Here is a 71,926-nt window from a genome sequence, read left to right as displayed (position 1 = left end):
AACCTGTTTCATTGATGTTTATTCCTGTACTAGCCGTGCACTGTTTTAACTTTGCTTCATAATGTTTAAATATGAGTACTACTTCCTCACTTTCCCTTTTTAGGATCTTGTTCTTGATTTTTTATTTTCCCGTAGGAACATAAGTTGCTTGTTGAATTTTAAAATATTTGTAGTTTTATTGGGATCACGTAAAAACAAAGTGCTGACATTGTTCTAAGGAGTTTTTCTTTTTATAGAACATGGTACCTTTCTGTAGGTTTCTCTTTTGCCTATTAAGTGTATTCCAAGGGGCTTACTCTGCCTCTCCCCTCCACCGCCCCACCTTATTTGCAGCTCTGTGCACCTTGGTGTCTTCCCACCCCAGTTCTCTCTTCAGTGCATGTAGCCCCACTCTACATTGTTCAGTTAGAGATCTTGGGGCTTTATGGAAGATGGGAGTTTGCCTCCTCCCCCCCCCCCCCACCCCGCCCGCTTTTCCTTGTTGCTTTTGGTGATTCACAATGAAATGGGGAATAGCTCTTTTGTTACTTAAAACTTCGATGCTACTTCACTTGCTCAAACACTCTGGGATCCTGGCAGACTGTGAGAAATCCAGTTTCTATCCCAATGTTCCTGGGGAATGTATGGAATGATCGTGTCTCAGATGGACTCTGGATGCCCTTGACGCCTCAGCGAGGCACGTTCTCTGGTACTTCTCGGCCAGTCTGCAGACAGCGTTTATCTCCAGGCCAGCGTCCTGTAAGGTGTTACTGCTCTCACCTCTCCTGCTCTCAAACTGGGGTATTTCCCTGGGGTACAGGAAGGCGCTCCCCTCCCCCCAAGAAAGAACAGGAACCATGATTGCAGAGTCTCCGTTTCTGTGTCTGCTTCCCTAAAATTGTGCCTGAGAATATGCTAGTGGTCTGGAGGTTCTTTTCCTACTTCCTTTCATCCATCAAGGAAAGATGTGTGTAGCGCCCATTCCCATGTTACGTGCATTGGCCTGGGGTGGAAAAGCATCTAGAGGGCCATGCAACGTGCTGGTGATGAGCAGGTGAATGGTTGCGGAGATTGGTAGCAACTCAGGTGGTTCCAATTTGCTTTCATTAAAGCTGAAGGTTTAAAGGGCTTGGTGGTGGACCGATGAATTTATTGACAGATTATATTGTGTATAGCTTGTGAAGGATTAAAGAAAATGTAGGGCATCACTGTTAAGCTCGTATGTATACCTACTTATATGAATAGTCTCAAATGCTTAAAGAATAAATTGGTAAACTTGGTCTCTAGAAATGAGAAAATGTTCATGTATGTGGACTAATTTTTAAAAAAACACCTCCATCTCCTTAAATGCATTTCCTTCAAAAGCATACCTTTAAAAATTCCAAAACCATGTATAAATAAAAATTAAAAAATTAGAATGATCGACAAACTGTAGTACTTAGATTTTCTTCATTTCCAGTGGCCATAAGAATATCTTCATATTTGTTGCAGTGACTTATAGGGTGATCAATAAAATACTTTCAAGCATAAAATTTATATTATGACCTTTGGGGGAAAATGGAACGGAAATGCGTTCTAGGAGGAAAAGGATGTAAAATTTTGACTGTAAAACTTGTTTATATATTTAAATGAAGTATATAAAATGTCAATATTATGTGGAATGTACTTAACGTAAGTTTTAAAATGTCAATATAACATGCCGGAGTTGTGTAATATTTAAACATGTGATGAGAAACGTCAATTTCCAAGTCCAACGTGAAGGCAGATTTTTTCCCCCAAACTTTTAGAGGATTCTCAAGCAAACCCCCCCCAACCCTAAAATCCAGAAAAACCAAATTGAAGGTTATTGCCCTAAATCTTCACTGCAAGCAAATGCCCATTTTTAACTCCACACCTTGAATATAAGAATGAATTAAGGAACATACATGGAAAACAGACCCCCAGACCCAGTTGGAGTTTTGGGACACCTATGTGTGGGTGTCCTATTTGACCCTTCCTTGCCCTCATCTGGGCTCTTTATAGAGAGGCTCCCGAGCCCATACTAAAGGGGGGGGGGGACTCCCTGCCCCCACCTCAGGGAGTCCATTGAGCCTAAACTACTTCAATCTAGGACCCAGCTTCTAGAAGCACAGGGATGTGGAATGGTGTCCCACCTCCGGTGAAGGCCCATTGCACCTGTGAAAACTTGCCTGTCTGCTAGGTTATCAGTGTGACTACCCATTTCCTTAGGGAAGCTGAAATCCACCCCAATTCCTCCCCCTTAGGCTTCCCTAGGTCTCCCCCTTAAGCTTGCCCAAAGCTACAGAACATGGTAGACCTCTATCTTCGACATCCTCTAGATTCTACACTAACAGTGGGGGTGGGGGGGTGGGGTAACAATCTGGCCAAGTGTGTCCTCTTCTCTAGTGATGAAATGTTGTTTGAACACCTTGTCCTCTTCGTGGTTCCTTTTTTTTTTTTTTTGGTGTGTAAGGCCTTGGATAATAAAACAGACCTTCCAAGAATCCTCAGCAAGGAACACACAGGGAAGATGAATTTACCTATTAGAATACAATCTACAGATACATTAAATGTCACGTGTAACTTATATCCTTTAACATGACCTCAGCTGAAACCTTTCACATTTGATTTGTCTGTTTTCAAGTTCAATAGGAGGGCTTAAAAAAAAAATAGGGCTTAAAATAATCAGTAAATTAAAAGGACCTTCAAATGATCTAGCTTTCCACCCCCTCTAGAACCAAGGGTGGCCTGTCCCAAGAAGTTGGCTGCTTCTGGAAAACTTCTGTAAGGGACTATATTCCAAACTCACCAAAGATGACTTCCTTTCAGTTTTCTGGTTGCTTCCATTTGGACTAGTTTACCAAGCTAGAGAACTCCAGGACTTGCCCATTAGAGTTTCTCATTGGGTCCTTATCCTGAAGTGTAGATTCTTATAAAGAACTCAAGCACACCTGTATGTTTGCTGTGGTGCTGGGTGTATGCCTTTCAAAATATCAGGGTTGTACAAAAGGATACATGGATAGGTTTGAATTGTCAATGAAGTTGAAACCAAAGCATAGCAAAACTCCGTAACCATCTTCACTAATCAATCCCATTTACTGCTCCAGAGGTATCTTATTACTTATATATATATATATCTCCTTCTAGGATCTCTCCTCTCCAATCTCTTTAAACACAGAGTACAGGTATTTTTCAGGAACTTTCTTAAACTCCATGTATTTTGGAGATCTTCCCCCCTGTGAATGTAAGCTTGGCTAGCTCTCTTAAAGACTGCCTTACAGCATGAGTAAGATTGCCTTACAGTATTAGTATTCTGTAACCTAAAAGCTTATTTTGAAGTTCTCCTGATAGACCTAGTTCCAATTTCCTCATCACTGTAAAACTTGGACAGTATTTGTATATACAAAGGTTTTTCCTTTTTTCTTTACCTTTATTCTTGATATTAAGGAATATCTTTTAGAGTTCAAACAATTCAGGCAATTCATTGTGATACTTTGCAAATATTTTCTCCTCTGTATTGAAAGTTCTAATAGTGTCTTCAGCCTTAGAGGTTAAAACTCCACCAAATATATTTACCATTTTTGCTTTATTTTGACTCTTATACCCCAAATCCTAAGTCTATTTTCTTTTTTAAATCTTGTTAGGTTTATATACATTATCTTTGAGAATGTTGTGAGGTTGGATACTTTTGTGTTTAAATTGATAGCTGAGGGGTGCCTGGGTGGCTCAGTCAGTTGAGCGGCCTACTCTTGATTTTGGCTCCGGTAAATGATCTGTGTCCTGGGATTAAGCCCCATGTGGGGCTCTGCGGGGATTCTGCTTCAGGATTCTTTCCCTCTGCCCCCCCCCCCCCCCCCCAAGAACACTCTTTCTACACTAAATGGATATTTTTCCTCTTCCCCTATGTTCATCAGTTTTTTTAAGATTTTGACAGACAGCCAGAGAGGGAACCCAAGCAGGTAGAGTGGGAGAGGGAGAAGCAGGCTTCCCACTGAGCAGGGAGCACGGTGTGGGGTTTGATCCTAGGACTCCGGGATCATGACCTGAGCTGAAGGCAGATGCTTAACAACTGAGCCACCCAGATGCCCCTCTTCAGTTTTGTTTCTTAAATTCTACGTGTGAGTGAAATCATATGGTAGGTCTTTGACAGACTTACTTTGTTTAGCATAAAATAGAGGGAGACCAACCATAAGACTCAATTATAGGAAACCGGGTTGCTGGGGGGAGGTGGATGGGGTGATGGGGTAACTGGGTGGTGGGCTTTAAGGAGGGCACTTGAAGTACTGATACTGGGTGTTGTATGCAACTGATTAATCATTAAATTCTACCTCAAACTACTACAGTGTATGTTAATTAAATCCAATTTAAGTAAAAAATTTAATCCTGAGAAAGATAGCTGATTGTGTCTGTATTGCTTATTGAATACTTTTCCCTACAAATCTTGAATTCAACCTTTATATTTCTGGATCTGTTTCCACTGATCTTGTTCTAGTCCCAGTAATCTATGCTTGATAAGACTAATAAATTTTCTTACTTGGTAAGAGGAGTCCCTATACCTTCATTTTTCATAGTATTTCTTAGCTTTTTGTTAAAGATCTTACTGTTGCCTATAAGGAGTTATGAATAGGATTTTTTTCCTGTGTAGTTGGTCACTCTATTTTGGATTTTTTTAAAACCAGTTTTAGACCTTCCTATTTTTATTGTAGCAGTGCCTATTGCTAAGACCTCTAAATAGTTTGAATAGTAGGAATAAGGCTTCTGTTTTATTTCTGACTTGCAAATACACTTGATATGGAAATATTTTAAGCATCACAAGTTAAAAATCTTAAGATGTTCTTGTATATTGCTAACTTGCTAATTTAAATATTGAGTTTTATTAAATTGAGTATAACTAATGTTCTTTTGCTCAGTTAATGAGGTGAGTACTCTTCCCCCCCCCCAATTAAACCACTCTTACATTCTTGGGATAAATAGATCTTAGTTATCAGGTATATATTTTCATTCAATATACTGACAAATTTGATTTACATAAACTTTTATATTTGTATTAAGGTCCCTGTACAATTTTCCTATACTCTTGTCTGGAATTTGTCTTGTTACATTATAAAATGAGTTAGCCATTTTTTCTATTCTGAGCCTGTTAGTGTATGTTGGAAATGATCTATTCATAATCTAGAACTTGCCTGTAAACCATCTGGAACTAGTGTATTTTATGGGGAATGGATCTTTGTAGACCCAACTTCTATAGTAGTAGTCTTTTAACACTTTAATCCCTATTTTCCTGCTTCTGAAAATTCATATTCCTGGAAATTGTCGGACTCTTCCAGGTTCATTTTGTTGGCATAAACTTACAATGTAGTAGTCTCTGTAGTAGCTTCTCATTCTTATGGTTTGTTTATGCCTTTTTTTCTCTGCTTTTATTGGTCTTTTCCAGTAACTCAAACTTTTGCTTTTGATACCTGAATTCACTAGTTTTATTTACATTTTAATTTTATCTTCGATACTAGTTTTATGCCATTCTTGTGCTTTTAATTCAAAAACTTGAATGGCGTTTTTTAAGAATTCTATTTGTCAGAGAACGTGTGTGCCTGCACAGATAGAGGGAGAAACTAGCTTCTTGCTGAGCAGGGAGCCCAGACAGCCCTTGAATGGCTTTTAAATAAATACATTCATAACTATTCTGTGTATATACGCTTCAAGTGTTGTGTGTGACTCTACCCCATTCTAAATTATTTTGATTTTAAAGTGCTGTTTGGGAGGCAATGGAAGGTATATTCGGGTTTCCAGTTCATTTGTATTAGTGAATAGGACACATGTCAGCTTTCTGGAATTGGCTGAAATACTTTGTGGCTGGTACAAATAGGTCTGTTCCTATGAACCGTTACATTCTTGGTTGTAGATGAGTATAAACATGTTTATATGCACGCCTGTATGTTAATTGTAGATCTTTCATTTAAATGTTAAAAAAAATACTGTATACCTCAGATTGCTGAGACTAGATTTTAAATGTTACTGCAAAAATCTGTTGTGATGGAGGTGTTAGCGAAGGTTACTGTAGTAATCACGTTGTAACGTGTGTGTCAAATGAACCTGTTCATCTTAAACATGTCGGTTAGCTCTCAATTTAAAAATTAAGTTCTGGGTGCTTGGGTGGCTCAGTTGGTTTAAGCGTCTGCCTTCGGCTCAGGTCCTGATCCCAGGGTCCTGGGATTGAGCCCCGCATCGGGCTCCCTGCTCAGTGGGGAGTCTGCTTCTTCCTCTCCTCCCCCTGCTTGTGTGTGCATGTGCTCTGTCAAATCTCTTAAAAAACCAAAAAAAGACTATATAACTAGCAACATTTTTAATTTCATGACTACTTCTGAATAAATATAAAATGTCCCTTCTATCATGAGAGATCCCCTTTTTTCTTTTAAAAGCTTTTGGTCTTAAACTCGATCTCACACTATTGTTTTTTGTCTGGTGTTTCCCTGTTTTACTAGACATTCTGTCTTCAGTTTCTCAAACAGCACGTAGTTTTGTTAACATAATCAGAATCCTTAAATTTTAACAGCTCTACTTGCCTGTAGTGTGATCATGGATCCTGGGTGTGCTATTGAGAATCTGGTGTAATTCCCACCCCCTTCCCTTTACTGGATTGACAAGATTTTTATCTTAGTATTTACCTTTTAAAATTTAGGAGTTTAACATTCTATTTCTCAAATGATAAATGTATAAATATGTAAAATATTAATGCCTTGAATTAAACACCTTTGCTTTTTTCTAACGGCTTCAACCACTTCTGCTATTTGGACTTTAAGTACTAGATTATAGTAAAGTTTTACAGTCAACATAGCTGAAATCGTAGATACTCCATTCTAGGGTGAGGAGGTTAAGAAAATCTCTCCCTACAAAGCAACTGTGGAATTGGACAGAATTGTCCAAAACCATTTGAACACTGAAAATTCGCTAAATGCCTCCAACACACACAGGGCTTTTACTCAGGAAAACTAGTCTGAGAACAGGAGTCTGTGGTGCTCGTGTCTGGGGATCCCTGTCTCCCCCGCCCCCCGGGTCGCCTGGTAGGCTGAGCACTGAGCCTTGCTGTCCCCCCTGGAGGAGCCGGCTTTGGTCAGCAGCCCAGTCCGGTGCGGTCTCCCTTGGGGATGGGTGGGGTGGGGCAGGGTCTCCACCAGCCTGAAGCTGGGCTCCTGCCTGGAGCAACCAGCAGTCTAGCCAGGAATTTAAACAAGAATCCAGATCGGGAGCCTGCCACAGCGGGTTTGATAAGGTCTCCATAGCCCGCAGTCAGCTGGGAGGCTGTGTGAGCATGCAGGGGAGGCAGGGGGAGGCCGGTCTGCCCAGCGGGGCTGCGGGCTGGTGCAGGGGTGCCGGAGAGCCTTGGGAAGTGGAGCCGTCCGCTTGTGTGTGCGCCCAGCCTGCATGGAGACCCCTCTGCAAGGTGCTGTTGTGCAAGGTGTTTGAACATCACCCCCAAGTGATCTTTGAATAAGCCATTCAGCCACAGGGGTAACCCTCAGGAAGTCAGCCTTAAAAATCAAAACCAGGGGGCAAAACACAAAAGCAAAAACTAGAACCACAAATACTAAAGTTGGGACCGTGCCAGGTAGACTTCAGATTTCGTCCAGATGAGTTAACTAGCAGCCCTCAGGGGCGAGGTCAGATCAGGTGTGAATATATTGTCCGACCATTTACAAATGAGGGAGCCTGCAAAGAAACACAAGTGACTTCTAGAAAAGTGGACAGTAGATGGTATCTGTGTCCCCAGAAGCTGGATTTAACAAAGATGTCAAAGCAGCTTTAATAAACATGGATAAAAACTCCAGCATCTTGATAGAATTGAAGGAAAACCTGATAAGGTGACTCCATGAATAGAGCATCTCAGGTAGAAACTTATCTTAATTTCCATGCTGGAGTTGGAGTATGAGAATTGAAAGCAAGAACTGACTACAGGTTCTCTAGATGTGTATTGGTAGAAAAGGAATCTGCAAATGCCAAGGTAGGTAGAAGTTAATTTGAATAACGAAGATTGAAGAAACCTGCACCCTTCAGCCCCCTGAGCCTTCAAGCACACTGATGGTACTCGGGGTGAGGGTGAGGGCCTCAGGAGAGGAGAGAAAGGAATGGGGACATGGGTAGAAACCATTAAACATTAGCTTTGAACATCCCAACTTTGAAAACCTATAGATCCAAGAAACACAAACGCCACGTAGGATAAACACAAGAATAGTCCTCTCTAGGACACTATAGTTGAGAGCCAAAGTCAAGAGCCTCTTGAAGTAGCTCATCACCTACAGGGGAACAATATAATTAATAGTGGACTTCTCTCCTTTTGAAAAAGGACAGGTGTGGGGTCTTAAGACCGTCAACCCCAAATTCTACATGCAGTAAATGTGAAGGGGCTAGACCTTCCTAGATAAATACTCACACTTATAGGGGCGCCGGGGTGGCTCAGTCTGTTGAGCGTCTGCCTTCGGCTCAGGTCATGATCCCAGGGTCCTGGGATGGAGCCCCGCATCGGGCTCCCTGCTCAGCAGGGAGCCTGCTGCTCCTTCTGCCTCCCCACCCTCCCACCCCCAACCCCGCCCCCATGCTCACTCTCGTGTGTGTGCTCTCTTCCTTTCTCATGCACTCTCGCTTTCAAAATTTTTGAACACTTAAATTCACCTGTAATGGCATTTATTTCTGGACTTTCTGTTGTGTATTACAGGCCAATAACTGCAGCTTCGCAGGGCATCTGGATGTTTGACAGGCCAATTATTCCAGTTCTCCCCTCCCTCATGTTTTTGGTGTTCTTGTAGATTTAGTTTTTCCAGGTGAATTTTTGAATTAGCATGTTACACTTCTTAAAATCCTGTTGAACATTTGACTGGAATCTTACTGTAGTAGTTTATTTGTAGGAAATAAAATCCACAGCCCTTCCTCAAGCCCCTCTAAAGCCTAAATCTTAATGCAGGAGCTTAGGGAGAGGAAACTGGAGTAACTCAGAAGAGTGAAATAATAAAGGATTTAAGGAAGGTTAGTGGACTTTCTTGTGTTCTTAGCAGCAGAGTCCATGCACCTGTCCCGTGGGTCTTTGCCACTGGTGTGACTCAGAGCGGGGTCTGTGCTGCCCACTCCCAGTTCCAGATTCCTGGGGACAATGGTCTTGTTTCCTTCCCCCCCCCCCCCCCCCCCCCCCCCCGTCTCCCCCCCCCCCCCCCCCCCCCCCCCCCCCCCCCCCAGGGTCTCGCCTCTTCCTCCTCCTCCTCCCGCTCCCCCCTCCCTTAGGGTCTCATCTCCCCCCTTCATCATCTGTGATCTGATGGCAGAATCTGATTGTATAAGTCTCACCACTGGGCCTGCTTGTTTGAGACCCAAAGTTCTATGCATTTCCTGTCTTGGGGTACTGTCACCTGCCACGGTTTCCCTGGATCTTGGTGGTGTGCCATTTTCTCATTGGTGTGGGCCTTGTGAGTGGATGTTGGAACTTCCGCACCACCTCTTACCTTTACTACTTCCCAGCTTTCTTTTTCTTTACCCCCCAGGGACACTTTAAGCATTGATGTTACAGCTCACTATCTAATTTCGTGGTTGTGTCCACTACATTCAGCCTATATACTTGAGGACATTACATTTCAATAAAGTTTAAATTTCCATGATCTGTTAACATTTTTTTATGGGTGTAATAATCTTGCAGCCTCGAAGTTACAAGTTTTAGTTTCAATCCCTGCTCTTACAATTAGCTCTGTTTCCTTGGGTCTAAGTGCTGTCTATTGAGTTTGGTGTTTGTCTCTCATTTGCTTGTCTTCTGCAAATATCTTAAGATTATTGGCTGTTTGCTCATCTTTGAATTGAGATACCTTTTTGGTCTGCTATATTTATTTTGCTCTGTGCTTATGCAAAGAGGTGGCAGGTGCCCCTCTGGAAGGAGAGCGGAAGACTGCTTTTAAATGCTGGGATCCCGTTGATACTCTAGGGGCTGAGCATCCCGGTCTTTCCAGGGTGTTAGACACCTGGGATACTTGCCTAGTCTCTGCTCTAGACCCTCCTTTGGGGGGCTTTCTGCCCTCACGCAGGGAGGGTGTGGGCGTATGTCTGGCTGATCACTCCTGTCCTCCGATGAATGGCCCTCTGGCCTTCAGCACTCTCCCCTCCGTCCGGTCCTGGCACACACTTGTTTTTCCAGTGTTGTGTAACAGTGGTCTTTTGGCCTGTGGTTTGCTTTTACATGCAATTTTCTGCTTTTTGACTGTTCTTAAACAGTGATCTAAAAACATTCTGGAACATCTGAGTGGTTCCTCTTGTGTTACTGCTCTCTAAGGTGAGCGAGGAAGGCTATAAAGTCAACTATCCTGAAAACTGTTTTGGTACTATTTCTAAAAGTCTGAAACCCAAGCAAAATGGTTTAATCACACATTTCTTAATTTAAATTTTAATAGACCGGTTGTAAAATACCCTGAAAAACATAAGTATTTAGAGCAAAAAGTAGTTTTTCTTTAAATTTTACTGTGCTCCTGAATAGCCTGGGGTGCATTTATTTCTGCATTCAGCAAAGTGTGCATGTGTGTGCATGCACGCACACACGGGAAATCCTAGCCTGTGACGACTTCCATTTAATACATCATTTCTTTCCATGTCACTACATATAAATCTTTTTCCCCAAAGATTCTATATTCCATAATTAAATTATAACTTTATTTCTCCTGTATTTATAGGCAATTCAGTTCACTTATTTACAGTTCAACAGATGTCCACTGAACTTCCAGCCCCACTATTTCCTGTAATTGTGAACACATTGATTTTTTTTAAAGCATCTGTAGGATAAGGATAATATCTAAACCAGATCTTTAGAGGAATAGTTTATATAATGAAGTGCTCTGCAAAGTTGCACATAGTAAATTCTCCAATGCCAAACCATTATAACAGGAACTGCTACTGTTGGGTGGTGGTGAATTAAAATTCCATAGTCCATCTAGTGGGGCGGTATGAGCGAGAACAACAGGACTCCCCCAGTCATATGGCCATATAAGTTGTGGTTAGTCATATGAACACCTACGTTGCAAACTATAAGAGCTGTGAGAACGTAATGTCGCCCAATTTAGGTTGGGATTATGTGGTTGGAGGAAGCTGTCCCTGAGGAAATTGGATCTAAGAGGAGTCCTGTAGGATGACTGAGTTAGCAAGGAAAGTGTATTGGGAAGGGGTCAGGGGTTCCTTCCAGGCAGGTGATCTGGAACTGTGAAGAGGTGGTTATGGGCTGAATTATGTTCCTCTCAAAATTTATATATAGAAGTCCTAACCTTGTTATCTCAGAATGTGACTATTTGGAGATGGGGCCTTGAAAGAAAAATGTAATCCTATGGATGGGCCTAATCCAGTTGGGGTCCCAATAAGAGATGAAGGCTCAGACGCGTGCAGGGAAGACCACATGAAGACACAGGGAGAAGCCAGGCTTCTAGAAGCCAAGGACAGAAGCTTCCGAAGGAACCAACTTGACCGACCCCTTGACCTGGGACTTCTAGCTTCCAGACCTGCACGGAAACCCATTTCTGTGGGTAAGTTGCCTAGCCTGAGGTCCTTGTTATGGCAGCCCTCGCCAACTCCTGCGGAGGTCAGATTCATCATCTAGCTTTTTTCCACGTTTGTGTGGTTTTGGGGCAACTCCCATTTCCTTCTCCCTATTCTCAATCTGCCACCTGAAGTAGTCATTTCATTTTCACAGTCTTAACTATTTGAGGAAGGGGAGGTGATGGATCTTCCATCTGAACTTTAAGGTTCTTTGTTTTCTTTTTCTGGTCTATTTTTTTTTTTCCTTCATACTTGATGGTGCCCAGATTACAGCTCCCATAGTCAGCATTGTGCTACCAGGCTCCTGCTAGCTCATATGAACCGTGCTTTCAGGCCTGCCATTTTCCCATAAGCCGCTGCTACCAGCTTCTCTTGCAGACCTGGGGTTCCCTATCCGAGACCTCGCAGGGTCCGTTAGCTGGAATGGACACTGGGACTCCAAGCAGCCCTTTACAACCCTCCCTCTCCTGCCCAACCTCGGAGCCTTGTCAGTCTTGGTATTCGGGTGGCTTTAACTTCATCCAACAGATGTATTCTGTGTCAGTTTGTTTGCTGTTACAATATCAAATATTCTTAAACATCTCTGTTCGTAGATCTTCATCTAGCACATATTTATCACAAACACCTAGAAGTAGAATTGCTAGATTAAGGGCTACAGGACTTAACATTTTACTAGATGTTGCTTAATTGCTATCTATAAAAGCTGTAAAAAGTGGACATTCCCGCCAAATGGGCATATAAGTACTTTTCTCCCATCTCTAGTATTTCCCATCTGATATTTTCAGACTTCAAAAGTTTTGCCAATATGATGGGTAAAATGTCCTATCTAACTGGTATTTTTATTTCATACCTCCCCAATTTCCAACTTAGGTTTACTGGTCACTTGTATTTCTAATAGGGTTACTGTTTTCAAATTCTTTGCCCATTTTCCTTTCATACTTCTCAATTTCTCGCACGCTCTATATACACACACATATGTGTATATATATTTTTTATGTAAGTGTGTGTGTATATGTATTTTTTTCAGGTCTATATTTTTTCCTACATACTTGATGGTGCCCAGATTACTGCATACACACACATACACCTATTTGGGATAGGAGCAGAGGGAGGGGGACAGGCTCCACAGGAAGTCAGAGCCTGAGAAGGGGCCGATCCCAGGACCTTGAGACCATGTCCTGAGCTGAAACCAAGAGTCAGACGCCCATCCGACTGAGCCACCCAGGCATCCCAAGCCTTCTGTATATTAGAGCAATTTTTGTTTTGGTACAAAGTATTTTTCCAAGTATATCAGTTTTTAAGCTGTGGCATTTTTTATTAACTATAGAAAATACAGACTCACCTATGCAATTGATGAATAATGGAACTCTACATCTGAGGCTAATGATGGATGTTGGCTAATTGAATTTAAATATACACTAAGAATCTGAGTTTTTTTAATCTTTAGGTTCTTTGTTTTAGGACTCAGATTATATTTTTACTATTTTTTTAAAAGCTTAACTCCTTTTGGATTCAGTTTTATGTATGTTGTGAAAGGGGATTTAACCTTTTTCCTTTCATGGATATAAAATTGTTTTAATATGTTAAACTTCTACAGTATTGACCTGTAGGTAGATCTGTTTCTGGGACTTCCAGCTATAGGTGAAAACTTACAGCGATAATATAGTTGCTGTGGCCTCATAATTTGTTACTTACCAGGCTAATTCCCAACTTTCTCTTTCCCGCATTTTATTGTGGTTTTTATGCATTTAGTTTTCCAGGTGAATTTTAGAATTAGGATTTTTTTTTTTTGGAAGTGTAACAAGCTATTGAACATTTGACTGGAATTTATTGACTGTACTAGTTAACTTTATTTGTAGGAGATAAAATCTACAGCTCTTCCTTAAGCCCCTCTAAAGCATAAATAATCTTAACACAGGAACTCCGGGAAAGGAAACTAGAGTAACGCAGGAAAGTAAAGGATTGAAGGGGAGGAAGGTTGTGGCAGGGACTTTCTTGTGTTCTTAGTGGCAGAGTCCATGCACCTGTCCCGTGGGTCTCTGCCACTGACGTGACCCAGAACTGTGTGCTGCCCACTCCCAGTTCCAGATACTGGGGGAGGATGGTCCTGTCCGCCCCTTCATCCTCTGTGATCTGGTGGCGGAACTGGGTTGTATAGGTCTCACCGCTGGGCCTGCTTGTTGGAGACCCAAAGTCCTATGCAGTTCCTGTGTCTTGGGGCATGGTCACCTGCCACGGTTTTCCTGGATTTTGGGGTTGTGCCATTGTTTCTTTGTTGTGATCCTATATCCGTGTTCTGCGATCTGAACAAAACTATGATGTAAACCCTACCATATTCTATATACTATGGTGAATGAATGGAAGTAGGGAAAGCCCTTTTTAGAAAGCAGGAAGGGGATAACTATATTCAAATCATGAGAAAGTAGAAGGAAGCCACAATCATGTTTTTGACCACAGACTTTCTTGAATGTGGACTTCACTTTGGCAGTTCCGTGTTCTCCTGGTCTCAAGGCCTCACCTGTGATTTCTTTCCCCCCTCCTCCTCCCAGATGGATTGACTTCTGTTTCCTGGGGTGTCTGACTCATTGGTGTTCTTTAAGGATTGGGGTTGTCTTCTCCCAACCTTTAACAATGGGTGTAGAACAAGGAATTTTCTGTCAGTACTTGGTGGTGTGGCAGCTTAAGACAAATGTCATTCAGAATGTGTTCTTTGGGGTTGAGTGTTTAATGGAGCCCAGCTTGGTTCCTCAACCTCAGCAGGATAGATTGGGGGAGGTGAAGAGGGGAACGTGGTCACAGGACCTTCAGTCTTCAACTCTCCCTAAAATATTCGGCTCCGATGTCCTACAGAGTTGATCACACCAGTCGTTACCTTCTTTGATTCTTAGTGGCTTGAAGATTCCAAAGTGACCTAGTGGCTATCTCTGTATGGAATCAGGTCAATTGTTTTGCTCTCCAGCTTTACTGAGATAATGGACTTTACTTTTCTAGTATAAGCATTCTTCAGGACTAAAATTTCCAGAATACTCAATTATTTACCCTTATTTTTTTTTAAAGATTTGAGAGCGAGAATGAGAGCGCGTACATGAGAGGGGGGAGGGTCAGAGGGAGAAGCAGGCTCCTCACTGAGCAGGGAGCCCGATGCAGGACTCGATCCCGGGACTCCAGGATCATGACCTTAGCCGAAGGCAGTTGCTTAACCAACTGAGCCACCTGGGCGCCCTTGTCTTTTACTTTTGAGCTACTAGGGATTCCCCCTCCTGCCCCCACAAGTGGTTTTAAATCCCTTTTTGGAATTAGCCCAGGTAAGTGTACACGAGTAGAAATGCCACTCCCACCTCCATGCCTTGGTTGTCAGATATGATCGTGTGCAGCTGTGAGTGGTCACTTGGTCACTGGTCAGAGCAGCTCAGCCCGTCATAGCTGGTTTGGCAGCTGAGTCTCCCATGATCAAGTACACCAGCATTTCCCACCTGGTGGCTCCCAGATCTATCCAAGGAGGTTTGTGTTAAAGATAGTAATGGGATTTGGTTAAGTATCAAAATACATATCCCTTTCTAGTTTTCCTTTTGGAAATAGAAAAGTTTTGGCACCTTGTGGGTGGGTGGGTGTGTGTGTGTAGAGCGTAATCTGTAGCTAATGGCAATCAGGTCAGTGTGCTCAGAAACCTTGCTTTCATGGTTCTGGCCACTATATAGTTTTAAATAACCTGCAACTATGAATTCATAAACATAATAGGCTATCTAAAAAATACAAGAATTATAATGAAGCTTGATGTTGAAATATAAGCTGATGGTAATTCAAATTCACCTCCATATGATCTTACCAAATCTTTAAGTGGCATTTAGCTCATTAAAACTCTTATGTAGCATATTAAGCATTCTCTGTATTAAAAGAGAAATTTGTCATGATTAAATCCAAGGTGATGTTTATAGAAAGCTACATTTGGGTTCCAAATCAAACCTGATCTATCAAATTGTAAAACTTATAATGAAGTTAGGTAGTCCTGTGTGTACCTAAAGCAAATTAAATAGCATGTCACTTAAATATGAAAAGGTCTTTTCATATTACATATCCAGGATAATATAAAAATGGATCTTAAATGTAATAATATATTAAAACATCATTTTTGTGTAAAATATCTTAAAAATACCTGCAAGAGCCACAAGAGATTATATATCATTGTGAGAGCCTTTCATAAATCAAAACTTAGATTTGGCTTATTCCTTCCATGGGCATTGGATTATTGCCTCACTTTCATTGTGAAATGTGTCCCTTGGTCAGAGGCCTTAAGTAGGATGCCATAATAGTGCATAAGGGGTATCTACCAAAGATGGTGTGTGCAGTTGTATGATCAGGGAAACCAGTCTAAATTCCTAATGTGTCTGTTTCTTGAAGGCCAATTGCTACCCCATTCATGATAGAGGACGATGACCGTTTCCACTTGAGGGTTGGGTGTTGGGCATTGAGTTACCAAATTAGACTTGGTGAGTGAAGTCCATGCTTTTGAGCCCGTGCCTATCCTGTCTTGGTCACTATGGGCTTATACTTTACTAGTCCCTTCAGCAAGAGCTGAACTGATCAGAGAAGGAGGGTGATGGACAACAGTTCTCTTGACTAAGACTCTCCTTTACAGGGGTGCCTGGGTGGCTCAGTTGGTTAAGCATCTGCCTTTGGCTCAGGTCATGATCCTGGGATCGATACCCACATTGGGCTCCCTGCTCAGTGGGGAGTCTACTTCTCCCTCTGCCCCTCCCCCTGCTCTTTCTCTCTGATAAATTCTAAAAAAAAAAAAATCCTCTGCAGGAGGAGCTTCTATGACACACGTGGCACGGATAATTTCCTAGGCTCTTTCTGAATGGTCCCCTCTGAAATGATCCTTTTTGTGAAATTTACCATATTGGCTTTACTAAAATGCAGAAGGTACTTGCTACTTATTTCAGGGATCAATCCTCATGACCTTGCAGATGTAGTGGGCTAGTGAGGTCCTGAGGGATAAGGAGATGCTTAAGTCTCTAGACCAGATGGTATGAGATGGTAGATATTATGAAGGGGAAAGCTCTAGCTTTCATGCACGAACAAATGACAAATTGCTTGTGTTCTCTGGGTATTAAACCTGAAAAAATGCACTGGCCATTTGTAATATCTGGGTATATACATTAGCAGCCACACCTAGTGACTCAAGAAAAATACTCCACCAGCATTCTCCCCCCCACTTTATTTGATATAATTAACAAAATTGAATGTATTTAAAGCCAATAATGTGATTTGATGTACACATTGTAAAATGATTACCACAGTCAGGTCCATTAACATCCCCTCACATGGTTACCTTTATTTGTGAGAATGCTAAGACTCTTAGCAAATTTCAAGTATGCAGTTATTAGCCATAGTAACCATGCTGTACATTATATCCCCAGGACTTATAACTGAAGGTTTATACCCTTTGATCAACATCTTCCCATCTCCTGTAGGCCCTGGTAACTACCATTCTGTGTCTGAGTTTGACCATTTTTTCCCCCTCAAAATTCCACATTTCAGTGAGTCTGTAGTGTTTGTCTTTCTGTCTGGCTTAAATGTAGCCTAAAGTTCTCCAGTTTTATCCATGTAACAAATGGCTGGATTTCCTTGTTTCTCATGGCTGAATGATATTCCATCGTGGGAATACTCCACATCCTCATTCATCTACTGATGGACACTTAGGTTGCATCTGTATCTTAGCTGTTGTGAATAACGCTGCAAAGAAAACGGGAATGCAGATTGGAGATTCTGATCTGTTTCTTTTGGACCCATATCCAGAAGTGGGTTTGCTGGATCATATGACCGTTCTATTTTTAACCTCTTGAGGAATGTCTATACTGTCTTGAGTAGCTGTACCAATTTCCGTGCACAAGGATTCCCTTCATATCCTTGCCAACACTTTCCGATAAAAGCCATCCTAGCGGGCGTGAGGTGGTATTTCCTTGCAGTTGACTTGCATTTCCCTGATCAGTGATATTGAACATGAACTTGTTGGCCGTGCATCTATCTCCTGTGGAAAAATATTCAAGTTCTTTGCCCATCTCCCCCGCCCCCCCCTTTTTTTTTTTTAAGATTTTTGAGATCGAGCATGAGTGGAGGGGGAGCGACAAGCAGGCTTCCCATGGATCAGGGAGCCTTATGTGGGGCTGGATTCTAGGACCCTGAGATCATGATCTGAGCCAAAATCAAGAGTCTGATGCTTAACCAACTGAGTCACCTAGGCACCCCACTTTGCTGCCTTTTTATTGATTTTTTTTTTGCTATTAAGTTCTATTTTAGATGTTAACCCTTTATCAGATATATGGTGTGTACCTATTTTCTCCTATTCCAGATGTTGTCTTTGATTTTATCGATGGTTTCCTTTGTGCAGAAGGTTTAGTTTGATATAGTCCTAGTTTTTGCTTTTGTTGACTGTGTCTTTGTTGTCTTATCCAAAGAAATTCTCACCAAGACCAATGTCAAAGAGCTTTTCCCCTTTACTTCCAGGAGTTTCATGGTTTCAGATCTTGCATTTGTCTTTAATCCATTTCTAGTTAGTTCTGAGAGTTCTACCAGCATTCTTTCAAAGCCATCGGACTTAGTAGTCTTACCAGCAATTTGAGTAGAAATTAATACGAATCAACATACGTAGATATTTGAAATTTTAGTGGCGATACTAATCTTTAACTTTATCTGGAAAGCAGCTTTGCTTTTGACGATTAGAGCAGACAGGGTAGGATCCATTGGCTTTTGGGGGGGGCATTCTGTAAAAGCATGGGTCCTTCCTTGTCCCTTTGGGGGACTTCACTTCCTGCCAGGGTCTCAGGAGCTGTGGCTCTCCATGTCCTGACACTCCCATGTACTGCTTAGGGTCTGTCTTGTTTGTCCTAGAGTTCAGTCTTTTCTAGATTATGCAAAAAAAAAGTCTTACAGACGGACTTCTGAGAACTTAATGGAGGAGAAAAAGTAAACACTATAAGGATTTTGGAAGAACCCTGCGTCTGCCCAATCCCATGCCCATGTGTACTCCAAGTGGTTATATGCTGCAAGGGATCTTAAAGCCTCTGAACATACATTTTATGCCTGCCAAGAAACTACCTGTTTTTTGTCCCCTTGTGCATCTAAGCAGGTTTTAAAACCTCCCTTTACTTCTGCTTCATTTTTTAACTACTGTAAGTTCTGCATTTATCTTAAATTTCTACTTCTCAATGGAATCCTTTGTTGAATTAATAGTTCACGGCTACATTATATAAACCTGCCTGGGGGTTTCCTGGCTTTCTTTTATAATCATTATTCTACTTTCTAAAGCTCTTAAATTATGAACTATAGCATACATTCAGAAAGATGCATAAAACCTGAATTATGGTTTAATCAAGTGAAAACCATTACCCAGGTCAACGAATAGGCAGATTTTTTGGGGTGGTAGAAATACTGTGTCCTCTATCACACTGCTATTCCTTCCCTGTAAGGAAGAGAAACTCCTGATTTGTAGGGTAATTGCTTTCCTGTAGTCTTACTATCTCTGTGCGCATCACAAACAATAGTTAATTTAGTTTTGCCTGTTTTTGAAGTTTTATGAAAAACATGTATTCTGTACCTGGCCTATTCTGTTCAACATCCTGTCTTCAATATTCATCCTTTTCATGTGTGGTAGATAGCTTTAACTCCTACACATTCCACAGCTTATCAGACTGTTGATGAGTCACTTCTGGGTTGGGGACCCTCTAAACCGTGCTGTGAACACTTACCCCGATTTCCTAGTACACGGTCACGTTCTGATGCCAGCTCTCTGAATCCAACTAGATGTCCTATAGTTAAACTTCATCTTGACAATATGGAGCACTAGTGCGGACCCCACAGTGAAAGGCAGGTCCTTCATAAGACCCCCCCCCCCCCACTTCCGGTGCCTGCTACTCATCTTTGGGACGACTCTCCCTTTTGCCCAGCTGGCTACAACTGTCAGATGTTTTGTTTCTATGGTGACTAAAGCAGTCGGCAGTTTAGCTCTGATGCTGACCCCCTGGAGTTAGCCTCTGATCCCACAAGGGGCTTGGTCCTTCACAAAACTGGCCCCACTCCAAATGCCAGTTGTAAGTCGTGGGGCTGCTTGCATTTCTGACTGGCTGTAAATCTGGGAGTTTCCACAACCCTCTGATTTGATCACATGCTAGAAGGACTCTCAGAACCTCCCTAAAAACACCATACTTATCAGTTGTAGTATAAAGAATACAGATACGAAACAGCCTGGAGACCTGTATGGGGGTGCAGCATGCAGAACTTCCAAGCCTTGTGGGATCGGGGTCACCCTTCCAGCCCATCAGTGTGTTCACTAACCAGAAAGCTCCACTGTGCCTCCATCTACAGGGTTTTTCTTGGGGTTTCACTACCGAGGTATGATTAAATCATCCAGCTCCATCTCCAGCTCACCTCTACCCTAGAGGTCAAGAAGCTGAAAATTCCAACTTTCTACTGTCTTTCTGGTGACCATCTAGAAGCTACCTAGGGCCCCACTAGGAGTCCACTCATTAGCCTAACAGAGATCCTCTTAATACTCAGGAAATTCAAGGATTTTTTTGAGACTTTGTGCCTAGAAGTAAGGACAGAGACAAGATTTCTTATACAGCAGGCAAAGTTGTGGTGGCAAATACCTGCATGGGACTGCTGGGTTGTAATGAGTGCATATCTTCAAACTTGCTAGTAAATGACCTTACAGGGTGGTGGCGATTTGTACTGGTAAATGGTAAAAGGTTTCCGAGCCCTCAAGTTCCACATCAGTGCTCACCACTTGGCATCATCAGAGTTAGGCAGATGGATGGTGGCACTTCATTTTCCTTTTTACTAACTTTTACCCTCCTTTTTGAGCGTTTTCACTGATTGTAGAACTTTAGGTTGGCAGGGGCGCCTGGGTGGCTCAGTTGGTTAAGCATCTGCCTTTGGCTCAGGTCAGCCTCAAGTCAGGCTCCCTGCTCAACTGGGAGTCTGCTGCTCCCTCTGCCCCTCCCTCCTGCTTGTGTGTGCATGCATATGCTCTTTCTCTATCGAAACAAAGCAAACTTTAGGTTGGCAGTTATTAAACCATCCCTCAATTCCATTGTTCTTTTAAACGCTTCCTTTAAAAGTATTGGAAAGGTGGTTTTTGTTGTTTTTTTTTGTGGGCAAGGGGTCTGTTCCTAAGATTCCCCCCCCTTGTCATGTTTTCTATAGTTACACAACAGCGTATCTAAGTGTGGGTTTCTTCTAGAGGGATTTCGTCTTGATTGGGGTCTTTCTGGTTCTAGAAAGTTCTTGGGGGTGTCTGGCTGGTTCAGTTGGTAGAGCATGTGACTCCTGATCTGAGTTGTAAGTTTGAGCCTCATGTTCAGTATAGAGATTACTTTAAAAAAAAAAAATCCTAAGTCCTTAGCCATTGTCCTTCCATATATTGTCTGTACTCTATTGCCTCTCTCCATATCTGATTAAATGTAGGTTACATAGCCTCACTGTATTTCTCATGTTTTCTGTTTTTAATCACTCTTGCATTCTGGTTACTTTGGTTTATAGGTTTGTCTGTTTCTTAGACATCCATTATATTTTAATTTCAGTTCTAGAATTTCCAGTTCTTTCAAATATTTGAAATTTCAGAGATGTGAATTTCAATTTCCTGTTCTCAGCATTTTCAAGTTTTATTTCTTATCAGCAAGCATAGTAATTGTATAATCTATCTGTGTCAGTATGAGGCTGTGGAGGTAACTTTCTGATTTCTTGTTCTTACGGACTCCATTTCTCCATGTGCCTTATTGGACTATGTTCTTGCCATAAATGTCCTAGGAATGAGTTCATATGTAGAATGAATATCTTCCTCCAGAGAAGATTTGTGTGTTTGCCAGGTGCTGGCGGGGGATTAGACTGCTGATTTTAGGGTCCTCTTAATCCAAGTTCAGGGCTTGAGAGTCCCTGGGTTCTAGTGAAACAAACCTGCAGGGCAAGACTGAGTGTTGGTCTATTTCTGGCTCACTCTTACCCTAGGGGTGTGAGCCATTAGGGTCTTCATTGTGGAGAGAGGCTTCTGTTCCATCCTCCATCCTGTGCAGGCCCTTGGTGTTGATTCTGTTTCTCTTGCCCTTGGAGACCACTAAAAAAATTCAAATTAGCTAGAATTGCCAAACACCCTTGGGGCCAAAGCAGATTCCATGCTCCCATATCTCCTTGGTTTTTCATTTTACTTTCAGTTTGGCTTTGTATTTATCTTGCTGCTGCTTCCATTTTTCTTTAGATGAAAATCTTTTTATCTAGCATTTTAGTCTTCTGAATTTTCCTTGCCATTAGTAGAAACTGGAAATACATTTCTTGAATCCCTTTGTTTTGCTGAAAAATCTAGAATAAGGTTGGTTTTCTTTTAAGTACCTGAGCAGTAAATGTTCTATGTGTTTGCACACTCAAAAGTCTTATATCTGATCGTTTCAAACCTGGAATACTCTATGCCAAACTACTTTTCCTTACCATCTGTGGGGGCTGGCAGGACTTTCTGCCTTGAATTCCCTCTAAAGTGTCTTTCCCTAAGGTGCTCCCCCCCAAATGGGCGGTCTTAACTATGGTCAGGGGGAAGGGGGGGTGGCTATGTGGGCAGGGAGAAGACACATGGCGATGCACACTACTGACCAAAATAAGGACATCTTTACACTGCTGTAGAAAATCTTTCACTCCTGGGTATAGCTGGTTGTGCACTTTAGGCAACTTTTTAATAGTGGAGATCCACAGTTATACCATTCTACTTAATCCAAAGACCTGAGCTAGAAGCCTTCTCTGTGCTGATCTTTCACTTAGTTGGAGGGCAGATTTCAGGGTTTCATCCTTGTGGGGGTGAATGCTGAAGCACTTACCAGCTGTGCATGGTTAGGGGAGATCATTACCGTTGAGCCGCTCTATGGGAGGTTCTTTGGTTGGTTAATCTGGCTGCCTTTGATTTAATTGTACTATGTAGGATCAGAAATCCTTGCCTGGTTCTTGACCTTTAAGGTAGTGAAAGCTTAGGTAGGGTTTTAACATCTATGTAGGAAAATACTTTGGGAAGTGAAAAGTTAGGATTGAAGGTTTATGTATAAAGCTAGGACCCTTGGTAGACTTATTACCAAAACAAGAAAATAACAAGGAGAATACTCCATGTGGGGAAGAATGCACCCCTAAAAAGACACCCTAGGTCTGCACACTAGTAATCTGCCTGAATGTACACAATCCATATGATCTTATAGCTCCCAAACAGATATTAACACTAAAGATTTTCTTCCTAGGGCACTTTGGTGTCTTGGAAGCATGTGTGTGTGTTTCCCCTGAAATTCATTGGGTGCTGAACCAGTGCATTTGAAATCATTAAAAAGCTTTTCAGTTTGAAATTGGTAGTGGAATGTTGACTTTTCTCTTGGAAATGCTGTAAAAGCAGAGAAGGAAAGGAGAATCAAAATATAAATTATATATTTGGAAAGTTAGGAAATATTAAAAACATCAGATCACAAAGTAAGTGGAATGGTTTCTAAAAGCAAGCAAATCAAGCAGGGCATACACAGAGGGAAGCGGGCGGGGCGGGGGGGGGAGGAACTTGTCAGAGGACACCTCATAAAGTAAAGCGTGCACATCGAGGTAAAATTCTTCCTTTTCAATAGAGGTAAATAGAGCCTACAGACTGGTAGGATGAGCTTTTGTTCTAAAGCTTTTGTTTTACTGAGCCCAGTTTGTTTCCAGACCTGGAAACCAGTACCATCATCCCATTAATAACAGTAAAATTTAAAGGAGAGCAGAGAGGATAGAGTTCTGGTGAAGACTTAGAAAGGGGTACCAAATATAGAAATAAGGAAAATTAATAGGGAGAGCAAGAAGGATATTTTCTAATTGTTTTATATGGAATTCAAAAGGCGATCCAAAATCCATGTAAGTGGGATCTCCAAAGAAAAAGTCCTAGATCTTGGAATACATGCAAAGATAAATTGCTTATGACAAATGAGGCCAACAATCAATTATTCTACTGAGCCACATACAGTAAGAGCAGAGTAGTGTCTTCCAAGCTTAAAATCTGATCCAAAAAATTGCCTCCATACAAACTATTACAAAGACGACAATATTTTTGTCTTGTGCTTTTTGAGTCATTACAGGTTAAACATGTTTTCTCGAATCCTTCAAAAATCTGGTGGGTGAACTTGAACCAACTAAGATGACAAAATATATAGCAAAGAGAAGGGCAAGAATAATTTAACTGTACACTTAGAATTTAACTGACAAGGGACTGGGAGATTGTTATGTGATCTAACAATAGAAAAGTGATAGGACTAAAGATACATAAGCTACACTAGGGAGGACAAGGAATGTGGGAGGTAGTCTGGTTATACTGATTTCATTTTTTTGTAGCTGGAGACTAAAAGATGTAATATAAAATATCCAATAAGATAGGTATAAGTATATTCAAGAAAATAAATGCAATAAGCTAAAATCGGGTAGTGGAAGAGAGGGAAATTCAAGGGGTGAAGAAGATTGTATATCGTTTTTCATAACTTTTCTTAGATTATCTAATAGTTAAGGGTACTATATAAAGGAACAGTTATAAAAGGAACCACTAGAACAAAAAATGCCAGCATTTAAAATGCTAAGAAATACATCCAAAACCAAACCCGATTACATGTAGAGGAAAACCCACGGACTTTAATATAGAATGCTTTCTTCACCTATTGATCTATAATGCAGAATAAAAACTCAAATTATGTCAAATATAAATAGGTCAAACTCAAAAGAAGTGTCCGATTAAATCACAAGACAAGACTCCATTCTAAAAGCGACTCAACTGAGAAAGCTTGAAAATGCAAGTAAGGACAGTTATATTAAGCAAATTCAAACAGAATATCCAATATGGTTGAACCCAAAGCCAAAAGCATTGAACAAGAACAAAAGCACCCTTCTTAATACTCAGGATGTGGATCATAATGGTCATTCATAGATGAGAAATCATAGAAAACATACTACTGGACTTCAAATATTTTAATGATCAAGTGGACAAAAGGGAAGTACATACAGGCCTTCAAGATCAAAAGTAAAACACATATACCATACTTTGTAGCCTCAAAACAGAACGCATTTTTCATTCAAGTTTCCATGGGATCGTCAAATCTGACCATACATTAATCCACAATTACATTCCAAAAAATGAACATTTTCTAATGAGTCATTAAAAGATAATGGAAAAAACTAAGAAAATAGGATCTCTCCCCACAAAATTTTTTCTCTTAAAAGCTACTCCAACTACATTAGACAACTCAGAACAAAATCTAAGTCTAAATTGCAGAATACTTAGAAAATACCAATTTTAGAACTTCAGTATGATTTGTGGAATACCAAGGCAGCTCGGGGAAGTATAAATCCTCATTTATAATAAGAATAGATGTATTAATCTCCAGTTAAAAAAAAAATTCTATGGGAGCCAAAGTGGAGGAGTTTAAAAATGCAGGAATGATTTGGGAGACAGGAAAATGATAAGACTAAAATTAAAAGGAAGCAGTCCCTTTGGGGGCAGGGGAGCAGAAAAACCAGCCAGGATTCTAGTGGAGAGACCTAGTGGCTTCCATGATTGTGAGGCCTGCCTGGGGAGGTCTAGAGTCCAGGGGCTGGACCCCCTGGGAAGAGTGGGCTGGGACACTGGATGAGCCCAAACTGCAGTGAGCGCATAATTTCTTCCAGGAAGCCTCTTTTCTGCTCCTGAGGCCTTTCAGCTGATTGAATCCTGCTCCCTCAGGTTATGCAGGAAAGTCTTCCTTAAAGCACACGGATGGTGGACGTTATTCACACCTGGGAGATACCTTCAGGGTAGTGTTTGATTGAATAATGGGGGACTATTGTTGACCATCCCCTAATCTGCCCAGACTAGAAGGTGTCTTGTCCTCAGGTGATAGGTAGAATTCTCTTAATCTTAAGTTATTTCCTCAAACTTTTCCATACCTCATTGAACTACATAGCTTTCTAGGAATCTATAAATGATCACAACTAATTCGAGAAAAAGTAGAAAATCTGAACACCTGTTCCCCAAAACCTTTCTTCAGGAATTACTCCTTGAAAGCCTATCACAAGAGAACAAATGATTTGATTGCCTGTTCAGTTTTTCTGGAGCCCTGCCGTCCATGAGCGCTTTCTGTGATGGAAACAGTCTGATGGCGCTGCCCAGTGTGGCCACAGCACTGAGTGCAGCTGGTTCTTGGGACTGGATTTTAATTCTATTCAATTAAGTAGCCACATGTTGCTGTTGGCTACTGGGTTGGACAGTGTAATGCTAGGGCATACAAAAGAAGGAAAACTTCCAAAATTCTTCTATGACCTAATCATAGAATTGATAAGTATAATAGACTGAGCATAATAAAACCTATAGATCAATTTCATTTACAAAAACTGGTGCAGACACCCTAAATTAGCCAACAGATTAGTAGCATTTTAAAATCCCAATCTAAGAAGACCATGTGGGGTTTATTCCAGGCATTTACAAGTGGTTCAGAAAGCACAAACTTGATTTATATTAAGATATTAGTAGAAAAGGAATGCCTAGAGAATATCTACCATCATGAACTATTGAACATAATTCTAGTCAAATCATGTGTGAGAGAATATGAACTGTTCCTTTGGAAAATCCCAAAGAATTATTCAAATAAGAGAACTAAGAAACATGGCTGCCTATAATAAAACCTGTAAAGAGCACAATAGCTTTCATATATATAGACCATAACCAGATAGGATATGATGGCAGAGAATCTAGCATAGCAACAATGGGTAAGCTTGTAAGAATCTAAAGAAATTGCAAGATCTAGTTGAAGTAAACCATCTCCTGAAGGATGGAGGGAGACTTGAGCAAGTGGGGGAGGATGTAATGTTCTCTTGGATAGGGTTCTACAAGTTAAGCTGTGAATTTAGTGTCCATTTAAGTCCCCAACAGGACTTTTTTCTTATAAGGCAAGCTGATCCCAAAGTTCATATAGAATGATTAAAACAAGAATAGCTAAGAAAACTTCTACTCCTGAACACATAATTATACAAGTTAAAGTAGTTTTATACTAGCACATAAATAGGCCATTGATTAGAAGGTCTAAATATGAACCCAGACGCATATGGGGATGTAAGCTCTCGTAAAGGTCTTTCAGAACCACGAAAGGAAGAGTATCTGTACGTATTCAGTCCACGGTATTGAACCATCCCAGAAGAAATCATATTGTGCATACCTAACATACTAGATCAAATGGATTAAAGTTTTCAGTGCAAAAGGCCATAAATGACTAGAAAGATGAAGGAAGTCTTTAAAAATTCTGGTTAGGAGAAGGCCTAGCTAAGCTTGCCACAAATATAGCAGTTATAAAAATTCAACTATTAAAGGTTCTTTGACAAAAGCAAAGTCAAAAGACCTATTACATAGAAGTATGTAGTACTGAACTCAGTCCTTTGTGATAGGACACTAAGTGGCCCTTACAGATTGTTTGGGAACAGACCAATAACCCTCTAGAAAACCCAGCAAAGGCACAGATAAATAGCTCTAAGGAAAGGACCTACAAGCCGCTCCTAAGCTCATGAAAAGATGAGTGCCCTCCTTTATAATTAGAAAAATGCAAATTAAAACTTCACGGAGATGCTAATTTTCATCAGTCAGATGGACAAAGATGAAAAGGTTTGGAAACGCTGTGTGTTGGCAAGCGTGTGGGGAGGAGGTGCTCTTTTATTGCTGTAGGAGAGCTAATTGCGATGCTCTGTATGGCTGTTGGGTTTGTGTTTAGCCAGATTTTGTGACTGCAATTTCAGGGCAATGGTCGGAGAGGAGACCAGATTTCAGGACATAAAGGATATCGTGTTCTGCCACTCTCCCCAGTAGCTTAGTCTTCATCCTTCTTCACTGGTGGTGTGTGGTGATTGTCCTGTTTGGTGGGGTGTAGAGTTCACACCCCACAACTGTAGTCTGATGTTGCCTGCGAGGACATGTACCCTGGGCTTTCAGTTCTTTACTTCCCATGAAAGCCCTAATTCATGTGATAAATACTTTGCTAAATCTTAGGGGCTCTTCCCCCCTGCACCTGTGCTCCTCATTCTTGCTTTGGGCGTAACTAGTCTTGACCTATGTGAGGTAGACGCAGGCTTGCTCTCGCCCTCCAGGGTTGACTTGGCTGTTTTACCTCTGGTCTGGTGAACCGGGGCGCTGGGATAGCACCCTTTTTCTGAGGGTGAGCTAGAGATGCAGCACTGAATGAGGGAGAACTTTGCTGTTTGGAATGGGGGAGGGGTGAGGATATTAAACTGGGGACCGTGGAGCCTGCTGTTTGGCAGGAGACTTTCATTTAGGGCCGAAAGGGACAGACCAGTGAGAGTTGCGACTCAAGTATGCCTCCAAGGAAGGAATGTGTGGGGTGAAGTGAAGCAAATGTACCAGCTGGCCTGTAAAGTCTCCCCACATCAGGGAGGAAGTGTAATCAGGGAGGCGAACCTGGGTTCCTTGCCCAAGAAGAAGCTGGAAGGGGATGCCATCTATGGATGGTGGACCAGCTGCAAGGGAAGAGCTCTGAAACAGGAAGTTCTCCCTGAGTTCTGCAGGCTGACTGCCCAGAGACCGGTCGGATCAGGCAAGGGTGTGATTTCAGGAATTCCAAAATTAGGTAGAGCTAGGAGGGGCAAAGCTTAATGCACAGCAGGTTAGAGTGTGTGGAAATCCTATTTGTCAAAAAAAAGGCCTGTTCGTGGGAGCAGGACTCCTTTTACCGTTTATAATTAAACGGGTCTTAATTATGCATAGGGTGGTGAATGTTAATTGATGTGGGGGGAGAAAAGAGGTCTACTTGTTAAGGGTATGTGTGTCCCAGAGGACTTCGTATTAACCATCCAAGGCACGATTTCCCCTCTACGTCCGATGAGGAAGTGACAGAAGGGCCACTGTAGCCTCGGGGACACAGGCCGTGGGAATGGGTTCTTCCCATGCTGTTCCAAATGGCATGCTTTCTAGAACAGACTTTACCCTGGGTCCCTCCCACTACACGTTTTCTCTACTCCAGCCTTGGCTCCAGGGTATTAATAAGGGAATTAACAGATGCTCTGAAATATTACAGATGCCTATTGTCCAGCTTCATCATTTTATTCATTATGGCTGATATTAAGTCCCTAACATGCGTCCATCACTATATCTAGTACTTTACGTACATTAAGGTCTTAAAATGGAAGCATTATGTACATATTATATACATAGCTGATAAGTACAGGCATTATCTTTTTTTTTTTTTAAAGATTTTATTTATTTATTTGACAGAGAGAGGCATAGCGAGAGAGGGAACACAAGCAGGGGGAGTGGGAGAGGGAGAAGCAGGCTCCCCGCCGAGCAGGGAGCCCGATGCGGGGCTCGATCCCAGGACCCTGGGACCATGACCTGAGCCGAAGGCAGACGCTTAATGACTGAGCCACCCAGGCGCCCCTACATGCGTTATCCTAAACACACTTGTGTAATTGCCACTTAGATCAAGAACAAATCTTCCTTAGGACCTCAGGAGCATTCCCTGTGCATCCCCCTAGTGACTACACTCTTCTCTCTGAAAGTCCTCACCGTCCTGATTTCTAACACCAGAGGTTGGGTATGCGTGTTTCTGAACTTTATGTGAAATGGAATCAAGCAGTTTGCATTGTGTCTGGCTCCTTTTCCTCAAACTTGTTTGTGGGATTCCTCCTCATTGTTCCATATACTAGTAGTGTGTGTATTCTTGTTGCAGCATTTAAACGTGTGAGTGCAGCACCGTTTACCCTGGTACCACTAATGGACTCGTGGAGAGTTTCTACTACTTGGCTATTATGAGTATTGTTTTCTTGAACGTATCTTTTGGTGAAAACATGTATGTATTTTGGGCATATGCCAAAAATAAAATTGCTAGGTCCTAGGGCATATATTTAGTGTTGGTGGTTATCTACCATCTTACCATTTTTTTGGCAGTGCATGAGTATTCTAGGTGTTCTACCTTACCAACATTGGGCATCATCTGCTTTTTAAAATTAACTTCTTGGCAAGTGTCTAGTGATATTGTGTGCCATAGATTGAATTTCTGTGTACCCCCAAAATTCATGTGTTAAGAACTCAACCTCTAAGGTGATGGTAGGGAAGTGGGGTCTTGGGGAGGTGCTTAGGTTATGGGGGCAGAGCCCTCATGAGTGGGATTACTGTTCTTATAAAAGAGACCCTAGAGAGCTCCTCAGCCCCTTCCACCATGTGAGTCTGTGATCTGGAAGGGGACCCTTGCCTGACCATGCTGGCACCTCAGTCTTGGACGTCCAGTCTCTAGAACTGTGAGAAATCCTAGAAGCCACCCAGTCTGTGGTATTTTGTTATAAGCAGCCCAGAAAATGATGTTGTGGTTTTCAGTCTGATTTCCCTGATCACTAATAAGATTGAAACATTTTCACTTGTTTATTTGCAATTTGGATAGTCTGTTTTTGTGAAGTGTCCACTCAAGCCTCCTGCCCATTTTTCTTTTGGATTCTTTGACTTTTTTTTAAAATTTGAGAGAGCATGGGGGGCGGAGGGGGAAGGGAAGAGTGAGAAGGAGAATCAGGCTCCCCACTGAGCAGGGAACCTGATGCGGGGCTCCATCCTAGGAGCCTGGGATCTGACCTGAGCCAAAGGCAGATGCCCAACCAAGTGAGTTACTTAGGTGCCCCTCTTTGGCATTTTCTTAAATGAGTTCTTTTTTTTTTTTTATTAAAGATTTTATTTATTTATTTGAGAGAGAGAGAATGAGAGCATGAGAGGGGGGAGGGTCAGAGGGAGAAGCAGACTCCCCGCCGAGCAGGGAGCCCGATGCAAGACTCGATCCTGGGACTCCAGGATCACGACCCGAGCCGAAGGCAGTCGCTTAACCAACTGAGCCACCCAGGTGCCCCTCTTAAATGAGTTCTTTACATATTTTGGATATAAATCTTTTATCACCTCTTCCCAAATTAAAAGGTCCAGTGAAATACCAATAAATTTTCCCATAGTTTATTTTGTGTCAATTAAAAACTCTAAAATTTATGCAAATGCAAATGCAAAAAACCAGGAATAGCTAAGAACATTTTAAAGAAGAAAGTTGGAGGGTTACTTGATTTCAAAATACTTTGTGAAAGTGGTTAAGACCTTGTGGTATTGGCCCACAGACTGATGAAATGGTAGGTCAGAAACAGACTCACACTTGGACACTTGATTTATGACTATATGGCATTTGAAAAAGTGGAAAAGATTTATTTTCCCCTAATAATCCTAGATTAACTGAATATCCAAATGGAAAAAATTAAAACCTGATCCTGGCCTCACACCTTACTCCAAGATAAAATGGAGGCAGATTATAGGTGTAAACATGTAAGATAAGATGATTAAAGCTTCTAAAAGCTAGTGTAAGAACATCTTTATGACCTTGGGAAGGTAAGGGTTCCTTAGGCAGGATACCTGAAGCACTAACCATTAAGGGGAAGCCTGATCAATCAGACTACATTAACATAATGTCTTTATATCAAAAGATACTGTTGGAGTGAGAAGGCAGCCCTTGCAGAGGGGGAGAACCTATTTGGTGGGGGGGGGGGGTGCTGGACTATGTCGGTGGCTTTGGCCAATGGGAGGTTGGAGGGCAGAAGGAAGGGAGAGAAGTAAGGATAGCGCTCTCCTTCCTCTCCCCCCCCCCCCACCCCAACCCCAACCCCAGTTGTGAGTAACTTCTCCAGCAGCCGCTGCATCACCTCCATGGGTCCCCACTCTAATTCCGTCTTTTACTGGTTGGTGCCAACGCCTGGGTTCTGAGAGCTCTTGCAGTATTAGGCCCCACTGGTGCCCTAACTGCCATCCTTTGAGTCCCACCAGCACAGCCGGGCTGGACAGCTCTGGATAGCTTCAACTCCCCTCAAGCACTACTACATCTTTCACCTTCTGTCCTGGGGTTTCTATCACACTTGTAGAGATTTCAAAAAGCTTGCTTGGCAAGCAAGCATGTACAGCTAGGAAATGTAGGAAGATGACCCTAGCTGGGTAAATGAGATGGCAACTGATGAACAAATACTTCTCCCAGTCAATCCGTAGGTGGAAAAATCTGCATGTCCTACATGCTTCTCAGAAGATCCTGGGGTGGGATTGGGCTTTCATTGCCCACAGCAGTGACCTCAACAGTGCACCTTATGCTGCCCCCCCCTCCCCTTATTCTAACACCTCTAGCTTCTTGGAATCGCATCCTAAATTATAGTGAACACTTGAACAATGTGGGTTTCAAATGCATGGGTCCATTTATACATGAATTTTTAAAAATACTGTAAATGGAGCTTTCTCACGAACATTCTCTTTAGCTAGCTCTATTGGAAGCACAGTATATAACACACAGAACATACAAAGTATGTGTTAAGCAACTTATTGGTAAGGCTTTTGGTCAACAGTAGGCTATTAGTAATTAAAGTTTTAGGGTTCTGGAAGTTATACTTGGATTTTTGACTGCATGGGGTGGGTGTCGTGCCCCTAAACCTTTCATTGTTTGAATCTGCTGTATTTGCCCATAAGCTCTAGTCTCAGGCTCTGAGTTTCTGTGGGAGGCAGTGAATCCAAGCGAAGACACTGCTTTCTCTCAGTCATTCCAGTGTAGGGGTATGCCAGATTTCTGATGTTATTAATCCCTGGTTTGTTGCATTGTATCCTGTTGGAATTCCTGCATTTTCATTCCTTAGATCTTCCCTATGTAGAGTGGACTCTGCTTTCCTAGTTAGTCTGACTGGTAAACCATTCTGGTCTCTACCCTTCTGCTATCTCCCTTTGTAGCTTCTCCAATTTCTGGCCCTATTCCCACCTCATAGTCATGAGTCTGCATGGGCTCCTGACCATTTTTCTTCATTCTCACTGTAAAGCCATCTGATCTTAGACATCTGTCATTTGTTATAAGAACGGGAAAGCCGAGCATTGCATGGTAGGTAGTTTGTTGAACTTTGGAGACCACCTGCCAGGCTTCAAGTCCTGACTGTTGAGTGATGGTGGCACTATCTTATCCTCTCCCTGATTCAGGTTCCTCACGTGTGAGGTGAGAACAAGGCAAACATTTGTTAGGTTTAAATGAGTTAATTCATTTAGGACAATCCTGATAAGTAAAAAGTATTACATAAATATTTTCATTGCAACTTCAGAATCTATACTTGTTTTCTATACTGATTCATCAAAGGTATTTCCCTTAACACTTTGATAGTTTTATTCATTCACCTAAGAATACTTGCTGAGTGTCTATTCTGTATTAGCATCTGTGGACCTCCTTGTCTCTTGCAGCTTAGTATTTCAGAAAAAAAATTCTCTTTCTACCAACGACTCTCCTGTCCCCCAAGAGAAGCTTTTTTTTTTCTAACATTTTCTTGAGAGTATCATTTCACTTTTCTTAGTCATAACTGCAGTAATTATTCTGACTTGTATGGTGCCTTACAGCTGTGAAAATACTTTTAAAAACATAATGCTAAGCTACAGATACCCTGAGGACAGGCTTAGTGTCTTGACTGCAGATCCCCAGCAGCTAACCCATTATTTAATTCCTAGTCAATGACCAGGAAACGTTTGTTGGAGTTACTTCATCTTAACTCTGAACTATAGGCAAGATTTGTTACCAAGTTTCCATAGAGAAAACCCCCAAAGAGATGGGTCACTGATTCTGTGTTCAACATCTTGACCCAGAAATTTGCACCATGTTTAAGTAGCTGTGACAGAAGTTCCCTGAGTTTGGAAAATGTGTAGTTCCTTTTTACCCTTATCATTCATTATCCTTGCTTGGGATTGTTCCTTTGCATTGTATCTATTCTGATTCAGATACACCGTCTTTACCCTGGACTCTCCATCCCTGCTGGGGCCTCCCTGGCTGCTTTCAGTTCTTTCGCCTGCTGCTAAGGAGCCTGGTCAGCCGGAGGACAGGCTGGTCTGAGCATCAGGAGCCCGGATGGAGCCTGATACTAACAGCAAGCTTCTGGACTCCGACCTTTCTGGGCCAGTCTCCTTCTATAGAGAATAAAATGAGGATCGGGTTGCTGCATCTGAAAGATCCTTTGAAGTGGTGACCTTCTGGGGACACCCCTCTGCTCCTGTCACTCTTCTTCATGCGTCTCCTAGCTCAGCTCTGCCTGTGAGGCTGCTTCGTATTGTCCTAGCTCCCTGTCTGCCAGGTGTGTGGGCGAGGGAGGCTCCTTCCCTCTGGGTCTCGCTAAGGCTCTCGAAGAGGGGGGGACATGGGCCGCGTGGGGTGACCAGGGTGCTTCTCTCAACCGTTGGAACTGGTCTTCAGCTTCATCCTTTGCTGTCTTCCATGCGTCCCCTTGTTTCCTGGGGCAAGGTGCTATGTGCACGTGTTTCTAATCCATGAGAACTCCCATCACGGAGCACCCTCCAAAATGGGGCCCAGCCTTCAGAAGAAAAATAGCCAATCCTATCAAAGTCTCACATGTTGTGGGGGAGGGTTAAAAAGCTGCTCTCATCATCATCCCTGTAGTCTGGGGTGGGGAGAGCTGGGAGGAGACTTTGTTTAGGGTTCTCAGGCTTATGGCCTCAGTTAACCCAGTCCTGTCATCCTCCTAACCTGCGCCGTTGTCGGGAGCCACACTCTGAACGTTGGACTCTTCTTTCTCTGAGGTCTAGAGGTAATTCTGTGCAAGGGTGCCATCAGGGAACTTTCTACATGTGAGAGCCTCAGAAATCAAAAACAGTGTGGCAGTACAAACTTAAAATACCACAAAGCAGAAAACTCAATAGGAATGAAAGACCATGGAAATATTTGTCAGAATTAGGACAGCAAGTGTTGTGTGCATGATGAGCACGTTTACAGAACAGGGTGGGGGGAGGTGGGGAGCTGACGATCGGAGATATTTATACACAAGCTCAGTGCCTGGAGGGCATCTTGTATTGTAAAGAAACAAATTCGAATAGGTGACCTAAGATAATCCTCTGTAAATAAGGTTTTTGTGTAAATGACTGCAGTAGAACTAAACTGTGGCTATTTCTCCTGAGGTCTTTGGAAACAAGTAAATTCTAGGGTGCCAGTAATGGATTAAGTAATCTCTTAAGTAATTTATGATAATTGGACATAAACAAAAAAGTGTGCAATTGGAAAGCTAAGTCCCCCAGCTTGCCTGCACAGCACCCAGAGTTTTCAGGGGAAGGATAGGCAAGAGTGTGTTTTATGTGGTGAGGGACGTCTGTGCTGTTCCAGGTACCGGACCTTCGGCTTCTGATACAGCCTGGGGTTGAGCGTATGGCCCAGCTTGGCCTGCCCGGGGGGGGTGGGGGTGGGGGGCACGCTCCTGGGGGGATGTCCGTCTCCGGGTTAGTGCTCAGCCCTCCCTCCTTGTTAAGATTCATTGCACGGTTCAAGTCTTACTGTTTTCCACCTAGAGTGTTGGCCTGAGGGATGTGTTCCCAGGAAACCGGAGACCTCTAGGTGAGAAGCTAAGCAGGATTTGTTTGCCTGTCTTCCTCCTCATTCAACTTCCACCAGGCTCGCTGCCTGTATGAGACCCCTAATTTGGTAAGGTTTTTCATGGAGCCTGTGATTTGATGACGGGGTTTTTGTCCTCCTTACCCCACCTGAAACACCATCCACTGTCCTGAGCTTTCCCTTTGCTCCACTAATACAGCACCCTCTTTCACGCTGTATTGTACGCCCTCCCCCCCACTCCCTCCCCTCTGTCTTCTTCCTTTAGGAGACCCTGTCTTCTCTCCCCACCCTATCTTCCTGTTAGGTAGGCTTTTACTCCATTCCTTTGATCTCCTAGACGGGACTCTATTGGAACATTTCCTAATACCCGTGCATTTGTTTGTGGGACCCACTGGATTGTGAGCTCCTTGGAGCGGGGCTTTGTATCCAGAAATCTCTGGAAATGATTGATCTGTTCACTAACAAATTCCTTTTCTCTGACCACCCCCTTTCTGTTCCAGTGACCTGATTTGTCTGTTCCAGGCATTTAAACTAGGGCCCCGTCTTGCCCTTGCCAACTAGTATCCCTTTTTACACCAAAGCTTGTGTACTAAACTTCGGTCAAGGTCGCCTGCCTGTGGAATTACGCATGTTCTTGTCTCTTAGGATATAATCTGGTTCCTTCATCTCATGTCAGTAATGAATTAAGATAAAAAAGTGCTCTACAGCTAATGTTAGCCCCTCCCCCTCAAGTCAGCTAAACTCGGTTTCGTCATCGGCAGGTGCCCTCACTGCTAACCTGGTCCTTATGGGTGGGTCATGGGCAGTTTCCTAAGTATAGCTTCTCATCAAGGACACCTGAGCTTCTTACAAGTGAGCATTCCCAGGTTCATGTTCAGAGTTCAGTAACAGAACATAAACATACGTGCAGGGCTGGCTTCATGGGCGTGTGCCCTGGGCAGTTACACGGGCCTGGGTGTGGAAGCTCCCTGAGCTTGGTTTAAAGGGGTTCTGGTGTTGCCTTGGAATTCTGGTAGCTTTTGAACAAGGGACCCTGCATTTTCATTTTGTACCAGTCTTGATTATATGGCTGAGCTGGTCGTATGTGTTTGAGGGTAATGTCTACATATGCATTTTGAAGAAACAAGCACTCCCTGACTTGCTTCAAAAACCTACCGTGAGGATGTTTTAAAAAGTTAATTGCTAATATTAGTGAGGATATGGGGAAAAGAGCAGTCTCATTTGTTACTGTGGTAATGTAATTTTCCTAGAGGGAAATATAATTTTATGTACATTTAAACCTTTAAAAAGTTCCCTTCATCTTGAAATTCAAAATCTTAATACATTATCTTCCATATCTTTACCCTTAAGGCGCTTTTTCTGGTTTTGACTTTAATTTTCAAATTTTATTCTTAAGGTACTACACGCCCATAGTTTAAAAATCAAGCAGTACTAAAAAGCTTATAATGAAGTTTCCTGCCTTCCTCCTAAGTCCTAATTCCCAGAAGCAATTCATTTAGTAATGTCTTCTGGTATTTACTTTTCTATCTCTATACTGTTTGATTTATCAAATTTAAGAAATCTATTAACTTCCTGTTATAGTGGAGATAATTTAAATCTTATACCTTCCCACAATCATGCTAATGTCTTTAATGTAGATCTTTTTGCATGTACTCTTAGACCTTTTGTTGGCTCTCTATACATAATTTTCGGGTTTATGGAATTATTAAATAGCTTTCCACCAAGCTGTATGTTTAGATTTATCCATGTTGCTCTTTCCTGACACAAGTATGGGGCTAGCACATTGTTTATTCACTACAGCACTGTTAGTAATAAAGATTAACGCCAAACTAAATGTCCATTACCAGGGGACAGACTGAATGACTATAGAATACTCTGCCACAGTTAAAAACCATGGCTTTTGTCCCTGGTCAGCAGGTGCAGGTGCATCGAAGTTTATGTGAATGAAGACTGGAAGATCACTTGACACGAACTGTGTGTGGACCATGTGCTCTTTTCATTCTTGTGGTGGCGAGACAGGTGACTCTTGGGTGTCTGGGGGCAGCTTGGTGCTCCAGCAGTGCCCCGCCCCCTCTGTGCTCCTTCTCTAGGCCAGCATGGCCATCTCTTCCTGCAAAGTGGCTCTGCCTTGAGTCCCTCTTATTCTGGATCCCAGTCTTTGGACTGTTCCACGTTTCCCCGTTCTTTTCCCGCCTCCCCCACTTCCAGCTTTTTATTCCATTGGGAAGAACTCTGATAGCCTGTTAGAATAGAGCCCAAGTCATTAAAAAAAGAAATGTTTTCATTCTTTATAGGTCAGTCCTATTACAGAACATAAAGGATTAATGTTCAAATGTGTGTATACAGTCAAATTTCATACTGTCGTATTTGTTCATCTTGTTTTTTTCCTTCTCCATACTTTTTCTCTTCCCTGTGGGAAGAAGGCTTGGGACGGTAGGATTCTAGACCCAGGATCAAGGGGGGTAAACCTGCCCATCAACCAGTGACAGCACAGCTCTCCGGATGAAGGCTTGTCACTAGGGCGTTTGGAATGAGTGGAAGTCCATACTGTCCCTGGTCTGAGGCCTCCTGTCCAAAACTTACTGCTTCAGACTGTCCTGTGATGCCTACAGATTAAATTGAGAAGTCAAGTTTGTTTCCTGTTACAAATGTTAATTAACCATATGGGAGGCTCTCAAACTACACGCTTGTTAAGTCTTTATAGAGCCCGTGAGGGAGCAGCCTGAGGGCAGGAAGTCATGTGCCCGGGAGGGGCTGGGGGAAACAGACTTTGACTTGGGGTGGGCAGGTCTGGTGATGACATCTGGCCTACCTCAGTGGAGGCTTCGTTCTTCACCCCTTGGCCCTTGGCCCTTGGCTCTTGGCTCTTGGCTCTGAGCTTGCAAATGTTTCTTGCAGATAAAGATGGGTTGGAGAGAATGTTCTCAGGTGTTTCAAGGTGTCTTGAGGGAGATAGTATTAGGTTGGGGGTGGGGGAGAGGTGCTGTGAAGGGAATGGAAAGCCTGGTTTCAGTGGTTCGTACTCCTGATCACACAGGTGCCTGAGCAGGACCACCTCTAAAGAATCAGAAATTTAGTATCTCTTCTCTGCCTCCTTTTCCTTACAAACCTAGTCACGGATGTCTCTCCTTGCCTGAGTGAGAGCGAGGAATTCTCCCCTCTGGGGGCAAAGCTTTGTCTGCAGCTAGTTGAGAGCCTAGCCTCATTCAGAGCTTGCCCCTGTTCTTTGCGGCCAAGGCCAACCTCATCCACACATTTGTTCTCGTTCAACAAAGGCTTGTTAAGGCTCCTGTAAAATGGCAGGCACAGTCCCCTGCATACCTGAATAATACAATTTTGAAAATATGTCCAAAGTTCTCACTTCTGACGGTTGAACAAAATCCTGTTACTAGGTGGATTCCATTGAGAGCCAAACAATTCTGCAAAATCCTATTTATGTGTAATCAGTTTATTGATCACTTTGAACACAGTGGGATGGGGATAAACAGTTTTTTTTTTTTTTCCCCTCCAACTTCTATTTCCAACCAGGTTCTGTAGAATTCCTATTTCCTGTCTTTTCATGCTATTTTGGACAGAGTCTATAATGTTTCCTCCTCTTTCAATTATGAGAAGTTGAGTTGCCCTCTCCTAACTCTGCCGGCCCTGTCTGTGGGCGGACTTGTGGTTTGGAAGATCCAAGGATCAACAGGGTCTGTAGTTGGTTCTTCTGATTGGCTTCTTCCTCCAGCTGTTTGTGTTGGGGACAGAGCGCTAGAAAGGTAGGGTGTGTTTCACGATCTTTCTCCTCCACTCCAGCAGCCTTGGAAATTATGGTTGGAGGAGTTGCCAGTCTGGCTCTGGAATTTCTCCACTACTTCAAGGCTTTGCTCTTCAAGGCACTGAGGTGGGGAAGGGGAGAAAGACCAGTGGCTATCAACTCGACTGACAGCCTTGTTGGGAGTCCCCCCGTGAATGTTCTTATGGCTTCTTGAGCTGCTACTGATGGATTTTGGGGTGTAGTAGACCTCTAAATGTCAGCTCTAACATATGCATGAGTTCTTTGGAAGGCCCCATAAAACCACCTAAACATGGGGATGCAGAGTCCCCTCCCTCTGAGACCCTCTTCCAGAAGACAGGGGCACTCCTGCTATGGGAGCCCCTTGGCAGGCTGCCCTCAGGTGGGGACCTACAAGTTACCCCCAGCCTAGCCCACTCAGTGGGGTTCATTTGATCATAAGAATCTCCTAGGTTTTTTGTTTTTTTGTTTTTGTCCTGCCATCTGCTCTGTGTCTGATCACCTATTTACCCTGTTGGTGAAAGTGGGATCCCCCACTAGAGATGGCATGAAGTGGCCAAACCCAGGACACCTGACATTAGTGGAGACTGGCAGTGGTTGACCAGCCCCACCCAGCCCGGGGGGAGGATGCCACCGGCCATGCAGGGACTAGAGAAGAGGGTGAATCAGAAGGGCTATAGCAGGCAGGCTCACTTTGCAGTGACCCGGTGAAGTGATCCTTGGTTTCCATGGGAAAATAATTGGCTTGTTTGAAAAATTTTGCAAGTTGGCAGGTAGGTTGAGGACCAGAGGGGATATAGCTGGTCCAGCTAATAGAGAAACTAGCTGGGCAAGGAGCCTTTCTCATGAGATGGTAGGAATTCATGGCTAGGCTTTACGGGTTCTGAAAGGCTCCAAGACGTGTGGGGCAGCATGTGGAATTTCAGGCCTTAGAATGTACCCTGCCATCTGATTCCCTTTATGCTCACCTTCTGGGTTGGACAGATCATTGACTTTCCTGTGTAAGAGGACCTCCAACGAGGGAGCGAGAGGTCAGGAAGCCCTTCATGAAGCATTTACGTGTGGGGTTCTGTGACTCAGAATGAAAGGATGGGGGGGATCCCCACAGCCCCTGGTGTGGTTTTTTGTTAGACTCGGGGAGAGGACTGGAGGAGAAGATAAGGCTGTGGTTCTGATTGGTGGGGGGAGCAAGGCTGCATCTGGGGTCCTTGGATGAGCCCCAGATATTGGTGACCGTCTTTAAAATGTGTTTTCCCTTCAGATAGGGTTTTAAGTCTGGGATAGCAAGACACTCTCGTACACCTGTTCCTTGAAGGGTTGGCGGCCGTCTGGTAAGACTCCTCCAAAGGCAGCTGGGCCCAGGTTGGGGAGAGGCTTCCCGTGTCACCTTGAGGGTTAGGGGAGTATTACCCCTTCTTTTGTACTCTTCATACTCTGTGTCTCCCCGGGGGTGGGATAGTTTAGAAGCTCTGCTTGTTTCTGTACTGAGACACCCAGGATGGCAGTACCGGCCTGTGACAGTGGCCGCAGAAGCATAGAAAGAATGGCGTCAGCTGCCTGCCCGAGTCTTGCTTCCTGGATGCAGCTTCACCTGGAGCCCCCGCTGTTGTTCCCTCCCTTTCAGGTCCACCCCCGACTTCGGAGGGAGCATGCTCTGAGAATGGCAGTGGGTGGGGGAGCGAGGACTCCCATCTCTGCACTGAGCTATCGGTCTGTGCGGTGGGTAGAGGCCCCAGTCATCCTCCGGGCTTCTGTGTGGCGTGAAGGAAGGAGAGAGATGGTCGGAGGAAGGAGGGAACGTTTTCCTCTTCTGCACAACAGCTGCTGGATCCCAGGGCTGACTTCAGTGAAATCTGAGGCTCCCGACTACCCCCTGCTCCCTCTCCTCCCATGAGGGACATTAGAGCTTCTCTGTCGCCTGGAGCAGAGAATCCCTCTCCTCCCCACTGGTTGCTTTCCTGATGGCTCCCTCTTACTGTCACTACCACCCTCCCACCCCCCACCGGTCACCCAACTCCTCTGCTCCTTGTCTCTCAACCCTAGCCCGGTGTTCTCCCTGGGTGAGCCCGTTCTTTCCCTGTGAAAGTTCCCATCGATATGCTTAGGATCCTCCAGCTAGATCTGACTCCACACACTCCTAAGCCCCAGATCCATGGATCCAGCTGCTTCCTGGGTTTTTCCACTTGAATACCTCACAGACACCTCAACCTTAAAAACCTAAAATTGAACTCTGCTTCCCCTCCAACTTCTCTCCCAGGGCTCCCTGTATTGATCGAGGGCACCACAGTCTGCCCAGCTGCCTAAGCCAGGACTCCCTGTGTCCTTTCTGACTCGATCACCCCCAAATTTAACCTAGAACCAGGAAGTGTCAGTCCTGCTTCCCATGATCGCAGGTCTGTCCATCTTTCTCCTTCGACACTGCTTCCCCGCCGGCTCAGGCTACTGTCCCCTCTGTCGTAGCCCCACAGGGGCTTTTCGTCCACGTTCTGCCAGTCTTGGCCTTTAATCTGTTTCTCCTTCTGCCAGCAGTGAACTTCCTGCATTACAGATAACTCCCATCCTTGCTTTAAAGACCTCTAAGTGTCCTCCATTGTCTCTAGGACGCATCCTCCTTAGTTCTGCTGATAAGGTCCTGTGACTGCCTCTACTATTGACTTTGATCGCCTGTCATGCTCTGTGAATGTACACCCTACCTCTATAAAACTTAGCATTTCTCAAATTTTCTCTTTCATACCTTTGCAAATGCAGCTTCCTTTGCCTGGAACGTACCTCTGGTCTTCCTTTTCCAGACTCTTCCCTGACCTTTCATCCTGCTGACTCTTACCAGGCTTAAACTCCCTTGGTAGCTTTTCTCAGACCCCTGCATTTGGTTAGAACCCCCCACTATGTTCCTAATATCCCATATTTCTCCCATCAGATTTCTCCTACTTCTTGTAGCTGCTTAATTTTTGGACCCCCTGCTTTTGTCTTAACATTATGAAGGCGAGGGGCCTGATGCCTTAATCACCACTATTGCAGAGTGTCTGGCATGCAGGAGATCTTTGATAAAGTTGACTTAACCTTGCTAAAATCCAGCTGGAAATATGGGAATAATAGCTCTTCCTCTAGATACAGTCCATCCTCCATTTTACAAACCCGGGAAGAGATGCAGGTTAGAACATCCAGCAAGTGGCAGAGGTAAAATTAGAACCCAGTCTGACCCCAGATCCTTGTTCTCCACCCCGATGCAATGTGCGCTCTCAAAGATGCTCTTTGCAGGTGATTCTATGGTTCCACCTGCTCTTTCTAATCCACCCCAGTTTGGAAACCGTGCATGAGAAAGGATTGCTGCCATTGTCTAGCACACTGATGGCTCAGAAATGTGACCCCTCACATCCCAAACAGATCACAAAAGGGGGACACATTTCTGAACCAGGGAGAATAGAACAGAGGCAAAATGGCCATCCTGAGAACCTGGACACTTCATAGTGCAGGAGAGCAGTGGATGCCCATGGTCCGTACATTTAGCCAATAGACACCGTTTCAAATGTGTTCATTATACATTCCAATTTTGGATCTGATAGAGTTGAGATATTTGTGCCAAGAACCGTGCTAGGCAGTGTGGATCCTGAAGCAGTTGTTCTGTCTAGAAGTTGCTGTGTGGTGAGGGAGGCAGACTAGGAGATGGGCTGTTTCGGTACATGGCCAATGAAGAGACCGCATAGAGTGGTGTTGGGAGGTCACGGGGGAACATCTCACAAAGCTGTTTTGGGGAGACGTCCTGGTGGAAGTGATGTCCAGGATGAGACCAGAGGGACTTAAAGAATAGAATCTCTTTCAGAAAGGAGAATATAAGGTCTTTCAGAAAGAGTCAAGATAAGCAAGAGTGGTGGTAGAGTGAAAAGGACATAGTCTGACCTTAGCTAGCTGATCTTGGTATCTGTTCTAGCTCTGTCCATGACCCGGCTGTGTGACTCGAAGCCAGTGAACGTTCCTACCACTCCCCTAAAACGTGAACACAAAACATCAGAAGGTTATTGTCAGAATCAAAGAAGGTCTTTGAAGACTGTTAGGAGATGCAGAGTGGTATGAAGATTTGAAGGACGGTCTTTGATGAAATAGTGAGGACCAGCACTTTGCACAGCAGCGGCTGTGTAGTAAATCCTCCACAAACGGTAGCTGCCTTCTGCTTTAGACACCTTGCCTTACTGTTCTGGAATTCTCCTTCCCCTCAGAGAGGAGTCTCTAAAAAGATAGACCCTCAGGGCACACACCACTTAGCCCTTACTGCCCTCTGCTCTTAGTTTCCCGAGCTAGTTGCTTCCCACAACCAAGCCTTGGGTTGCTGATGGCTGGTGTTTCCAAGTTAGCTTTCTTCCCAGTTAATACCTTTTAAGGCAGGAGAAATAGGGGCTGGGAGATTAGGTGGTGAGAAATCTGAGGACTCTGGTCCCAGTAACAAAGGGGCCTGAGCTTTTGTTCCAGTGTGATTAAAAATCTAAAATTCTAGAGGGACTTTTTTTTTTTTTTTTTTTTGCCTGTGATGGATTTGCCAAAAGTATTGGGATATGTCATGATTATTTTTGCCCAGTTGTGTTGATAGGATTGACATATAACATGTAAGTTTAAGGTATATGGCATACTCTGATATATGTATATATCATGAAATCACAATAAGTTAACATCCGTCACCACACGTAGTTACAAATTCTTTTCCTTGTGATGAAAACTTTTAGGATCTAGTCTCTCAGCAACTTTCAAATAATACAGTGTAGTATTGTTACTTAAAGTCATCCTGTTGTACTTCTCCAGAACCTAGTTCTCTTCTCACTGAAGGTTTGTACCTTTTGACCCTCTTCACGCAGTTCCCTGACCCCTAACTCCTCACCTCTGCCAACCATAAGTCTGATCTGAGTTTGTTTTTTTAGATCCCACATGTAGGTGAGATCATACAGTATTTATCTGACTTTTTTTCTCACTTAGGCCACTATGCTAAGTGTCCTAACCTTTAATTTTATATGGCCCATCACTTGGTTCAAAACTTAAGTTTTTAAAGATCCTATCCTGGTATGGGTAGGGATTTTTTTTTAATGAAAAAGTCAACTGCTTCTGGTTCTGTGACGCTAAGGGATTAATTAGTGCAGTGACTAAATTAGGGGTCCTGAAGCATTGGGAAGTTGGCTTGCAGGAAATCCGGGGAAGGAGGGGAGTAGGGACCCATGTGACCCTGCCACTGTGGGCCAGCTTATTACCGTTTTTCAGGTGAGCGCCAGCTGCAAAGGTCAGACAGCTGAGCATGTGTCCACCTGCTGAAAACATGCCAGGAAGTCCAGGTATAGCACTGTGTGTGTAGTGGGTGCTCAAGTACTGAGGATTTATCGAACACTCATCCTGCAGAGCGCTGTTGCAGGATGGTTCCTAACACGAGAAGAATCCTTCCTGGTCCCAACGTGCTTGTTCATGACCCAGCGAGAGAAACCCAGCCATGGTCAGACAGTGAGAACACAATGAGAAAAATGCTACATTAACAGAATTTCACACACACAACTGTAGGGACACATAAGAACAGTTGTCGGGCGCCTAGGTGGCTCAGTTGGTTAAGCGACTGCCTTCGGCTCAGGTCATGATCCTGGAGTCCCTGGATCGAGTCCCGCATGGGGCTCCCTGCTCGGCAGGGAGTCTGCTTTGCCCTCTGACCCTATCCCCTCTCGTGTGTTCTCTCTCATTTTCTCTCTCTCTCTCTCTCTCTCTAACTCTTTAAAAAACAACAACAAAAACAGTTGTCTGGGTTGGATAAGACTGCACAGAATAAATAGGTAAGGGGATTAAAAAAACCTCTTTCCCCAGGAGAGGCCAACCAAGAAATACTCTTACCTATAGACTGATGGTTACCAGTGGGGAGGGGGGAAACAGGTGATGGGGATGGAGTGCACTTGTGATGAGCACTGGGTGATGTATGGAAGTGTAGAATCACTATACTGTACACCTGAAGCTAATTTTACACTGTACGTTAACAAAATCATAAAAATTTTTCATGGCCAGCGAGGTAGAATTAAACATTCTATTCACAAAGGGTGCTGTTGGCTACAGAGCAAGGACCTGAATCCAGGCTTCTGATTTCAGGTCTTTCTCCTTTCCACCCTATGATGCCACAGCTTCTCTAAAAAGTTAGGAACTCCTCAAGTTAAAAACCCGGACACCTAGTTGAATGACTGGAGGCAACAGGTCTGGGAGAGGGGTTTCTCCGTTAGGGGTTTAGGACGATTCTGGAAGCTCTTCTTGGGCCCAGCTCTGATTAACTTCTGAGTGCACAGGTGGATTGTGGTGTGTCTGCTGTTGGGGGCATCTGGATGGAGAGAGAATCCTGGGGAAAACTTCTGCTTTGATCCTTGGACTGAAGAAGAGTGGCTGTGGGGAGAAGTGGAAAGGGAGGGAGCAGGGGCTGGGGGAGGTGATGCTGCCGCTGGGCCGGGTTAGAGCAGGTTTGGTCCCCACCCTGCTTTCCTGCTCAGAACAGCCCTCCCTGTCCCACCGCCTCCCTTCTACACACAAAAGGACAGATCTGAGGACAGGAAAAATTCCTGGTCCCATAGGAATAGAAGAGGATGGATAAGAGTTGGCACTATGGGTGGTCTTGGTGGCGGGGGCAGGGGTCCTGTCATGTAGTCGGAGAGACCCTTTCCTTCTGGAGGAAGGCATGCCCCCCCCCCCACAGGAGGTGTCATCTTTGGATGTGGGAGAGGGATTCATGGGGGGCTGAACACGAGAGCACTGTCAGGTAAGACTTTCTAGCAGATCTAGGACTTTTGGACCTGGCTTTGGACCTCTCAAAAGCTTCTGAGGGAAGGCTTGCCTCCTGGATGCCGAAATCTCAGACACAGGACAAACTACAAAGAGATGACCAGACCTTGAGAGAACTAGGGTTTTCCCACCTAGAATCTCAGATGTCTGTACAGCCAGACTTTACACTGGATGAGCTCCTTGAATGTCACCATTCCTTTCTTAGGTGAAGGAAAAGGAAATCACTCCCTTAAAGAGACAAATAGCATTAAGGAATGGGCACATTACTGAGGAGAAAGTGGCATGAGACTGAGGTGTCCAACCCTCCTTACCATCACCTGAGGTAGTAAGAGGTATGTGCAGGCAGGAAACCAGAGTAACTCCCAGAAGCTCTGGGGGAAAGGACAATTTCTTTAGGAGACCTAGTAGGAAATGGAGACCTTTTTTTTTTTTTTTTTTTTTTTTTAAGCACCCCCCCCCCTTTTTTCTTGGGTCGGGGGTGAATTGAGCAACTACTCCTGAATGCTGGTGTTGTTTTTTTTCCCCCTATTTTTTTGGTATTACCGAAGAAGTGCCATGGGGTGTGCAAATGAAGAAGACTTTCATGGTACTCCAAACAGAGCACAGCTCTTTTTGACCAACTTATTTTTCTTCATAATGATGACCGAGAAGCTGGCTCCATGGAGAGAACCAGCAGCCAGAGAGATTCTGATGAGCACGGTCAGATTGGACGCAAGGGCTGTGTAACGTACAGCCGTGACCAGCACTCTGGGGACCATACTGAATGGAAGCAAAGGCTTTAGTATAAATCAAATAATACAAGCTAAACTTTCAAGGACTAAACCAGTATCTTCCAAATTTCTGAACTTTTTTCTTTAAATACACATCTCATCTTTCCCAAAGTTTCTGGTATAATTTTGCTATTGACTGTTCTTACCTTGCCGGGAAGATTTTGTGTCTAGTTTAATTTTCTGCAGGTTATATTATGAAAGTTAATTTTTATTTTCAAACCTAAAACCACATTTAATGTGCTTTTGAGAAGTTCCCTCCCCCACTCTAGAAATGCAGATATATTTCCTTAAAAATCATGCCATCCTCCCTGACCTTTCAGATACCCAGATGAAAATGCCTGGACAAAACTTTGGAATATATGGAAACAAACATTAAGATTTTATGGTAGGGGTGTTGAAGCAAGATGGGTACATCCCATCGCAGAAGGGACTGCTCAGGACACGCTGGTAAGGTTGGAGGCAGTGAAGATGCATGTTGCTCAGGGATAGATGTCTCGTACAGACAGGGTCAGTGTATTAAATGTTTCTGCCCACAGCTCTGCGTAGGGCATCCTTGACCTCCTTGTTCCTCAGACTAGACAACAGGGTCCAAGGGAGGGATGATGGTATATGTCACTCACTGAGAGGAGAAGGTCTTGTTCTGCAGAATCCTCGGACTTGGGCTTGAGGTAGGCAATGGAGGCACAGCCATAATGGATGATAACCACCGTGAGGTGGGAGGTGCAGGTGGCGAAGGCCTTCTTCCGGCCTTGGGCAGAGGGGATCTTGAGGATGGTGGAGATGATGAGGACGTAGGAGATGAAGACTAGGATCACACATGAACTGACGACAAAGTTGATGATCTCATTGATAGCGGTATCAATACAGGAGAGTTTTAGGACAGGGAGGATGTCATGGAAGAAATGTCCAAGCACTCTGACAGAAGGGTAAGGTAAATACGGATGTCACCTGGACGACTGCCATGGCCAGGCCAATGCCAGAGGCGCCACACATCAGCTGGACACACACCCTCTTGCTCATGAGGTCTGTGTACCACGTAGCAGTCATAGCCCATTGCTGTGAGCAGGAAGCAGTTGTTGCTGGCTAAGGCAACAAAGAACATCAGGGCGGTACAGCCTGCTGCGGAGATGGGCTGATTCTGGGCCAGGAGACCAGACAGCATCCGTGGAGTGGTGACGAGCGTGTACGCGGTCTCTGAACTAGCCAGCATGCTCAGGAAGAAGCACGTGGGTGTGTGCAGGTGACGGTCAATGCAGATGATGATTGTGATGATAGCATTGCCCGCCAGGGTTAATGTGTACAGGGCGAGAAGAACCACAAACAGGGCGATCTGATAGTCACGAAACCTGGAGAAGCCCAGGAAAACAAACTCCCTCACCTCTGTGAGGTTCTTTCTCTGCATTCTTCAATTTCCGTGTCTGAAAACAATGCAGGGAGTCAGCATGGAGTAGTTTGCATCTTGATATGGGCTCGAGCAGGGGTAGAGAAAGGGCTACAGAGAACACGCACACATGCACACAGTCTGTTCTGCTCTATAGTCAGGGTGCTCATGTAGGTCTAATGGCTAGCTTATCCTCTCTCCCCTTTTCCAGTTCTTGCTCTCTGCTTGATCCTTTCTTAAGCCCCTGGCCCAGGAGTCCCCATCAGATGAGACCACCACGTGTACCTTTTCAAAGTCTCCTCACGAATGCTGTTTTTGTAGGGTGTGGATGGGAGGCTTTTGCCTTTAAGAACAGCCCACAGGGGCCTGAGTCCCTGCTGCTCCAGCTTTGCTTGTCTCTACCAGGGAAAGTATGAGCAGCCGGAACAAGGGAATGGGGGGCAGGGAGTCAGGCTTTTACCGGAGATAGTTGCTTGTGGGTAGCTGTCACTTAAGAAAAACATGGAACAGTGTATAGTTGGTAGAATTAATCTCAGGGACAGAATCTTAAGGAACGTTTTAATGGGTGTGTGGATGAGGTATCCTGGGCTCAGCCGAGATGTTTTGTCAAACCGTTGGCAAATTGCTTTGTTGTAATCATGCTAAGAGGGACTTGAGGGTTTAGGGGCAAATAAGGGGGGGGGAAGTGATGGGAGAAGAGGACCAGTAACAGGATAAAAGAAGTAACTGAATAAAAGAAATAACTTTTTTTTTTTGGCAGAGGGAGTTTTAAGAATAAGGAAGTTTAACAACTCAAAATCAAATATTCTATGTTATGTAAAGTCCCTCCCAATGTGCGGTCTTGTGTTCATGGTATCGGGAGTAGAGAGCACTGGGTGATGGCACCGTGCTGACAGGGAGCCTGCAGGAGGCAAGACAATGACGGGAAGAAATCCTAGGGCCTCTCTGGTCCTACCTCTCCCCTTTCGAGCACACGCCATCTTTCCTAGAAGTTTGGTGAGGGACTCTGGGAGATAGACGCCATCTATCAGATGGTGGTTTGAGCCATCTTAAAGAACAAGGTGACAGCAGGCTGCAGAGCTGTGGACATCAAGGAAACCTCCACTAGGAATCTAGGAAACACCATCTAGAAAGTGTTGCAGATTTTCTGGAAAGTACTCCAGCCTGGAAAATAAGGAGGCAAATGTTTAAGGTAGAAATGGGTGGGCCACGAAGTAATTTAAAAGACCAACCAACTGGAAAGGTAAAGATTCCAGAGTGACCGTGCGACTCTAGGCAGCTTTGTAGGAAGGATGAGGTAGAGTGGTAATTTGAGGATAAAAGTAAACATTCGATTCCTCAGTCTCCCTGGCTGCGTTTCAGGGCCAAAAAGTGACATGTGACTAGAGGCAACTAGGTTGGGCAGCTGACCTCAAACCTTCCTCCCTTGGTGAAGGGGCTGTTGAATGGTGCTGCCGTGTCACCATGGATGGATGTGTGGAATACATTAGACAAGACCATATAAGGAATGGTAAGATTAAAATGTGTGTGTGCATATGTGTGAATGCACATACATTATATATGCAAGAAAAAGTCAAAGATCTACCTGACATTCTGATGTGTTCACTGTTACGTGGGAATGGAGGGAGTGAGGTTATAGGAAACTTGACCGACTTTTTTACATGTACTTACAGTGAGGATTGAACTGAACTAGCCAGCATGCTGCTGCAGAGCATAAAAGTATGGCTCCTAAAGAGTTGAGAAGTCAAGGAGGAGAACTGAGAAGAGACATTTGATTGAGCAAGGAGGTGGTTGATGACTGGTCAGTTTCAGTAGCATCTGGGGCTGGAAGCCTGGTTACAGGGGGTGAACAAAGAACTTCGGTAACCCATGGATGAGAATCACAGATCGCATCTGCCTTTTTGGTTTCTCGATGAGCCTGTTGCAATGAGTGACAGGAAGTGGTGAAGGAGATACTGAGTCAGGGAAGCAGCATGCATTTTGTTGTAGGGACGAGAAGGTACTCAACTGAATTGTCAGGAGGAGGAAGAAGAAAATCCCTGGTATCCTTAAATTATGGTCTGAAAAGTAGTGTTGCTTTCACCCCAAACTGGCCAGATTTGTTAAGTATGCCTCAGGTAAATATGAATTTACTTTCTTTGAGGAGATTATAAAGGTAGAGACAGGATGGCTGACTCCTGGGGAAAAGTAACTTTATTGCCTATGGTGCACACCTGGATTGAACTGAACAGACCATGAAAGTCCATCCTAAGACCTTCCTAAAACTTGGAAATGAATGCACATGTTCCCATGCAGATGAAGACCTGTGGGAGCGCGGAACAATGAAGTGCTCAAAGCAGTGTTCTTTCCATGTTCGTATCTGCTTAAGGGAAAGGTGTGCAGGCTGTGGGGGGGAGGGGTGAAGCACTGCCACTAGGAGGAGCTACCGCCTCTGCTCCAGTTGCTTGGTGGGTGGCGGGGGCGCTGTGCTCAGTGGGATTCGCCCTCCACACATCCTGTCCTCCCCACTGGCCAGCTATACTTCCAGCAGTAGGTGTCATCTCACCCTGACTTTTCCTAGCCTTCTTTCCAAACACCTCCCATTTTACAAGTTCTATTTCAGTGCATCTTGTTATGTTTCCAGTGATGTTTGAGCATTGTATGCAGATTAAGGGCAATCACCTACTTAGCTCCTTTCTCCACCTCTCTTTGAAGTGCAGAAGCATTCCAGAAGGATTCCTGAGAGGACCACATGGCTCAGATGACAAATTGCAGGGCTGTTGCTATCTCTGGAGGTGAGGGTGGCCCCAGAGGACAAGATGGGAAGTTGGGGATATGGAAGTAAATCACACTCTTCATCCTCCTCAGTCGGCCACTGCAGATTGCCTGGGATGAATGCTCAACAGTTACAACGTGGGTCTGTGAACTTCAGGAGGATTTTGACATGGGCGGGGGGTTGACTTTTTGAGCCTACCCGGCCAGAAGTGACAGCAGCTGGGCATGTAGAAGCAGCCCTTTCCCCACCCAAATCTGAGCCCTCCTGTGGCCACACCCTAAGGGTGTTTCTGTGTGAGGGACACACCGGTAGATAATCTTGAAAGCAGGGTATAGCACAGAGAGCTTTCAAGATTTGTACATTCCAGAAGGATAGAAACCATGTGGGGGAAAGAAAAATACGGAAATGTGCTCATGCATCAAAATTTTAGTCACGAAGCCAATATTTCTACTAGAAGAAAAAGACAAATAGAGGGGAAAACACGGAGGGTGTAAAGAAAACACCATTTGCAAAGGGAAGAAATTATAACAAAAGCCATAGGTATTTATAAATGCCTAAATCTTTATAACCAAAATATGTGCCTAGAAACAGAACCTGTTTAAAAAAAAAAAAAAAAAAAAAAAACCTAAAAAATGCCAGGTAGGCTGAGCCCCTGTAATGACATTTTGTGTGTGAAGGAATTGAGTTAAAAAAAAAAAAACATGTTTTGTGTGTGTGTGTGTGTGTGTTGGTTTTCTTGTCTCTCCCCCAACCCCCTTGAATTTTTGCCCTGTCCTTTACTTTTCCTTTCATTTTAAACCAAATAGATCTAGGGAGCCAGCAAGGGAGGAGTTAAGAAACTGAGGATTACATGGAACTATTTGAATTAAATAAGACTGGTGACTTTTCTTTGGGAGGGAAGTCTTCTCCTGAGAGTCCACCCAACTTGAGTTTGTGGGATCTGCTTGTGTTCACGGTTCGGAGCATACCAGGCAATCATTTATTTGCAGAAGATCACTGCAATGCCAAGTAAACAAATTGCTGGGTTTTTTTTTTTGCTAAAGCAAGTAACAGTCTTGGTGTCTTTCAGAGTTCAGCCTTAGTAGGTTCTAGATCAGCGCTAGAGAAATTCTTTTTCATCCTCACCCCAACTCAAGTCTGCATAAAGGCATATCCCAAACTCAAGGAGACCTGTTTGCTTTAACCTCTGACCCCTCCAGAGTTTCCCCCTATAAAACAAAACTGCAAGCCCTCTTATCAAGGAAAAATCCTTTATAGACTTCTCTGGTAAAAGCCAGTCCTGGAGCCATGAGGCTAAGTGCTCTGACCTGGTTTTTTCTGTAGCTTCACAAATAAGAACTAGATTCATCCTTGTACAAGATAAAGGCTCAAAAATTGCTTTTCTCATGAGCGCGGTCTGCAGGGTTCACTCCTTGCACACCTGTGCACTGCTCCGTCCCACGATCTCCCAGCCTTCGTGGTCAGTGTGGAGAAAAGGGCCACTACCACGGTTTTTGACATGGAATCACTCTCCAGTCAAGTTCCTGGGTCACCCTGCCTTGCAGGTCCTTCCATTTCCCTTCTGGAGTCTCAAGGACTGAAGTGGTTTTCTGTGAGTTCTGCTATTTTCCTTGTTGTGACAACCATTATACCTGAGAAAAATGCCTAAAGCAAGGAGCTAGAAATCCTGTCTCTATTTTAAATAAGGTTAAAATGGAACTCTTCTTTTAGTTTGGAAGGAGCCATCGATGTGATAGGTATTAGTTAATAAAAAACATGACACAGATCCACTTATAGCAGTTTTCAGAGGAAATGGTGGACAAGTTCAAGGACTCTCATCCTTTGGCCAGAACTAGGGGTGCAGAGGGGGTGAATGGGGGGATAGGGAGGAACTGCTCTGGGGAGACTTGCGGCTCTAGCGCTATTGCTTTGAGAGAGTTGCGGGTCCTGTTCCTGGTGCCTCGACAGGGTGGTTGCTGAGTGGAAAGCTAAATCCGTCGTAGAAGCAGAAAAGCGTCCTCCACGTTACATTCAGCCTGGACCCCTAGAGTTTATGGGGACAAGGGACGCAGGAGTGTTTCTTTTGGATGAAGTGTGGGTCCCCTAGAAGGAAGGACTGGCATATAGTTATACTGTGTTCTGTCTATAAGAGCCATCTCAGGAGGTAGAGGGTCCCTAAAGGCAAGAAACCAGACAGATATTAGATTCTAAGACACATGGAGGAAGTGGCAAATGATCACTGAGGGTAAATAATCCATCTAACTGAGTTGAGGCAGGGAGTAGAATATCACCCTGAGATCGAGGAAAGCCTAAAGATGGTGAGGTGTGGGTTCTAACGCAGGCCGAGTAGAATATAAACTCCAAAACCAGTACCATGATCCCCTCAGTGCTGTATTTTCATCTGGTATAGTGTCTGGCACAGAGTAGGTGTTCAGTAAAAAAAAATGGATGATGCTATTTGAGTATACATTGGCTGCATTTCTTAAAACTTGTTTTAGGTTCCTTGACCGAGGGGGCTGTTCAGCTAAAGCAGTGAACCTCAGTTGAGCCCCAGCACAGGGTCCGGGCAAACAGGTCTACGTGCTCCTGGGCAAAACCTGTTCTCCATGGGAAGAGCTGGTCTTTCCTGGCACGCACAGTACAAGTACGGTGCTCAGAGTACAGAAAAGGTGGTTGATGTTAAACTATAAAGCAAGCCACTTTGAGTCCTGAGCTGGTGAATGGAAACGAATTTTCTGCATTTTTAAAGTCCCTGGCTAGCCAACTTGATGATCTGAATGGTTTGCGCCTCACCAGAGAGATGGAAATGTTCTTAGGAAGTCCTTGTGAATCCATTTAAGCACGCTGGCAAATCTCGGATTCTCCCTGCTCCTCCCTGCCTGACCCTGTTGCTCTGGTAATGGAGTTCCGGGGTTCTAGCCTACTTCCTTGTAGCTGGTGTCTGCCTCTTGGTCGATCCCTGGTGAATGAATGCGGGAGTTTGAAGTAATCCCTTCTGTTATCATTTCGAAGCTCTCCTGGATGTGGTCTTTCTGATTTCCCTTGGCTTCACGCCCCATTATCTGGGCAAAGCCTGCTTTATTTTCCATATGCTGCCAAATTCTCTTTGGGGGGTCCTTCTCTAAGAAGGCACTCTCTTTCTGTTGGGGATGGGCGAGGAGCTGTGGCTTGTGGCTTTTGTGATGAAAGTAACTACTGATAAAATCAGACAAATATTTTGTAGTACTATAATGAGGATACTGGGTGCGAAGAGTTCTACCTGAAGGAGGTAAGTGGGGGTCAGGTTATGGAGGACAGTGTCACATTAAGGGTTTAAATTACATTCTCTGAGATGGGGATCCATAGGATTTTGAACTGGGAGTCATGAGCAGTATTCCTGATGACTTCAGGACAGGATCCTGAAAATCAAGCATCATATGATACCACTGGGAATTTTTAGAAAAAAGGCATGTTTGCCATCTTGCATGAGGACTCCAGACTTCTACACATTTTTAGTTTCCACTCCTGCTGCTAGTTTTCCTCATTACTTGATGTCAGTTTCTACATTATTTTTACTTTTCTCATTATAGTTGTTTCTCTGCTGCTGTAACCTTAGACCTCTTTTTGATTTTTAGCTGGAAAACCAAGTAGGATCCTTTTGAAATTTTGCACACTTTTGGAATTAGTATAAATGATTAGTAGCTTGTCAGTATTGCCACTGCCCTACTCAGGGAGTGCTCTGGCTTTGTGATGTATCTTCCTAGTTATGGGGTCCCCTGCCCTCCCACTTTGCAACCTGATTGTTCTGGATGATAAAAAACAAACGCTGATTTTTCCAAATAAGTGGATCAAAGCAAAAATGCTTAGACCATAACAAGTACTAAACAAATGCAGGTGGCATGATACAACATACTTTTTTACTCGGCAACATGTAGACAGGAAATTCAAAGAAGAAAGCGCTCCGGATATGGGATCTCACATGGCATTGTCTTGAGCAGATTCCTTACTCATTGGTCATTTCATTTTTGAGGGATCCTGTTGATTCAAGACCTCAGGCCCAGACCAGGGGCTTGATGACGACATAGCCTTGCATCTCATAGTCCAGAGCACTCCAGTCCAGGATGTTGGGATCAAGGAGGTAGGAGCCTTGCTGCACAGACACGATCTGTTGTGCAGACAGCACAGAGTCCCACATGTACAAGTCCCCAATCTCCCCTACAAAGGACTGGTTCTTGTCAAACCCCCCTCCATAGGAATCCTGCTCCTGCCCCAGGATGATCTTGGGCTGGGTTGCCACTGAGTAGCCCTTCTTCAGGCCCTTCTTCACCAGTGGCTTCCCATTGATCCAAAACTCGGCAATGCCGGTAGAAGACTCCCAGGTGACACAGATGTGCGTGGGGCTGGGCAACTCCTCGGCAACTTTGGAGGTGACTTTGGTTCCTCCAATGTACAGCGAGTACTCCCCAACTCTTTGCTTATAGACCAGGATCTCATTGTCCTTGCCCTGGGCATTGTAGGAGAAGAGGCTGTGGGCACGCGTCAGGTCGCTGTAGGCTCGGAAGCACAAGGTAAAGCTCTGTAGAGGCTTCTCCAGCTTTGGAGTCAAGGTCACGTGGTCAGTAGAAGATTCTTGAGGGAACACAAACACCTTCCCGCTGAGGTCTGTGGGGTAGAGAAATAAGACCTCTCACTCACTCATGCAGGGAGAAAAATAACTTACCCAACCCCTTTTCTCATCTCATGCTCCCTGACCATCCCGTGACCACCCTACCTGTCTGAGCAAAGGCTTCTGGGAGAGTGGCAAGGGCGAAGACCCAAAGCAGCAGCTTGTCCATGCTCTTAGCCTGGGGCTGTGCTAGCAGCGGAGTGACCAGGGTGAGGGTACAGAGAGTACTGTGCTTGTCCCCCAGCTTCTGAGACTCACACTCTTAGACCTCAGGCTCCCCGGGGTTTATATGCAGCTGTGGGAGAGGATGGGGGATGGAGAGCACCAGGGATGTGCCAAGGGTCAGAGCTGCTGATGGAAGGAGGGTGGTGCCTGGCCGGGAAACCACTGGGGGTTATTTATTAGCTACAAGGGACTGCTAGGGTGTCATCCCTGTGACCTGGTTCTGGGCTGGGAGAGTGGAGGTGGAGCTGGTGGGGAGGGGTCTGGTTGGCCTGTGGAGGTGGGGCCCTCACCCTCTTGACGTAGGGGCTTCTGTGGGTTGTGCGTGCAAGGCCTCCGCTGCTCCATGGACCAGACTTCTGTGTGTAGGACATCCTGGGATTCTGCTTTCTGCAGATCCTGGACAATCTCTTTACCTTTGATTAATACAGTATTGAGCAGTAGGTCTATGCCATTGGTAAGGGACAAGAGAATTAGGGTGCACTTTGTCTCCCTGAAGCTTATATTTGCAGCTATTACACAGCTCTTCTGAGTATTGTGGGGTTTCCTTATGCTGGATTTTCCCATTTCTCATTAGGACTTATTTTCCTGGTAACCTATCTACCGTCTGCAGATATGTTCACCTAGCACTCTGTTTTCTTCGAGTTCCTAGCATTGAGAGTATATTTATGTTAATTTTTGGTGCTAGCCTGATTCATACATGACTTGCATTCATTCATTAATTTCCAAGCATGACCCTGGGTGCTGGGGATTCATTGGTGACCTACCCTGGCACCACCACAGTGACCTCTGTTTCTGTTCCCTCTATTACTAAAAATGCAGGGGCGCCTGGGTGGCTCAGTATGTTCAGGATCTGCCTTTGACTCAGGTCATGATCCCAGGGTCCTGGCATCGAGCCCCACATCAGGATCCCTGCTCAGAGCGAGTCTGCTTCTCCCTCTGCCCCTCTGTCATCTGAATTAGAGGTCCTTCAGCTTGGGAGCCAGTGCCATTGACACTCTGCTGCAACCTTGCAACCAAATCCTACCCTTTACTCCGGTTGCTTCTCTCCTTGCTATTCCTCACACGTGCTTGGCTCTCCTGATTTCATTACTTCTAGTTGTTGTCTCCATTCTGTCTTATCCATTTGTTTCCTACAACTCTTCACAATCTCAAAAGACTGTCCTGATGTCTCAACTAGACCTGATTTTCACCTTTAACTCTCCGTAAGGTTAAGATCAAAGACTTGAGTAGAATACAGTAACGGTTGACTATTGTGAATCACTAAACCTCTGTGAACCTTGGTTTCCTTTTCTGAAAAACCAAGAAACCACTCTCCGGCTCTGTTTTTGTGAGGCTAAATGAGCTGCTATAATGTGCACAAAGTGCACAGCACGGTGTCTGGGGTATTACTTCGAATTCTTTTATGGACATTACCATTGTCTGTCTCCTATTACAGATAACTAGTGTATTTATCTCTTATCCTTTCTTGATTGAAGCTGAGCATTAGAGTTTCTTCATTTTAAGGTGACCCATTTTGTTTAATTGTTCTTACATATGAGAAGAGCGTAGGGTATATTTGTGGAATCAAAGGATTCAAACAGGGTGAGCGCTTTTTACATAAAACAGCAATAAAAAGTAGAATCCAGGAGAGTGATAGGAGCAGGTCATGCCAGAAGTAGGAGTGGGGGGATAACCTCCCCCCAGAAACCCAGGTTCTGTGTGCTTTCCTTTCCCAGATGGTAATTAAAGGGTGCTATGAAAGTTAAGAGAATATAGGGCTCACCAGCTGCTTCTGGTTTCCATCATAAATTATTCTGTTAATCTTCTCTAATGGAAGATGAGGTTGTGTCTGGCCTGCCGGAGGGGAGGCGGTCCTGGAGGTCAGAGGTACAAGTTGATGCTGCTGTTAGGGACACATTCCAGGGTTACAGCTGGACTTGAAAACTGTGTTTAGACATTGAGTGGCAAGACCAGCTGGGAAGTACATCTCATAGTAAATGGGAAAAAGCAGTGGGGGTGGGGGGCTTCTCCTTTTTAGTTTCCTTCTCTGGAATAGGTTTCTTAGCTCTTGGCAGAGAACAGCCTGAGCTTTAGGAGTCCTCAATTTGGAAACCGGATCCTTCCTGTTGCAGAAAGGAAGGCGCTGATGTCAGGAAAATGAATCTGGAGTCTTCAGAACCGGGTGGAGTTCTCCGAGTGAATGATACCTGTGGTGGCTGAGAGGCTCCTGGGTGCCTCCCTGCCAGTGGAAGTTCAAGGGAGAGGTGGTGGTTCCTGTCTGGGTGGTTCTTGAAGGGTTGAGGGTGTGGAGTAGGAGCAGGGCCACCAGTGTGCCTTGAGTAGACCTGTCCCGGTTCCATCAGTTGGCAGGCAATAAAGTTTGCCTTCAGGAAGTATGGGGGGAAGAGGGCAGAGCCAGAAAAGGGTGTAGAATGAACCTCAGAGCTGGAGAAAGTCAGAGGTATGAGGACAGAACATTACCTGAGGGCCTAAAGAATATTTGACCCCTTCCAAGGCCTTGAGTGTTTACAGAACACATAAAGTCACAGTAATCATCGGGAAAGACTGGACAGGGAGAGCCAGAAGGAGAACATGAGCTAGACCAGCATTTTGGTACTAATAAAGGGTTATTTGCCATGTGTTCTGTTAGCTGTGAGGAAACCTAAAAGCATTTATTTGTAAGCAATGGAAAGACCACAGAGACATCAAGAGTAACTGAGCATTGCCCTCATATTTGGTTATGTAAAATCAAAGGCACAAAATCTTTGACTGATGGCAGGGTCTTAAGATTTCATTTTTAAGGAATCTCTACACCCAACATGGGGCTCAAAGTCACAACCGCAAGATCTAGCCATACGCTCCACTGAGCGAGCCAGCCAGGCATCCCAGAGATGAGATTTCTAACAGTATATGGAATATGGAATCAGGGTTTTGTCTAAATTTATGATTGCATATGTTTTGGAAAAATATGGTGCTAGTGGTGCAGTGCTGAGAGGAAGAAGCTCCTTTGGAGGAGGTGGAGGGAAGTCAGGTTACTCAGATGCTGAATTTGAAATGGTAGTATGATTTACACCTAGAAAAGGCCAGTGGAGAATTTGTAATGTGTGCCACTTGGGATTAAAATACAAGTTGCGGAGGAATCAGCATATAAAAAATGGAAACAAATGGATTATCTTCTTCAGTGGAAAAGAGAAGACAAAATGTCAGGGGGCCAAGCACTGACTTGAGGGAGTATCTGCATTCATGGGGTTGGAGGCGAGGAAAGAGGGAGACGGCGATGTTTGGCAGAGGGAAAGGGTAATGCGTACAGTGTCATGGAAACCAAGTTAGCGTGTTTCCAGGAGAGACCGGCAGGCAGTGTCCAGTGGCATTAAGTGTATCAGTGAGATCTCAGTGAAAAGGATGCTGGCTTTAGCAATAAAAACTTCATCGGTGACCCTGGGAAGATCAATTTTCTTAAAGTGAGGATGGCAGGAGCCAAGTTGCAGGGGATGATGGAGGGAGAAACAGGAAGTCGGCTTCCTGATGTTCAGTAATTCTGACAAATAACAGAAGGAAAGAAGCAGGATTTCTGGAGGGACTCCAGATCCAGTATGTTTTTTCCATACAAAGTTTAGATTCTATTCTTGACAGAGGCTATTGTGTCTGTGCCTCTCACCCTGTAACATTTCACCCAACGACAGAGAAAAACCAGTGTCCACCTGAGATTGTGACTGACCTTTCTACCAAATACTTATTTCAGACTCTAAAGACCAGACTCCAGCCTGCTGGCAGTCTCCTAGTCCCCTTTCCAATTCTGGCAGAGTCCCAAGTGGGCCTCTTCTAGGTCCTGTGGACACATAGGAATCTGTCCTTGATCTCACTTCTGTTATTGGTTTTGGGGTTCATTTATAAAAGAAAATCCTTGACAACTTTGTCATCTTTTGGGTTCAGTCCTATATCTGGACCATGCTATCTCCATGAGATCTCACTTCTGAATTCAGAGTTCAATGGAAAGTCCTCTCTAGAATGTCCTAGTAATTACTTACCATGTCCTTGCCCCTCCATCCCTTTGGGAGAACAGCATCTGGGGGAGGAGATGCAAAAGGAAGAGAAAATAGTGGTAGGGATGCGGGGTAATGGTGTTGAGTGTGTTGAGAGAGAAGCCCCCTTTTCTGGACTGGAGTGTGTCCATCTGTGAAGCAGGGGCAGGCTCCTCACTTGTGTGGCTGGAGGAGCCCTTGGCGGGAGCTGCCGTATTTTACTGTCATCATCTTGTCTTCCCCTATGTGGTTTCTGCCCATGACCTAGAGTCCATGGCAGAACAGGAATTTTCTCATTTTGACTTATTTAATTCCTACCCCTAAAACTACAGAATACAGGGAAAAAGCCTCAGGGAAGCTGATGGCTCATCTTGCGGGGTATCTTTCACTTTGTGACTGCCTGTCTCTCTTCTGCAGGAAATGCCATGTTGGCTACCCCCCTGCGTTGGCCATGTGCTGCTTCCTGAGTGTGCTGGCCAGTTCCGAGACTGTAGACACTGGTCATCATTCCACGGTGCCCTCTGATCCGGCTTAGAACCAGCCAGTCATCTTGTTCCTTGTCTTCTTGACCCCACACAAGCTGTTAGGTGGTCATTTGCAAATCTCTAGGTACAGCCCCCCCCCCCCCAAAAAATGGCAGTTTGCTTTATTCTCTTGATGCTGATGGGGGTCAGAGGTGCACAGCCTGTCTGCCTCCAATCTGAGGCGCTCTGAGCTGGAGGGGACCCAGGGTCTAAGCCTGGTCCATACTTATAGGGTGGGGTACGGATCATCTTCTCCCCAGTCAGCCCAGGTGGCTAGCATGGTCTCTCTCGAGCCCAGGCCACTCCCTCAGCTCGGCATGGGACCCAGGGACATCCAGTCTCGATGGACAGGGAGGTGCATGCCCAGCTGTTGTGTGCAGCCTTCGGCATTGACCCAGTCACAGCACTGGGCCAGATGTCATCCATGTCCCATTTGTACTTGGGTGACCCTATGGTGGCCCATTTCTTTGGTGCCATCCTTTCTGCCATGAAAAGCTCCTGCATGGACACCACTATCCATGAAGCAACTTTTTATTCCCCACACATAAGGTATGTATGGGCTTGGTTTGCATTTCCTGCACCAACACGCTCATCATCTCCACCGCATTTGGGATGGTCACCTTTGTAGGCCTTGTCACCTGTGCTTGTCACTTCGTGGGGTCATGGTCTAGTAAGGTATGCCTCTTGCCTACCTCAAGCCCAAGCTGATGAACTCAAAATGCACCATCTCTCTGAGACCAAACACCATCATCACTCTGCCATGAACCTCAGACTGTAAACAAGTTCATGGAGGTCAAGGGTACCACATGCAGAGCTGTGGACAGAAGCATTTCTTATCAGATTGACTCATTTCATCAGGAGACCTTTAGTCCCGGCTAGTTGATTTTCCTGCTTACAAATAATTCACATCTTACCAGTAGACAAAATAGAAAGCTAGGCTGTGACCTGCTTCAAGCAAAATCCTGCTCTTATGCTCTAGAAAGAAGTCAGGAGATATGATTTCAGCTGAGGACATGTGTTACTGCAGGACGGGCAGCCTTCCAGAACTCTTCGATGGCCTGTTCTCATGCACAAGTGTTTGCATTGACATCCTGTCTCCCACGTCCCTTGGCTATTTGGTGCTTGGCTTTTGATGGAGGATGGAGCAGACCTAGTGATAAGGACAGCGTGATTTCACTTAAAGAATCCCAGGGACCACCTGAGACTTTCCCCACTTCTGTGATTTCAGTTATAGGATCCTTAATATGGGCATTTCAGAAAAGACTTGCCTTACCATTTGTTGATTGAAAATAAATAGTTGCTGCAAAGAGACCCTTCTTTCCATGAATTCATCCCCATTGGCCACTTAGGGTGTACTCAACAGAGTACCTTTTACTTTTATAGGAGAAAACAAAGGTCTTTTTTTTTTAAGATTTTATTTTATTTTTTTAAGATTTTATTTATTTGAGAGAGAATGAGAGAGCATGAGAGGGGGGAGGGTCAGAGAGAGAGGCAGACTCCCCGCTGAGCAGGGAGCCCGACGCAGGACTTGATCCCGGGACTCCAGGATCATGACCTGAGCCGAAGGTAGTCGCTTAACCAACTGAGCCACCCAGGCGCCCAAGATTTTTTTTGACAGACACACAACGAGAGAGGGAACACAGCAGGGGGAGTGGGGGAGAGAGAAGCAGGCCTCCCGCAGAGCAGGGAGCCCAATGCGGGGCTCAATCCCAGGACCCTGGGATCATGACCCCCTAGCTGAAGGCAGACGCTTAACGACTGAGCCACCCAGGTGCCCCAGAAAACAAGTCTTTTTAAAGACTTTGACAGAGAGCACAAGCAGGGGGAGCTGCAGGCAGAGGGAGAGGGAGAAGCAGGCTCCCTGCTGAGCAGGGAGCCCGATTCGGGGCTTGATCCCAGGACCCCGAGATCATGACCTGAGCTGAAGGCAGATGCTTAACTGACTGAGCCACCCAGGTGCCCCCAGCAAAGGTCTTTTTAAACTACAATATTGTTGCAGCCCCGGAAACTGAGCACAGGGAGAACAGATGGGTGTCTCTTTGGGAGGAATGGTGCCTTCACGTAGGACTCCTCTTTGGGGAAACGTATCTTGTTTCTCAAAAGCCTTTGAGAATTAATTCCACGGTAGTGGCTAATTCTGGGCAAAATGGCTTTGCTTGCTCTTAAAGTGTGAACCGCAGTTTTCCCAGGTGGGTGGGTGGGGGCTGAAGGAGTATTTTTCTCCCATGTCTTTTCCCGTCACCATTCTTCTGAAGAGCTCTACTCTGTTTATCTCTTAGCCCTCTTTTTCTTGGTTGGATAGTTATGTTTAATGAAGAAATTCTTATGTATCTCCCATTCAAGCTAGCAAATACATCGGGGAAGCCTTGGTATAGTAACACCTACTTTACACACTCCTATATTTCAGAAATACGTGACTCGTTGTTTCAGGGCTGAAGTTATTTTTTCCATTTTCTATTGTATACTCTTGTCATGTTTTTAACCACAAAACTAGGATGGAGGGGCACATCTTAGTCACCTATGATGCTCTCTCCCTTCAGACCACTGAAGGTCAAGGGTCCAGGAATATTGGGTGCCTTCTCCTGGAATCTCTTGTCTCACATAGGAGAGTGTGTGAGTCAGGAGGTGATGCCTGTGTGTCTGGGAGGGTCAGCACCTGCTGGACCATCGGGCAATTCTGAAGCGAGGCCCACGGATCCCAAAGGGGTTCTTGAGTGGGTTTCAGTGGGTTTGCAGACTCTCTGATGTTGGGTGCATAATTTTGTGAGTGTGGGCACGTGTGCATTTTTAAATCAAAGTTTCAAAGATAAAAAAGATAAAAATCTGCCAGAGACAAAAATCTGTTGATCTAGACTAGGATTTTGTAAAACTATTTTGACAGAAACCCACAGTAAGAAGTCAGTTTTCTATTGCCGTGCTGTACGCACGCATAGGCAGCACATGCACATATATGTATATTGATCAAAATTACTCTGAAACAATACAAAGGCTTAAGTCCGAAGAAAATCACAGGATGTTTGAGAAAGGACCAGGCCTATGTGGCAGAGAGGAGGGGCGAGAACAGAGAGAGAGGATCTGTTGCAGGGGCTGCTTCCCTCATTGTGGTCCTCCCCCATGGACGGCTGCTCCTGTCTTCTCGTTCTCACCTAGGCAACATTAGTTGCTCCTTTATCTTGGCTTCTACACTTCTCTGAAAATGCTTTTCATATTTTAGTACTAATCATGGCATATTTCCTTTTTTTTTAAAGTCTATCTTCTAATAGAAAATTGTCATGCTTTCAAAATCTATGTTCTGAGTATTTATAACGTACTATCACTGTTCTAAGCCAGGCAGAGCCTGTATCCTTAAGGAGCTCAGGATCTCGAGAGACTAATGTGGAAAAAAAATAAGCAGGTGCTGGACAGGTGCACACGGAGAGTGGTGCCGGTGGGAGGGGCGGTCAGGGCACTTTGGTCCCAAGGAATGAGCACCCTGTTCTACTTGGGGAGGGGTTCCCGAGAGAGGACGAAGCCAGAATGGAAGAGGAGAGGGTATTCGAGGAGGTGAACTGAATTTGGGCAGGGTGAGAAAGTATGGCTGGCTCTGACTTGGGGAGGCCTGGCTGCTAGAATGTAGACCTGCACGCATCGGTGCTGCTGGTACCTGATGTGGGGCCTGCCCCCCTGCGGTGTCTGCATGGATGAGGTGGTGAGCACTTCCAGAGAGCAAGGCCTGGGAGAGTCCTTTCTGGGGTTCTGTAGCTGATAGAGGCATCTGGCCACCTGTCCTCTGGCCTCTTATGGTCTCTCTCTATCCTAGGGTGAAGAGAAAGAAACTGCTAGAACAACAGACTTCCAGGGGCTTCTTTCTTTTTCATCATGTCCCTCTGTAGTTTAAACCTCCTCCCCCAACCGCAATGTTCTCCTCCCCAGCAAGCCTGGTGACAAGTTCAATACAGTCTTGGTGAAGGGTATGGAGCCTTTGGAGGAAAAGAGGAGAAGGTGGCTGAAGAGAGGAGTGTCAATGAAAGGCCAGAGGATGAGCCTGGCACACAGACCCGTTCTTAGAAAACCAGATCTAGAAGGTACCCGACACCCACTCAGTTGGTTACTGCTTTTGTGTGCATCTGGTTGGGGGAAGAGAACTAGTATTTCAAGGTTGAGAATGTGACCAACACTAGAGTCGGAAATCCATCATTTAGTTTCTAAAAGTTACATAGTACTTCACAAAACACATGCTCGTTTTGTCCAGTTTGAGCTGTGATACTACTGTGGGCGCTATGTATCCCAGTGAAGTTGCTGCTGTTGCCCCCACTTCTGTTGTCGCTGGTGGTAGAGCTAACTTATCAGCCAGTGTGTTAATCCTCATGGCGACCCACTCAGCATTTCAGGCACAGAGCGCTTGGGTAACTTACCCCGGATCCCACAGCAGGGAGGGAGTCCTGGGACTGGAACTCAGGCGTTCTGACTCTCGAGCCCACTCTCCTGAGAACAGACTGAGGGGCTCCCCTCCACTCGTACAGGATGTGACAGGACAGGGCTCAGACCCATAGGACTATAGGCCTCACATCCAGACTCCCCCCCCCCCCCCCCCCCCATTTTCTGTCCTTGCAGGGTGAGGAACAATATGTACACATTTTCAGTTAACTGAGCATATCCTTTTGGGCCCAAACATACCTCCACTCAAACATTATTTAGAGATTTCTCGAAGATCTCCTCCTGTTTGCCATTGTTAAAGGATACATGCTTCCTCTAATGTGGACGGTGTCCTGAGCTCAGGAATTTGAGATGCATGGGAGGTGTTGCCTCTGTATTACATTATCAGCAGATTGCGGAACATTTTTGTGATTTTTTTAAAGAACTTTGGGATATAATTTCTCATAACATTTATGGTCTAAGTACATCAGTATTGTACTGCCATCCCTGCCCTGAAAACAAAATCTGTGCATAGTAGCAGTCCTTCCTCATTCCCTGCAACCCCAGCCCCGGGCAACCAGTCTTCTGTGGACGTGTGCCTCTGGAGTTGCCCCTTCTGGATGTTTTTACATTCCAGCAGAATCATCCAGTGGGTGGTCTTTTGTGTGGCTTCTCTCACTTAACATTTTCAAAGCTCATGCGGTGCTGTAGCAGGTATCTACGGTATAGTTAGATACACAGGTATCTTCTATTCCTTTTTTTAAAATTTTAAGAAAAATTTTATTATGTTAATCACCATAATTACATCATTAGTTTTTTTTATTATGTTAATCCCCATACGTTACATCATTAGTTTTTGATGTAGTGTTCCATGATTCATTATTTGCATATAACACCCAGTGCTCCATGCAGAACGTGCCCTCTTTAATACCCATCACCAGGCTAACCCATCCTCCCACCCCCCTCCCCTCTAGAACCCTCAGTTTGTTTTTCAGAGTCCATCGTGTCTCATGGTTCATCTCCCCCTCCAATTCCCCCCTTCATTCTTCCCCTCCTGCTATCTTCTTCTTCTTTTTTTTTTTTTTAAACATATAACGTATTATTTGTTTCAGAGGTACAGGTCTGTGATTCAATGGTCTTACACAATTCACAGCACTCACCATAGCACATACCCTCCCCAATGTCTATCACCCAGGCACCCCATCCCTCCCACCCCCCACCACTCCAGCAACCCTCTTTGTTTCCTGAGATAAAGAATTCCTCATATCAGTTAGATCATATGATACATGTCTTTCTCTGATTGACTTATTTTGCTCAGCATAATACCCTCCAGTTCCATCCACGTCTTTGCAAATGGCAAGATTCCAGTCCTTTTGATGGCTGCATAATATTCCATTGTGTATATATATATATATATATGTATATACACCATATCTTTATCCATCTGTCAATGGACATCTTGGCTCTTTCCATAGTTTGGCTATTGTGGACATTGCTGCTATAATAAAAAATGGAGGCTCTAACAGCTAGAATAAGGCGGAAGAGAGAATTAGTGATACAGAAGACCAAATGATGGAAAATAAAGAAGCTGAGAAAAAGAGATAAACAACTACTGGATCATGAAGGCAGAATTCAAGAGATAAGTGATACCATAAGATGAACCAACATTAGAATAATTGGGATCCCAGAAGAAGAAGAAAGAGAGGGGCAGAAGGTATATTGGAGCAAATTATAGCAGAGAACTTCCCTAACTTGGGGAAGGAAACAGGCATCAAAATCCAGGAGGCACAGAGAACCCCCTCCTCAAAATCAATAAAAATAGGTCAACATCTTGACATCTAATAGTAAAACTTACGAGTCTCAGAGACAGAAAATCCTGAAAGCAGCTCGGGATAAGAGATCTGTAACCTACAATGGTAGAAACATTAGATTGGCAACAGACCTGTCCACAGAGACCTGGCAGGCCAGAAAGGACTGGCAGGATCTATTCAGAGCACTAAACGAGAAAAATATGCAGCCAAGAATACTCTATCCAGCTAGGCTGTCATTGAAAATAGAAGGAGAGATAAAAAGCTTCCAGGACAAACAAAAACTAAAGGAATTTGCAAACAGGAAACCAGCCCTACAAGAAATATTGAAAGGGGTCCTCTAAGCAAAGAGCCTAAAAGTAACACAGACCAGAAAGGAACACAGACAATATACAGTAACAGCTTACAGGCGATACAATGGCACTAAATTCATATCTTTCAATAGTTACCCTGAATGTAAACGAGCTAAATGCCCCAATCAAAAGACACAGGCTATCAGATTGGATTAAAAAACAAGACCCATCGATATGCTGTCTGCAAGAGACTCCTTTTAGACCCAAAGACACCTCCAGATTGAAAGTGAGGGGGTGGAAAACCATTTACCATGCTAATGGACACCAAAAGAAAGCTGGGGTGGCAAAACTTATATCAGACAGATTAGATTTTAAACCAAAGACTGTAATAAAAGATGAGGAAGGACACTATATCCTACTTAAAGGGTCTATCCAACAAGAAGATCTAACAATTGTAAATATCTATGCCCCTAACATGGGAGCAGCCAATTATATAAGCCAATTAATAACAAAAGCAACAAAACACATTGACAACAATACAATAATTGGGGGGGGGGGACTTTAACACCCCCTTCACTGAAATGGACAGATCCATCTAAACAGAAGATCAACAAGGAAATAAAGACTTTAAATGACACACTGGACCAAATGGACTTCACAGATCTATTCAGAACATTCCATCCCAAAGCAACAGAATATACATTCTTTTCTAGTGCCCATGGAACATTCTCCAGAATAGATCACATCCTAGGTCACAAATCAGGTCTAAACTGGTACCAGAAGATTGGGATCATTCCTTGCCTATTTTCAGACCACAATGCTTTGAAACTAGAACTCAATCACAAGAGGAAAGTCGGAAAGAACTCAAATACATGGAGGCTAAAGAGCATCCTACTAAAGAATGAATGGGTCAGCCAGGAAATTAAAGAATTAAAAAAATTCGTAGAAACAAATGAAAATGAAAATACAACTGTTCAAAATCTTTGGAATGCAGCAAAGGCAGTCCTGAAAGGAAAGTATATGGCAATACAGGCCTTTCTCAAGAAACAAAGGTCTTAAATACACAACCTAACCCTATACCTAAAGGAGCTGGAGAAAGAACAGCAAATAAAGCCTAAACCCAGCAGGAGAAGAGAAATAATAAAGATCAGAGCAGAAATCAATGAAATAGAACAGAACAGATCAATGAAACAAGGAGCTGTTTCTTTGAAAAAATAAGATTGATAAACCCTGGCCAGACTTACAAAAAGAAAAATGACCCAAATAAATCATGAATGAAAGAGGAGAGATCACAACCAACACCAAAGAAATACTTCCATTCCTTTTAATGGCTGGATAATCTGTTGTGTGAATATACCACAATAATTGATTTTTGGTTAAATCACCCTTTTATTCTTGGGCTAATTCCCACTTGGGTGTAGTGTATAATCCTTTTTATATTGGCTGGAATTCATGTGCTAGTATTTTGTGGGTTTTGCATCTGTGTTCACGAGAGATTGGTCTGAGGGTGGTTCTTTTTGCTGTGTGTGAGAAAGAGAAGTCTTTGATTTTGTGTCCTGGTAAAGACAGGCAAGTGTTGCAGATAGTGCAGGAAGTCTTGTGTACCTTTCATCCAGTTTTCCCCGATGGTTACATCTTCTGTAATTATAGTGTGGTATCAAGATCAGGAACTTGATACAGGTACTGGGTGTGTGTGGTTCTGTCGTCTTATCATTTGTAGACGATTCATGTATCTGTAGGGGTGATCTCACTATCCTCCCGTTCATAATATATGCCTTAAATTTCTCCTCTGTATACAGGAAGAATCCTATTAGGATTATAATTTTTGCTTCAGCTGTCTAACATAATTTGGAAAACTTGAGAAGGGAAGTCTATTACATGCATAATACTATATTGCCAACTGTGGTCTTCCTTCCTTGCTAATGTTATAAAGACTCTTATTTCCTTTCAATTTAGAGGAATTTTTTAAAAAATTTGAGACAGAAAGAGAGCACAAGCAGTGAGGAAGTTCAGAGAGACAGGGAGAAGCAGACTCTCAGCTGAGCAGGGAGCCTGATGCGGGGGCTCGATCCAGGACCCTGGGATCATGACCTGAGCCCAAGGCAGACACTTAACCGACTGAGCCACCCAGGTGCCCCTAGAAGACTTCTTTAAGCCATTCTTTTTAGGACGGGTCTGCTGGCGACAAATTCTTAGTTCTTTCTCTGAATATGTCTTGAGGTCTCTTTCCTTCCTGAAGACTCCTTTCACTAGATACAGAAGTCTGGCTTGACAGCTCATTTCTTTCAGCACCTGGAAAATCCCATGCCCCTCCCTCCTGTTCTCTACAGTGTCTGCTGAGAACCCCACTGTCCGATCGTTTTTGCTGTTTTGCTCTGGCTGCTTTCAAATATTTTTCTTTTCCTTTTGTTTTCAAAAAGTCTGTGATGGGTCTCAGTGCAGATATTTTCTGGTTTATTCTGTTTGGGGTTTGCTCAGATTATTGAGTCTGTAGGTTTAGGTCTTCTGACAAACTTGGGAAACTTTGTTCCTGTGTCTTGCAGTAATCTTTAGTCCTGATCTCTCCTCCTTCCCTGGCACTCTGAGACGAGCAGTAGATCTTCACTGTAGTCTTGTTCCTCAGACTCTACCCATTGTTCTTCAGTTGTTTTTCTCTCAGTTCAGATCAGAGACTTTGTGTTCAAATTCATTGATTCTTCCTCTACGGCTCTTTCCATTCTTCTATTGAGCTTATCCTTTGAGTTTCTTTCAGGTATTGAATCCTAAATTTGTTTGGGTCTTTTTTTTTCTTTTCCTTTCCCTGAGACTTTGTTGCTGAGACTTGTTTAAAATCTCTGTCTGATAATTCTAATGTGTCAGTCATGTTGGGTTAGCATCTTTTGATTTTTTTTTTTTTCCATTCAGCTTCAAGTCTTCCTGTGTCTTTATATGATGAATTTTTGACTGAAACTTGGGTATTTTGAGTATTACATTGAAAGACACTGGATCTTATTGAAAACACATTTCAGTGGGTCTCCTCTGAGACTTCTCTGAAGGAAGGGAGTCTGTACCTGTTCACTGACGGGCAGGGGTGGGAGTCCAGGTCCTCTGTGCAGCCACTGTTGACTGTGGGTTGATGGGGTTCTTGTTAGTGCTGGAGGTGAGATCTCAGTCTCTAGAGTAGACCTGAACTGCTATCACTTTGTGGGGAGAGGTAGGGACACCTCTTTACTGCTCTCTGCAGGGGGGGCCTCCACTGATCCCATAGGGGGTGGCCTTGTTCCTGCTGCTGAGTGTGGTAGGAATGTGGACCTTCTGTTCGGCATCCTTGGATACCACCCCTGTAGGGAGGGATGAAACACCTTATCAGCATCACATGAGGTAGAAGAGCCAGCTCCATACCTGGTCGCCCCTGAGGCCACTGGCAGGGGAGTTATTACTGCCTAGCAGACATGATGGAGTGCAGAAGCAGGAATGTCATCTTTGACACCATTCCAGTGGGTGTTGGGTGTCTCATTACTGGTGGGAGTGAAAACCCATGCTCTCTGCTTGGCCTTGGCCAGCAGGGGTGCATCGGAGGAGGCAGTTTTTTCCTGTGGTATTTTGTAGGAATAGAGTAGTTGTTATCCCAGAGTGTTCTGTCTTGTTAGGATCCCCCTTTCCTGGTCTCCTGTCTAGAGGGAACAAACTTCTCATGGGGACTTCTTGTCTGCACCCATCGACTTTTCCAGTGTCCAGTCTGGGATATAGGAGGCAGAAAGAACACTGAGCGGACTCACGCCCATGCCATTCCTCAGGTCCTGTGGTCTCTGGCTGGTCTTTCATCTTCCCTCTGCCTTTCAGTCTGTTTCATATACAACATCCAGGCTTTTTCACTGTATGTGGAGACTACAGAAGGTACTTGTACTTCATCATCTTGGAAGTGGAAGTCTTCACTTGGTTCTGTGCAATTTCTCTATTAATATAGAGAAGAAAGAGAATATGCAATTATACTTTCATAGGTCCCTATCTAATTACCTTTAGGGAGCTAGTTAGTCTCATTGGGATTCTCTCGTCTGTGAGTCCCTTTTCTCTTGCTGCTTTCAAGGCTTTGACATTTGGGCAGTGATGTATCTAAGCATATGAATATCCTTGTGTTTATCTGGGAGTCTTCTGAGCTTCTTGACTGCAGATTGTTTTTTTCCCTCAAATTTGGGAAATATTCAGGTGTCTTCCTCTGATACTGTTATGCGTATGTTGGTCCACTTAATGGTGTGTCACATTTCTCAGAGGCCCTTGAAAAAAATACCAAAATGAATAGAAATGAAGATTGCGTAATTTCTGTTGCTCTGTATTGTAGTTTACATCCTGTTTTGTTGGCTCGGATCTCTCATTGAACCCCTGCAGTAACGGTCATTTGGTCATCGAACTGTTCAACTCTAGAAACCACAGCTTGTTGCCATTTTTAATCTGCGGAGCCATGGTTACACATTGTAATTCTTGAAACATGGTTTCTTTGGTTCTTGTAGTATATTAACAGCTGCTGTGAAGTCTGTCTGCTAAGTCCAACATCTGGGAACCTTAGTAGTAGTCTCTGCATTTTGTGTGTGTGTGTGTGTCCCACATTTCTTTACATGCCTCACAACTTTCTGTTGAAATATTTTAGAAAACCTATTGTAGCAACTCGGAGTACTGATTCCCTCCTTTCAGAACTTGTTGTTCTTACTTGTTGGCTTATTTGTTTAGTGACTTGGCTGGACTAATACTGTGAAATCACCCCTGTCCCTTCCCTGGAGTGTAGAGCCTCTAGTGTGTCTGCTCCGATTTCTTCCATTTTTTTTTTTTTTTTTTTAAGGCTGGATTTTTAGTGGTTCCCTTTGGATCGGCATAGCTCAGTGCTGAGGCACTGCTAGGTCTGAATTTGTGCTTCCTTCCTGGCAGAACTTCTGTGGAATGGGGTGGGAGTGGGCCTGGCTGGCTCTTCACTGGCTGACCCACCAGAAGTTCCCACTGAGTGGGCATTGGGGATGGGGGAGTGGGTGCTGCCCTCCTCCAGAAAGCTCTCTTGAAGGGATGGACTCTGTCGTGTCCTCCAGCTGCCACATGCACCTGCTACAGCTCTTTGGCTGGCCAGGTGGAGATGGTGCAGATACAAACAGCAGTCTCTCACTGTTTTTACCAAGTTTGTTCCGGTCAAGTTTCCATAGATTCTGGTCAATAAATGCTTCGGTTGGTGTTAAGTCTCTGAAGATTGACCAAAGGGCTTACAATGATTCTTGGATAATTTTGACCAGTTGAATAGGCACACATTCATGTGCATGGTTTTGCTGAGCTGCTTAGGTTGGCATTCCCTGAGTCTGTGTGCTTACACTTTGAGTTTTGCTTATTTTTATAATTTCACTAAATACAGATTATTCGCTCTAAGTGTCAGACACTGGTTTTGGCATGAGGGATGCAGATGTAAGTCACCACCAGTCCTTGGGAAGGACCATCTAATTGCTCTCCCTTATGTGATAGTCTAAGAGGGGCAGTGAAGGGTGCATTACGGGGTACTGCAAGGACAGTGAGTGAAGGGACCTAACCGTCACTGGAAGTGAGCTTTGTATAGGAGGCAGCATTTGAATTGGGTCAGGAAAGATGAATAAAAGTCTGCTTTTTGACCAGGAAAAGAAGGTACTGTAGACAGTTGGA

General features: G+C 44.2%; 1 protein-coding gene and 1 pseudogene across 1 annotated transcript; both read right to left on the bottom strand.

Annotated features, from left to right (window-relative positions):
* Window positions 1-46,787: 46,787 nt before the first annotated feature.
* LOC118013967 lies at window positions 46,788-47,688 on the bottom strand (annotated as a pseudogene).
* A 6,370-nt stretch (window positions 47,689-54,058) lies between these two features.
* On the bottom strand, window positions 54,059-55,200 carry APCS (amyloid P component, serum). The gene is made up of 2 exons (XM_035009914.1): window positions 55,137-55,200; window positions 54,059-55,027 (listed from the first exon to the last, which is right to left on the bottom strand). The coding sequence occupies exons 1-2, from the start codon at window positions 55,198-55,200 to the stop codon at window positions 54,417-54,419; spliced, it is 675 nt and encodes a 224-aa protein (XP_034865805.1). The 3' UTR covers window positions 54,059-54,416.
* Between the last annotated feature and the right edge of the window lie 16,726 nt (window positions 55,201-71,926).

This window comes from Mirounga leonina, unplaced genomic scaffold (genome assembly GCF_011800145.1).
Source record: "Mirounga leonina isolate KUSES-001 unplaced genomic scaffold, KU_Mleo_1.0 Mir_154, whole genome shotgun sequence".
Lineage (NCBI taxonomy): Eukaryota > Metazoa > Chordata > Mammalia > Carnivora > Phocidae > Mirounga > Mirounga leonina.
The sequence above is the reverse complement of the archived record's forward strand: the minus strand, read 5'-3'. Positions and strand labels throughout refer to the sequence as shown.

Coding starts and splice junctions, on each gene's coding strand:
- APCS (XM_035009914.1), bottom strand. CDS start 55,200: ATGGACAAGCTGCTGCTTTGGGTCTTCGCCCTTGCCACTCTCCCAGAA. Junction 55,028..55,136: donor AGAAGCCTTTGCTCAGACAG/GTAGGGTGGTCA, acceptor TCTACCCCACAG/ACCTCAGCGGGAAGGTGTTT.